The sequence below is a fragment of the Sinohyriopsis cumingii genome, chromosome 11 (genome assembly GCF_028554795.1).
Source record: "Sinohyriopsis cumingii isolate HCF-2022 chromosome 11, ASM2855479v2, whole genome shotgun sequence".
NCBI classification, from domain to species: domain Eukaryota; kingdom Metazoa; phylum Mollusca; class Bivalvia; order Unionida; family Unionidae; genus Sinohyriopsis; species Sinohyriopsis cumingii.
In genome coordinates, this window is record NC_142971.1 from 45,279,306 (window position 1) to 45,340,253 (window position 60,948).

Sequence of the window (60,948 nt, forward strand, 5' to 3'; positions counted from 1 at the left end):
CCCTTTACGAGCATAACATCAAAATCTAATACTAGTAGGAGGAGATTTCCATAGTTGTCTTTTTCGATATTCTGGAGCATTTATAAATATTTTTTTGTCTGTCAAGAATTCATCAAGTTGTGGTTCTAACTGTCCTTGATAAACGGGCGCTAGCTCTGGCCATCTTAATACGGTTCTGATCGGTGATTGATATATATCGACGGCGTATTCTAGCTAGTTTATTTCTATCGCGGTTTATAATGTTCGTTCGTGTACAGTGATAGCAAAATTTTGGATTCTTTTTCTATAATAGATTTGATTCTGCGTTGGAATTCATCGTTGATTTCTTCGATCTGATAGTTACCTGTGGGAATTCTAACAACATTCCAGTCTGGTGTTCCATCTTGTTTATTGTTATCAAAAATACCAGAGAATTATTTGCTTGCAACTCATCGAATGAATTTCATCTAATAGTTGGCCGGCTGTGATATACTCGCAGTTGTGCTAGTGCTATTTTTTTCACTGTAGTCGCGGTTGGACAACTAACGACAAATTCAGGGTTGGCTGAGCTTGCCGATTTCATCGTGGTTTTTGATGGAGTTGTATCAGCGACGATCTGCTATTCTGTGATCTCAAGTACAGCTGATATTAAAGGAAAAAATAAGAGTCAGATATGTATATAGCTCAAATGAATTTTAAAATAGTATAAGATATTTTTGTCATTTGCATTTACACATTTTGAAATTAGTTTTTCAAGTACAGTATATACAAATAAATACAGGTAAAAATCATTAATTATAATAATCTAAAGTCTATTAAGAAAATTGATGTTTCCTTTGTGCCATACTTGTGCCGAAACGTGCAACCAAGACCAGCCTTGTCATTACATCCAGGAAGAAAGTGCCTTGACAGGAATGCGGGTCAGCATGGAATTGTTTTAAGCTCTGGACCTGGGATACCAATTGTTAGAAGTGTACGAACTTATATGGATGCCTTTTTGAAACTAGAAGAAGAAACCAGTGGTTATCCTTCCTGATGCCAAACTCCCGAAGACCAAGAGAAATTCAAAAAGAAATACTTGGAACAGAAGGGCATCACTTTAGACCACGTGGAGAAAAAGGAAGGAAGGCTTTCGTTTGCCAAAGCGATGCTAAATTGTTTGTGTGGTAAAATGGCACAACGTCCGTGTTTACCCAAGACGGAGTATTTGACAGAACCTTCCCGCTACTTCCAGATGATTCACGACCAAACCAAATACATGAAACATGTGGACTTTGTTCGTGAAGACTTGATCTAAGTCAATTACGAACAAGAACTGGGCTTTGTACAGGCCGACGAATATGGAAATGTCATCATTGCGGCCTAGGTGACAGCCCATGCTCGCTTAAAATTCTGTGAAGCTTTAGAACTGTTAGGAGATCATGTGCTGTATTTTGACACGGACAGTTGCATCTACATCGATCGCCTGGGTCACCGACACCCTGACATCGAAGGAGACCGTTTAGGAGCCTGGACGGACGATCATCCTGATGACAAGAGTCTAAGTTTTGCTACTGGCGGTCCCAAAAATTACGGCTACGAATACCCGAACCCACAAGGAGAAGTGCACACGGAGTGTAAAGTGAAAGGATTGACGCTCAGTCATCGCAACAGTCAAGTGGTGAACTTTGGGGGTATTGAATGACGTCTTGCAGTCTGGAAAGGATCAAGATTTTAAAGTGACCACCTACGATCCTTCCAAGACTGTACGTTTAGGCACACGCCAAATCGTCAGTCAACTTTTGGAAAAGCTGTATCAAATCGTGTACCAGAAGTGAGTGCGGCTTCCCAACCACTTCCCTTTCCACTACGGACTCATCGATATTGGTCAGCATATAAAAAGGGAAAACGTCCATGACCTATAACTACAAAGACCACGCGAGAAAGATGAATACTTTTAAACCGTCTTTGTTCGGTCGCCCCCGTTTTAAAACCGATGGTGACACGAGGATTTCACGCTTAGGAAGATGCCGCGTTGATGCAAGGCAAAATGTTTTGCTTCAAACGGGTAAAGACATTTTTGGTCGGCGAGAAACTCCTATAAATGCCCTGGACGCTGTCGAGTCGGGCATTCCTGCTTCCCTGACGCCACAGCAAGGACAAGGTAGAATGAGACGACGACGAAGACACCCCTCCAGAGGACTTCACACACCCCAGAGCTAGAAAGACGACCACGAAAAGAAGGACCGTTTGAGATATGACGTCTTTGATTATTAACATCACAGAGAGAGAAAGAAAATGATGCACCACCGAGAGTCTTGCGCATGTTCCAAACTGGAACTGGATATGTTTGCCATGCCACCCACCATGATGACGATGCAAGAATCCCAGTGGATATAATTTCATCCCATCTCCTTTTTGACGGATTCATCTCTCATCGAGTTTGAAATCAAAGGACAGCCCGAAGATTACATTGATATGGATAGCAGTTACTTGTAGTTGAAAATCAAAGTGATCGATACATCGAGGGACGGTCCCAATTTAATGGACGATGATAAAGTAGCCCTCGCCAACAATGTCGAGCATTCCTTGTTCAGCGAAGTGGATTTGTGCTTGAATAACAAACTAGTCACCATCAGCATGGATATTTACCCTTACCAAGCGTACCTGGAAAATCTCTTGACGTACGGAAAAGAAGCCAAAAACATTCATCTGGATGCCTGCGTGGTATGGAAACTTGACATACAAGGCGATTTCTACAAAATATCGGATGACAATGAGGGATGTATAACACCGTGAAAGAAAAATTGCTCTAAGCCGTAGTTAAGAACTGATAGATCGCTTGCATTTGGATATGTGGTTGCAGGAGAAGTATATGTAGAGTGGATGTCCGCATGAGACTGGATTTCAGCAGTGCCACTTTCCATTTGATGTCTGAGGCTGACAATTACAAAAACATTATCCAAGAAGCCGGACTCTACGTGAGACTCGTGGAAGTGTTACCTAAAGTGAGAAACGGAATCAGCCACACTTTGAGCAGAACAACCGTCAATTATCCGATACGACGCGTGGAAGTGAAAACTTTCACCATTACCGCTGGACAGCGATCCATGATCAAAGATCATATGTTCCAAGGACAGTTACCCTAGCGCTTACTCAATGGTATCATCGAAAATTCTGCCTTCAACGGAGCCTACAAGGAAAATCCTTTTAAGGATAGTTTGACAGTGTGAACACCGGTATAAAAGGAGATCTTGAACAAAATAGTATATTCTCCTGCAGAAAATCATCGTGTAACATTTTCGAAACGCTTCTCGACTGAGTTGTAATTTTGTTCTCCCCTGTAGTCAGAAGCAGTTTGAAACCTAAGACATTTTATGGCATATAGTCAAATCGGTCTTTCGTACTATGCACCTGACTTGAAACGAACTGTTCCCCCAATGACTGCATACTTTGCAGCGTGCTGTAGTGAACTCAAAGATTAGAATTCCTGCAAAATGTGCTGATAGTAAAGAGTTCTAAACAAGCGTAACTGAATGCTAGACAAATGTGTTGATCCAGACATGAAAAGGTCTCTTTGAATCCTCTATAAAACTACAACTTCTCTAGTCATAAAAGTGAAGATTCCTGTAATATCTATTAAGAGAACGGTCACTGGACATCTGAATATCTTCAACGTAAAAGAAAAATAATTCCTTATCCTATGTAACGAAAGGAGAAGAGAGATCGCAAGACGATCGCATGGATAAATGTTTATGTGTTAAGAGCAAGAACATATGGCATAGAGTGTCTCTACACAATGAGAAGATGAAGAAACAGGAATGGAGGAGAGAAATGAGAAGGATAAGAAAAACCCACACCCTCTAAGAAATTCAAAGCAGACACTCACAAAAAATTAACTTTTGTGAAATGTTTAAAATTTTATTGCGATTCTTTCTCATGATAACCAACCAAACATCAGTGAAAATCAAATTATTATTATTATTATTATTATTAAGACGTGCACACTATTTGGAGGATTGTGTTCCCCCATTTTCATTGAACAATAATTGTGTTGTAGGCATTTTCTGAGAGATATGAGTGGCCTTGAAAGGGGGCCTTGGTTTGAACACCCTCTTCCACTAAGAAGAAAACCCCATTTATCTTTCATCGCAAGATCCAGCTCTCTTAAACTTTTTCCCGTCTGAGCCAAGTGTACTTTGTACTCCCAGCCTAGACCTTTGTTAACCCCAAAGGGCCCTGTTTTATGGTCACAGAGGCACATATATTTTCAGTTATACATATATTATTCAATATTTCCATACACCTCAAACGCAGCGCACATGCCCTTCCCCCCTCCCCTCCCAAAAAAAAAAACAAACTTGTAATTCCTTTTGATGTTAAACTCAGCTAAATTTCTTGTCGGTTTCGAAGTTTGTTACTTTTATTCAGCGATATGTTTTATTTTTTTTGGAATTTTTCCTAAATTTCTTTTGAAGTCCATGACAGTTTTGGAATTTTAGTATTACTTGAGTTCAATCATACATGTGGTAATAATATTCAAGATTTGTTACAGCCTGCACCGATACCCTATTAGTTTAGGAGTGTTAGTATTACTTTAAGTTTCAGGTCTAAGGCGCTCACCTTTACCAATCACTGCAATATCACTTCTCTCCGCTTGAGTTCGAGTTTCAGGCTCTTCCTGTCATCTTGACCAGTTGCATAAATATATATATATATATATATATATATATATATATATATATATATATATATATATATATATATATATATATATATATATATATATGTATTATCACACGGGCGTATCGCTTTAGCGATACAAACCAGGGTTCTTCTGTTGAACACCAAAGCATGATAATGACGATTGCTGTTATTCTTGCTTTGTCGCTTCTCTTTCTTCTCAGGGTTGAAAACAATCGATATAACACTTCTGTGTTGTTTTTGGTTGGTCACTTGTTCAAGTGCACAAGCAGCAGAGAGGGTGAACAGACCACTTAAGGGAGTGGTCACCCTTGTGTTTGGACCAAAAAAAATAGTGACCACTCATAGAGGTCAATACCACGTCTACGATTATTGTTTGTCCCAAACAGAATTGTAGACGCCCTTCTCTGCTGCTATCCATGTTGTAAAAGAAATTTTAAGTTTGATGAATATTTTTCTTTTCATCTGAATCATGGGAATCTTCATCTGAATCATGGGAATCTTTTGTTTTGTTCTTCAAGTAATATTCAAGTTCTGATGGTGGTTTTTCTATTTTTGGATTTATGTTCTTTCTGTGTTTATAATAGTTCATCAAACTTCTGTATCGATCTCCACCGCAATTTTTGCAAATCTGATATAATCCTCTAACGCCGTTGTTACATCCAACACAACTTCGTGGACCAGCATGAAGGTTTTTCTTTATAAGATAATTATGTTTCTTGCAATATTCTCCCCTGCATTTTTTATTACATTTATCTGTTGTTCCTTGACGCAGCCACGCACAGTTGTTCATTATATGAACGATACCTTTTTAATTAAATTTACACCTCTTCTGCTGATATTAATTAAAAGATTGATATATTATATTAAAAAAATAATGGTACATTCGGAATCTCATACTGCAAGAACAGCACGAGAACGATTAGAAGTAATTAAAAAATTTCTTCCTGTCAGAGACTCATTCAGAAAAAATCTGCAAGCGCAGCAAGAAGCACAAGTTGAGTATGAAGAAGAAACTAAAAAACTATTTAAGCCCGTCACTGCAGCTACTGAGAAAGTTACAACTGTCATCAAAGAAGATCTTCTTCCGGTATCAAAACAAACTGCAGCGCAGACTGAAAAAATAGCAAGAAGAACTAAACAGACAAAGAAGATTTTACGAGATCTTCCAACTGATATAGCTGCGGCTCAACCTCCACATGTTGGTGAAGAAATACTTGAGGGTATTGGTAAAATTCGTGCTGAAATAGGTGAGATGAAAGATCATGTATTAGAAACAGAAACAGAAACAGGAGAAGCAAGGGAAAAGGTTCATATAAAAGATAAATTTAATGAAGACCATCTTAATTACATAAAGGGAATTGAAAAAATTGATAGATTAGTTGATTATGCCGTACGGAGTTATAATCGTCGAAAAGAAGCTTTAAAAACCGAGTATGCCGATGATATTATAAGTCGTGAAAATTGGTACAAGTGGATATTTCGTATACATTATGATGTTGACCAAGCTAGAAATAGTGATATTAGATATATTAATTTTATTAATGCAATAGATTTATATTTTGATCAACTACAAAAACAGCAACAACAAATACAACCTTCTTCTTCACTACCGCAGCAACAGAAACAAACTCCACCACCGCAGCAACAACCTCCTCGACCGCAATTTACAGAAGAATTTTACGATGCACCGGGTGCTACTGGCAGTGGTCTGGGAAATAATTTTGTTTGTCCTGATAATATCATCAATGACGTGTCACGGTTAGAAGTTCTCATAGGAGGAAAACGTGCCGGAAATAATTCACCAGAAATAATTAATGAAGCAGCTGATATTTGCCAGCGATTATTTCGTGGCGGCATCATGGATATCGGAGTTTACCGAGAACTTATCGATGAACTTGGTGATGACTAGTTGTTAGATAAATGGTAAATAAAAATAAGATGATAATACATAATAATCATCGCAAACCTGTACAGGTCAGAGCGGTAAACTCACGATTACCAATCCATAGGGTTATTTACGGAGATGGACTTGGTGATGTTATTCAGGGTCTATTTAGAAGGATGGCTCCAAAAGCAATACCGATTGCAAAACAATTAGGTATGAAGGCTATTGAGGCTGTTCGTGAAAAAGCTCCTGGTGCAATTGTCAATGTTGCTGGTAAGGCGTTCTCGGCGATCAAAGAAAGACTAGCACGATTACTGCGACGAAAACAACAACCACCAGTAAAATTACCAAGTACTGAGGTGATGCCTGCAGATGTCAGCAAAATAATAAATCAAGCTGCAAATCAAAAACTAGCGGAATTATCTGAAGAAGCGGAAAAAATATAACAGCAAATTTAATAGCAGGAAGCGGTCTTCGTCGACGATGATCATCATTTGAAAAAATGATAATTATAATAAAATGTTTAAACGTATATCCGACCCAGCATTTGACATGGATACACCGGTCCTCAAAGATGAATCGGTGCGTGATTGTCAATTTTATTCCTATGACGCAAAACAACCAGATCAGCGGGGGAGAATCGAATTACAGGTTCACGATACAAGTAGATATTTTTTACCCGCTGAGGCATTTATTGAAGTAGAAGGTGAACTTGTAAAGGGGGATAATACGACATATGGTGCCAATTTGCGTATTGGTTTTGTTAACAACGGAATTATGGCACTGTTTGATAGCGCCACATATATGATTGACGGAAAAAATATTGAATCAATTCAGAAGGATGTTGATGTTGCTACAACAATAATTGGTCTAGCGAGATATTCTGACGACTTTACAAGATCAGCCGGTCCAACAATGATGTTTGCCAAGGATATTACTGACCACGCTGATCATATCAGGTATGCTAAAATACGGACACCACAAAATACTGCATCTGATCCACAACCGGTTGCTGATGGTCCTGAATACGCAGCCAGACCAGCTGCTGCTTTTGATATTGTAAAAGGTGATAGCGTGACTTTCAACTTAGGATTTGCAACACGCCAAGCAGCGTTGTCAGGAAATAATAGAAATTTCTCATGCGCAATTCCATTATCTCATATCTTTGGATTTTGCAGAAATGTTAGAAAGGTCATCTTTGGAGCTAAACACACAATTGTGCTCGTAAGAAAAGGTGATGATAATGATGCAATCTGGCGAGGTGTTAGTGTTGATGATGATGGTAAAGTAAATATATCAAAACTCACATTGTGGATGCCAGTAATAACGCCATCAATTACTGAAGAACAAAAATTACTATCTTTTATGGATCAAGGCGGTAAATCATTGATATCATGGTTAACAGTAACCACGGATGCTGCTCAAAGCAATGTTAATGGTTTATTTACATGGAATATAGCATCACAACAGGGTGTTTCTGCACCACGACATATTTTTATTGCGCTGCAAAATAATGCTCGGACAAATAATCAACAACGTTCACATATGATATTTGATAACCTTGGAGTTAATGAAGTTTCCTTGCGGATAAATGGACATCAAGAACCGGCTGAGGATATATTGTTAAATTTTGATCAAAATCATGTAGCGCGTGCATATCATCGTTTGATGTCATTCATGGGACGTGATCAAAATGTGGATACGGTTTGCAAATATCACAACTAGATTTCAGAACTTTATATCCGATTTATTATTTTTCGCTGGAGCATCTTGATTTATCCAAGCAATCTGTCGTTGATATACACTTTCGAGCTCGTGTTACTAGACCTCCTCCTGATATAGCTGGTCCACCACTTGTTCGCGGCTTCTACAGAGCAATCGCGGTCATACTTAGCGATAAAGCCATGTTACTTGAAGGTGGTAGTGGTCGAATGAGAGTCGTTGACGCACCAGTAGAAAATCTTTAATTATTCAGAAAAAATATTATTTATATAAAAATGTCGTATAGTCATGTTAATGTTACTCTGACTCCAGGTCAGGTAAAAAAGCTTCAATCAAAAACCGCCAACAAATGCGGAACTAAAATATCACTAAAACGAGATCAGATTAGTGGTGGTCCAAACAAATTATCGTTGACAAATAATCAGATTAAACATTTCAATAAAGCTCTGGAATTAAAAACTGGAATTCAATTCCATCTCTCCCCGAGCGCCATCAAAGACATGGTTAAAACGGGTGATATATTTCCACTTCTCGCGGCCATTCCGGCATTAATAGCTGCAGCTGCTCCAGCCGTAGCAAAAGCAGCCGCGTTAGGTGCTGTTGGAATAGCTGCTGGAATGGCACTAAAGAAAGCAACAGGAAATGGATACAAAAAAAAGGGACGCGGCTTAAGATTGCCAGGATCTCGTTGGGGGAGAGGCCTAAGGCTTCCAGGATCACTTCGTTAGACGTTCCAGCATCAAATTTTGATTTACTTGATGCTGCTAAAAAATTAAAAATAAAAGCCTTTAGAGGTGTTTTTATGCGAGATCAATTACCGAAACAACCAAACAAACTCGAAACAGGTATTATTAATCTTGACGAACGTTCCGGACCCGGTACTCATTGGACCGCATACGCGGTTGATCCACGTGGAATCGTTTATTTTGATTCGTACGGGTTAGCCCCACCTGTTGAATTTATCAAGTATGTTGCACCACTTCACGCAACAACCAAAGTTTGGTATTCAACGCTACCCACACAAACAATGACAGATCCGCCAATATGCGGCCGTGAAGTAATTAATGTACTCGACGCTATATCAAAATCATCCAAACCACCACATAAAGTTGTGCATGATTACACAAGTAACCGATTTGTTGCGTGTAAAGCGTTTTAAACAACGGGTCTTATTATAATGGTTGACATCTACGGAAGATCCTCTACTAGTAAGAAAATAAAATCCGATGTTGATTTGTCAAAGTACGCGACTAAAGATGAACTTGCCGATATCATGAACCTGGCTGGAGTTGGCCCAGATGAGGTTGTTATTTTTCAAGATCGATATGGTAAACTAAAAACGAGCGATATCAAATGGGATGATATAGTTCGAAGAGTACTCGGCGCAGTTACGGATAATATTCCCGTGTTTACTGACAGCGGCAAAATCAGAGATTCAAGTGTATCATTAGCAACAATTAGAAATGAAATTGCAAGAAGCGTTGCTAATCGTATGAAAACCACCGGTGACACAATGACGGGTGAACTTAGCATGAACGGAAACAAAATAGTAGTTTTAAGAGATCCAACATCCGATGAAGATGCTGCAACGAAAAGGTATGTTGACACCGTAGATGGTAAATTATCCACGTTACGGGCTGAGTATGACGTTCACGTGGGCGCTTTTGCAAGATTTCGCAGAAACCATCAAAAAACCACAGAAGAATTCTTCGGAACTCCGCTTGTTGTCAACATAAAACTCGTTGATATCAAAACCAACATTGACACGATCAAACAAACACAGCAGGATATCAAGACCAACATTGACACGATTAAACAAACACAGCAGGATATCAAGACCAACATTGACACGATTAAACAAACACAGCAAAACATCGTGGCTGGAATTCCTGAGATCGTTAACAAAACCAATTTGATTAAAATTCCAGCTGGAATAACTCCCGGGCATATCACAAACATCGTATGCACGGTATCATCGGGATTTGCAACATGGTCCAAACAAAATAATACTATCAAATATACCTCAACAGTCACTGGCGTGTACAGGCTGTCTGTGTTTAGTGCTGCAAAATTTGAAATATTTACAACGTTTCCATGGCGTCATTCCACAGACAGGTTTTCCGGGGTTGTATCTGTTATATTAAATAACGGAACCGAAGAAATATTTATCCTGGAAGCAGCTGATGAGAAATTAATCACAACATCTTACTGGTGGTGTTTGGAATTTGTAGCTGAAATACCTCAATTGGTTACTGCATAAAAATATATATGGACGGTGCACAATACAGATACAATCAAGCACGTGAATGGCAGGCAGCGCTAAAAGATCAAGTCGATCAATATACAGTAAAAGTAAAAAAATATCGACGACGATTGGTTATCGTTGATGTGATTGTTTATTCAGTATCCGCTGTTGTTACTGAAACCGGTGTAATATTATCAGCGTTGACAACGATGGCACCAGTAGCTGTAACTATTTGTATTTCAGCAGCAACAACTATTGCAGGTGTGTTTAATATCATCGCAAAAAAATATGTACTTGCACGAACGAAAAATTATCCGATTACATAATAAAATTACATACAGCGACGGTAGCATACTCGAAATTATCCTCGTTGTTATCAGCGAGTCTCAGTGATGGAATTATATCTGATTTCGAATTTTCAATGATGACCAAAATATACGACGAAGGTATCGGTATTAAAGATACAAGTATTAATAATGACAGAATTGCTCCAGCAGATCGTGACCAACACAACTCCGCCAAAGATAACGATGATCTCGGTAAGTTCGTCTAATCCTGAATTTAGTGTTAATTTTCCTACTGCAATTCCAGTAAAAGAAATAGCACTAGCGCAATTACGAGTATATTACAGCTGGCCAAATATCAGATCAAAATCATTTAATGGTACACCAGCAAATAATTCGCTTGTACTTGCTAGTAAAAATAAACCCAATGGAACACCTGACTGGGTTGTTGTTGGAATACCAACTGGCAGTTACGAGATTGAAGAGATCAGTGAGGAATTTCAACGTAGAATAAAATCAATAACCGGAAAAGAAGCAAAAATATCAATTAATGTTCATGAACCGACCCTGTCCTCGACGGTTGAAATACATTCTCCCGATTACGTCGTTGATATTTATCAATCCACGATAAGATCCGTACTAGGTTGGCCTGATATCATGCCAGAATATCATGGACCATCAGAACCGAAGTTAGGTGAATTTCTCACGGATGAAGCAAAACTTATAACAGTTCCAGGATATCGATTTTCTCGCCAGTATCCAGCATGGAGAGATTCTGTTGCTGCTGCTGGTGGAAAACTTATCATACCAGTATTTCCTCATTTTGTTGTTGTTGATGTGACAGCTTCAACCACAACTGTTGGTGAGGAATATGTCAGGATTATATCCGACGAAATTAAGGCCGAGTTTACAAATACATTAACGACATTAACACAGTTGTTTAAAAATTATATCCTGGAGTATCCTAATAACAATCTGAAAGAAAAAATTATTGAACCAATACAACATCTGAATCAAATTATATTAGATCTTAAATACGTTAATCGATATTTTATTGATGTCATAAATGAAAGTGTTCTTCCGCTTAAGACGGGTAAAAGTACTAGACAAACCTATCTTGATCATTATAAAATAACTGAAGCGGATTTATTAGATTTTATACTACCAGGATTTGCCACCAAAGACTTGACAAAATCACTCAAGGATCTTATCGATGAAAACTTTCCTAAAATAACCGATGCATGGAAAAAAATAACTCCACCGGAGTTTGTTCTCAGATATGATAATGATCCACATGGCGGCGGGAGACACGTATCTCCGGGAATCGTTAATATAACACCGACGGTCGCGGTCAATCTGGTTTGTGACGTAATCGATGGCAGCTATCAAATAGATCTCGGAAGATCAAATCAAGCTCAACAAGGATACATCCTGTACACGTTCACACCACAAGTCCCCCCTGGAAGTTTAATCGTGCAAGAACCAACTAATCCTGTGTATTTGCGGTGTCACAATAATATGTTAACACAAATAAATTTTAAACTCACAGACCACCTTAATCGCTTAATTGACATACGTGGAGAAGAACTTGTGATAAATCTGTATGTGAAATCGTAGATCTTTATGTAATGGAGGGTTTTTACACACGAGGATTTCAGACTCAAATTTTCAGAAAAAAAATATTTTATTATTACTAGTACAAATTTGTGTTTGGTACAAATTAATCAACCTTGCAAAAAAAAATGTTTTTTTCTTCTGAAAATTTGATCATTTTACACTACACGTGGTCAGCGTTGACAGGGACCCAGTTACCAAAACTTTCATTTTCATTATCACCAGTAACGAAGTTACTCTGGATCGTTTCACCAGTAACGAAGTTACTTTCTGACATAATTTTTCTTAATTGTCTTATATGAGTACTAATCGTTTTCTTTGCCTCATACTCGTGGGATAATAACGATTTAATTCTTTCTACGGCGGCAGAGAGAGGAACGAACTCCTTCACATGATCATCTTCTACGGTAGCTAGCGACTGAAACATTGCCGCCTGAATCCGTTTCATGAGCTTGTATTCAGATGATAGTGTGTGTGTTCCCTGGTTTTTACGTTCTTGTAAAATCTCAAAGTCAGAAACTATTTTTTCAGGATTAAGTTCATTAGATATATTAATTCCATCTTTTTTCAATTTTTTAATAGCAACAATTACATCATTGATATTTTCATGGTTCATTATATAATTTATAAATCTTTAAAATAAAAAAAAAATTATCCCTAGAACCCCTATCGAGTCTTTAGCGAGTTCGTCGGGATGTTTCAAGGACAGCACAACCAAGAACTCGTAGCTTGCCACCGCAATCTACCAAGTTCATTAGGCAAATATTCCCTCTACGAGAGCCCCTAACCCGCCAAACAACGGTCTAGAAGGCCCAAGAGGGAGGACGGCACAATCCTCATTAAACTCGTAGCTTGCCACCGCAATCTACCAAGTTTAGAGGATATACACATAACATATAACTTAACTAAGGACGGCACAATCTTCATTAAACTCGTAGCTTGCCACCGCAATCTACCAAGTTTAGAGGATATACACATAACATATAACTAACTAAGGACGGCACAAGGACAGCACAATCCTCATTAAACTCGTAGCTTGCCACCGCAATCTACCAAGTTTAGAGGATATACACATAACATATAACTAAGGACAGTACAAACATATACGCTCAGCAAAAATCCCACCCACAATAATTAATCCAGTGGGTGATACGAAAATATGTATCAACCACCAGTCAATATTGTGGGTGGGATTTTTGCTGAGCGGGGGGGGGGGGTTGCGGTTCCCCCATTATTATAAAAATCGCAATTATGCGCGCACCACCGACAAATTGTCAGCCATGGGGATTCGATCCTGGACCGCGAGCGTCACAGTCCAATACCATACTGATTGAGCTATCAAACCTTGTTACGAACATATGTTTCGGAAGGTAATATATAGCCAAGGAACCAATATTTACACTAAAACAGCGGTTTCTGAATAATAACAGTTTCTGTATTTATAACAACAGTTTCTGAATATAAAACAGCGTTTTTCCTAAGCAGACTGCGAATCGATAATAACAGTGGCATGAACACACCTGCAGATCGATTTATACCATGACAACGGTTTCTGTTCTGTACCTGTATTACAGCTTCCCTGCTGATCAATAACATTATCATGATTTCTCGTAATGTTGTATGATGGGAAATATTTAAAAAACATAAATAATACTTCTACGAGTAATTAATTACGATGTAATTAGTTAAACTGACTAATTACGATCATAAAAAATCAAAAATCTACGAAGAAAACTATATATTACAAAGTAATCTCCCTTTTATATAATCAAAAATTCAGTAGTATACAATCAGACAGTACTGGGCCCCCTCAAATAATGATATAATTCAATGTGGTGATGATAATTATTGATACTGAAAGGTAATTTTCTGTTTATATTTTTTCGAGAAAGTAGATCTGGTTATATTTTCTGCGACGTATTTTACCACACGCGAGTCAATATCAAAATATTTAGCAGCTGAATACATTGAACGAAATATAATTTTTTCGCCAGTTTCTGTGTTTGTAGAATTTACCGCCCTTCTAGAAACTGTCTTACATCTTCCTGTATTACCACATGCAGAGTTCACGCTTCGTGTGACAACTCGAAGGTTGTGCAGGGAGTTATTTTGAGGATCACCGTCAATATGATCAATAACAAGACCGTCTTTGATCACTCCGAAGAAACATTCGTAGATGAAACGATGACAATAATAATGTTTCTTCCTAACAGTAAACATTAGATAGCCAGTATTAGAAACAACGCCAACTGGTCTCTTCAACTTGCAGTGTCTGATGATACCATTAATATTTGATTCATAGTTTGTTATGACAGGATGTGGGACAAATTTATTTTGCTCCATTATAATAATATTATTTGTTTAAATCATTGTTTGTCTGAAATCTTGATATATAATCCTCCACGGATTTTATAGCGTTTTCACCGCTATTATTTTTTTTGTCATAATATCTTTTAAGTTTTCTGAACCGTTTTCCGACGCACTTTCCACATAATTCTGTTTTTCCTCGCACTCCAATACCACACCGCAGACATGGTATTGGTCCTAGACTTCCTCGTCGTATGTTTTGTAAGTGCATCCAACAAAATTCCTTTCTGCAGGATTTGTTGCATCGATTTACTGAGCCGATCATCAACCATCTGCATTGAGACATTGTATATATAATATTTTTTATTTTAAATATTTGTTTTAATTATATGAACGAGTTTGAGAGATTATCCCAAACTAGGCCTGTTAAATATAAATTCAACCTCGACAGATTATCTCCAGACTTACCAGTGCGAGATTTGGTTGATCCGAAAAATAAAAGTTTGATTTCGAAAATTCACGACGCCAAGAAGGAATTTTGCACGGATGGTGCATCTCATACATGGTCAACGTTCAAGATCATACGCCTTGACAAAGTCACGGACGCCACAATGAACGACAAGCGAGCGGCAACTATCATTAACTACATCGCTGAATACGAGGGCAATCAAAAATAATTATTCAGAGTAAAATTTATTGTATTAACAGAAACAGGTAGTTGGATTATCCGTGACAAATATGATCCTGTCCTTGGCAATAATAAAACTGTCATATTAAGTAAAAATTCCAGACTGGGTCTACTGACGGATATTGACAAACCGTATTATGAGCGAGCGTATCCTGTAACAGCGGTTATTTATGGAATCTATGAGATAAATAGAAAACCCAACGTTGATAAACTAGCGCCGATGAAATTTTCAAGGTTAAATTGTGTAGCCGAGCGAGTAATAGAACACTTTACAAACGCGATGCGTGGAAATGGATTAACTGATTTAAGGCGTGAAAATATAAACTCGTGGGCTGATTCAGTTAAGGATACCGGTGCTACAATAAAAGATGTTGCTGAACTAGGAAAACTATTAAAATTTCCAATAACCGTAGCGACAATAACGGGAGAAATTCTATACGAATCTAAATATAAATCGAAAGGAGCTCCAATAAATATTATCGATCATAACGCGCACGCATGGACTAACGCAGTAACAATATTTCCACGTGATCGAACTGTTAGATTTTACCCCCCAGATAATTCTGGGGGAGGTATGTTTGATTTTATTAAAGAAATAAGTAAAACCGATCCTGTATCGGTATGGTTATTTAAAAGTAATGAGGAAGGTGAATTTGATCAGTTTGTCAAACCAAACGGTGAAATATATCGAACAGAATCCCTCCATGACGAGATGAAAAATCTCGCGGAGAAGTTTTTAGAGTGCAAGCACGCGGAAAATACTGACAAATTACTAACTAATTGTTTTACCGTTCCATCTGTTGCGGCTCATTTCGCTAGAGAAAGAAATTCATGGAAACCAACACGATTTGATTTACTCGAGGACGTACGCGCAAGTTGCGTCGAATATGGACATGGCGGATTATGGAATACCAAATACAATTACAATGATGTTATTTCGGTTGATATGGTTGCATGTTATCCAGGAAGTTTTCTGGGATACGGAGATTGTTCTGTGTACTTTGAAAGATTTGGTCACCCAACAAACGAGATGACGCGAGTGGCAATTAATGGACCATTACCTGATTTTGATCTGACTGGATTCGCCTGTATTGAATCATTCGAGTTTAACGAAAATCTTCACAAGATTTGTTATGTTTGGTTTGGTAGACATTTTTGTGAAAAACGTTGGGCACCTATAGTTTTATTACGATATATGCTAGATTGTATGATACTGACATCGTTGATGGTCAGTGAGGCGATTATATCATATCATGCACAGACCAAAGTTTGGTTGCCCATGTCAGATTCTGAAGTTATTAGCGAGTTTAAGGAAAAATATCCTGATGTTTCCGAAGATGATATTCCTAATAAACTCAAAACCGCAAAAGATCTCGGTAGAAAAATTATAGGTAAATTTACTCAAGGTGGTGCATATGATTATAAAAGACATCACACACGATTAATTCTAGATGATGCCGAGTACGATTTTATAATCGCTGACACAACAGCGAAAAATATATTTGTAAATCGAGAAAGTGTTTATTTATCCGACGGAACAAAATTGGGTACGATCGTTAGTTACATAAATGACGTATCACCACAATATACTCATCTAAGATCTTCCATGTTGGCTTATGTTTCTATAAATTTATTATCGATGATTAATAGATTTCCTGAGACCGCAGTCAGAGTCGCAACAGATTCGTTTTATATTTCAAGTAAATATTTAGAACCTGTTATGAAATTTACAAGTAATGATGAACGATGGGGTTCGTGGAGAATAAAAAAGGAATTATTACACAATTATGCAGAATCAGCAGATGTTCCAATGAGAGATTTTTATCGTAAGGGTAATAAAATATCAGAAATGTCGAAAGCACCATCGTTGAGTGATCCAATAACTAGATATAAGACAGTATATCTCAATGGACCTGGTGGATGCGGCAAAACGACTCGAGCGATTAATGTTTTTAAAAATTCAGATATAATCGTGCTGACACCCACACATAGACTCGCACGTGAGATGAAACAGCGGCAAGTACAATCGTGTACGTATCATAGTTTCTTTCGGTGGCGCGGAGATACATGGACTCCTGAACGGATGGGAGAAAAATATATACCTAAAATAATTATTTGGGATGAGATATGCACGGTGTCATTGGATACATTAAAAATGTTTCTTGATTGGTTGTTGACAAAAAATACCGCTATAATAATGTGTGGCGATCATGGTCAACCGCCGCCTTTTGTTGGACCATCTCCACATGATTGGTTAAAAAATTTCGTTGATTATTACGAAGAAATAGATGATGATCATAAAGCTATTGATGCAAATTTGAGGGAGTTTAAAAAATTAATCAGATTACAATCAAACAAAATTCAGTGTGAAATAATACGTGGAGTGATCTCAGAGACATCAATGAGTGATTTTTTGAAATTATGGAGACCCACCGATTTGATCGTAGCAAGTAGAAAAATAATCAGAGACGCTTTACAACAACAGTTATTTCAACTACATAAAGAAAAATACTCAGAATTACCCGTACCGTTGTGTTATAGACCATCAGATACACGAAAACAGAATATTAATGTTGATATTCCAGGACAGACTGAAAAACAAAATCTCGTATTAAATGATATTGTCGCCGTTGATATCAGTGTGGTCGAAGATGCAATACACGCTGACAAATCTCCATGGGTGTTGGGATACGCTATGACGATCCACTCGTCTCAGGGATTAACTATTTCTGACACACGAGTCTGGATTGTAGACGATCGCATCGAGTGGTCAAATTTAGTTTATTTAGCGGTATCGAGGGTCAGAAATATATCTCAATTACGTAGAATTATAATTCCTGAAATCGTTGATAAATTTAACATCATCGATGATGATATAATAAGAAAAAAATTAATCGGATACAAACAATCTGATAAAAAAAATAAACGTGACTTTGATCTTGATGTTGAATTTATTATTGAGTTAAAACAGCAGCAGAATAATCATTGCGCAAGTTGTAATTGTATAATGTTATGGCGATATTCGAGTAATGATTCAAGACAATTTACCGTAGATAGAAAAGATAATAGTCGCGGTCATACACGAGAAAATACCATGTTAACCTGTCTTGGTGTAATCGACGTCGGGGTGCTGGCACCCTTGGCGCTAGTGCTAGTTAAGTGATCGAAATCACTGAAGTGATTTTGGCGGTAGTTGTGTATCCGCGGGAATTATTTGTAGTTGTTCACGTGTAAATCCACGCTGAGGAGCAGCCGAATCTAATCTGTAGATTGCAGGTCTACCTGAGGATCTTGTCACGGTAGATATTTTGTGTGTGGTAACACTCCAAATAGGATCAGTCGCTCTCGCTTTACCACCTTCAAGTTCACCAGGCTCATATAAATATCTGACTGTGACATCACCCAATATTTTTTGTTTTTTAACATCTTTTCGTTGTGTTGGTATATTTTTTTTCGTAATTGCATTAATGGGTTTCATGTTGGTTGTTCGTGTGATCTCATTATTTAATGCAGCTATCACGCTTGATAATCTTGCAACCCATTCGCGAGATCTTTTATCCTGAATAAATTCCCTCGCGTATTGATATCCAAATAACCGCTCAGCAAGTGTTCGATTAAATCGCTCAACAATTGCTTGATCACGATGAATTGCAGTATGACCTCGTCGTATTTTGGTATTATGTCGTTTCATCAGCGATGATACTGGACCAAGAAATTCCTTACCAGGATCAACCTGTAGTAGCTGTGGCCATCGCAGACCACCTTGTGGTCCGAGTCCTCGTTGATAAATTCGTTCAAACGCATCGGCTACTTCAGATGATGTTTTCGCTGATAGCGGCTCTGCTTCTTTATATCTACTTGCAACATCAACTACGGTTAGCGCGTATTTGTACGTTTTTCTACGCACAGTATCATGCGGTAAAAACAGAATATCAGCTTGATGAACTTCATTAGGAACACTGACATCGAAATACGCGTACTGAATTCGTTTCGGTGGTGGTAGATAAATTTGCCATATTGCTTGTTTGGATAACCACGTTTTAGCAGTAGAATGTTTAACCGCTGCTGCATCAGCAAGTTTACCAATTGCTGCTTTGCCTCTCCAGTATCCTCTTGGTGAATAATAAATCGATTCCATTATTAATTACCAGCCCCAAGCGCTAATTTACCTTTCATCGAGGATCTTACTCACCAATTAGCTAATGATTCTCTAATATTTTTATTTTTTATAGAATTTAATGCATGAATTAATTTCACATCTGCAATATATCTATCTTGTAGATTTTGACTTTTATAAGCTACATCATGAGCATGACAAGCTCGATCAATAGCGTTTATTGGTTCCTCGCCTGGTTTTGGTTGATCTTGATTATCGAGCCTGATATCAAGTCTGGTACCAGGACCGCAATAATTATATCCCGGTAGATGTTTTTCTCCACTGTATTTAGCCCATGGAGCACCTGGAAACTTTGACATCAAATTAGCAATATCACCACCGCGCTTATTAGGTAAAAATGAAAATTTCTTTCTACCGCATATAGAACATTTTCCACCGTACGCTATTTTTTATTTTTTGTTGTAACCGTAGCTAAATCAGTAGTTGGAGTTTTAACTTTACAGCGTAAGCAATATAAATTCATGTTATAAAATATATGGATATAATTGATTTCTCAGCAACAAGAAAACGAGAGCCAGTTAAACACCATCCTGCGCTACCAAATTCCATCAGAATGATTATCATAGGACCATCTGGATCGGGTAAGACGCAATTATTACTTAATCTGATAATGAGATGGTTGAAATGGGGTAAATTGTATTTAGTAGCACCATCCGCTGATGATCAGCGATGTTATGATGTACTTAAAGATTTCAATGAAAACGCGCGATTACTGGATGAAGGTAATGATGTTATAGAGTTTATAACCGATATTGATGAAGCACCATCCGTAGATTCCATAGACGGATTTATTAATAATTTAGTTGTATACGACGATGTGATGCTAGATAAACAATCAAATCCAGCCAGAATATTTTCCCGAGGTAGACATAAAAATACAGACGTGATCTATGTTACTCAACGATATACACAAATTCCGAAGGTGATCAGAGACAACTGCAACATTTTAGTTGTGTTTAATGGCGTAGACACACACACGCTTAGAAATATTCATCAAACTTGGTGTGGTGGTGACATGGATATAATTAAATTCAAAAATTTCTTCTCACGAGCGCAAGCTACTCCGCATGGATTTATAACAATAAATTTACATGATCCAAGAACAAGATATCGTGTGGGTCTTGATAAAATCTTTTAACGTTTCTGATGAGCAGCATTCAGATGAAGATTCCCATGATTCAGATGAAAAGAAAAATATTCATCAAACTTAAAATTTCTTTTACAACATGGATAGCAGCAGAGAGGGGCGTCTACAATTCTGTTTGGGACAAACAATAATCGTAGACGTGGTATTGACCTCTATGAGTGGTCACTATTTTTTTTGGTCCAAACACAAGGGTGACCACTCCCTTAAGTGGTCTGTTCACCCTCTCTGCTGCTGCACATCTGGTACTGCGAAGGTACGATTGAGTGTAGGATTGACAAGACGGAATAACACATCGATGTATCTGAGTGCGTTTTGATGTGTAAAATGTATCCACATTTGTTCCTTAAATGTTCTTTGACAACGTTCAACCCACTCGCTTTGGTTCAGGATTTTCATCCATGGAAGAATAATGCATCCTTTCTTAAATTCGTTTTCGAATTGTTGATTTTGAAATTCAGTGCCATTATCCACCATTTCCGTTTGCAAAGGTATCGACCATTTTGTTTCAACACGATTTTCAAAGTTCCCATTAACTCAACATCTGGTTTAGAGGTCAAAGGTTCATACTAAACATATTTTGAAAACATATTAATCACTCGAAATAAATACGTGTGACCTCGATTATACGAAGCCAAGTGGGAAAGATCAGCGAGATCGACTTGTCATTGTTCACAAATCAATTTTGTTTACTGGTTGACTTTTCTTGGAAATCTGCTTAGAATTGGTTTGTATAACATTAACGTCGATTGTCCTTGTAACACTTTCGCACTTCATGGCGGACTACACTCTTGTGATTTGCTTTGACAAGCCAGCAACAAGCAGCGTGTGCAAGGCTATACTAAATACATACAAAACGATCAATGTTGCTCAGTAAGTCAAACAGCTTCGGAGGTTCTTCTGTTCTTGTGGTAATTTTAGCTGCAATATTTAAAGCGTGCACGAGGAGCAATAGAAGTAGACGATAGTGCCAGAAGAGGTGTAATATGTTCTTTTTAAAGTACTTTCTTCACTCTTGAAGTCTTTTCTTATGTTTTACTACTAATTTCACAGCAGCAGTCGCAGCAGAAGAGCAAATGAATGAGGACAAAGGAATAGAAATTGTGTTAGATTAAACGTTTACAAATTTGGTCGTGCCAGAACCACTATGCCAAGCACTGAGCATGTTAAAGGAATGATTAAGATGCAACGCTTCCCAGCTTTAAGTGAACCTGAGCTTTTCTCAATCACTTTGAGAACAAGAGTATTCAGACAAGACATTAGAGTTTTTGAATTCCGACAGCAAAGAGATCGCCCAAAAGATAAACAATTTTTTTTTACAAAAGAGCAACTATGTTTATTTTGAACAGTTTTGCTTTTCTTTCTTTGTGTCACTGCACATTTTATCTGGATTTTTTTTTGGTGGTTGAGATGGGTAACTGCATAAATATTCACTTACGACCACTCGTCCGATTTACAAACCTTGAATCCCATGCTTTTTCATTCGCGTGAATCATTCTATAGTAAAATCTGTAGGTGCCAATCATTAGCGACATACAATGTTTGGTAAATGTGGCATGGATGAATTAGTGTTCATTTTAAACAAAACAACCTTTACCTGAACAGAGTTTGGGCATTGTTTGCTGCTATCATGGCTTAGTATGTTTTTTTTATATGTAATTGCGATCAATTTTGCTAAAGTGAGTCCGCTAGTAAATGAAATCCAAGAAACACACACACACATGACATGTCTATCCCAAATTCATAGGAGTATATCTTCCTGTGCAAACAAGTGCACACACACCCCTTGCCCCCAATAAGCGGACGTCTATGTGTGCCAATAAATTATTCCAACAATATTTTGCAATCCTCTTAGTCTGTAATCTTTCGATTGATTTCCTCCCAAGGAGTTTGGTTGAGATCCTCTCATGTAATTCGGTTCAACACTGCGTACGGAAATTTTGGGGATGAAAGTCCAGGCAATAAAAGTATTCTAACATATCGCAGTGTTTTGGTGTCTGACAACATTAATGTTTTCATGGAAATCTGTCTTCTTACAGCATTACAATACCAATTATTACAAGCCTATGTAATTTGAGAAGTAGTTCTTTGCATTTCACTTGAATCCCTGCAGAATAGTTGCAAATATATTATCGTAAATCCAAAGGTAGATTCAGAGTGTGAGTTAGTTTACAGGCTAAATTACTTTTTAATGTCACGCAACTGTGAAAACAGAATGCAACAGTAAGAAAGAAAAAAGGTAATTTCATCGTCACTCATTCGCCAAATAGAAGAGAAAATCATTTACACCTTTTTATGATATGCGGGCTTCAGTTGTTACAATAATTTTTGCAATAAGGTTTTTATAAAAGTAGCCCTGCTATGCAAGGTAAATGTTGATGGAAAAAGAAAAAAAATTGTAGCTGCTGCTAATGAAATGAAGTGCTTATTAGTGATAACAAGATTTATGACTTGCTAACACCCAAACTAATGAAAGGCGAGATCTCCGACATAACAGAGACATGACGGACGCCGATAGAGGTCATATTATGTTGACCTTTCGATTCGCCGATCAAGTTATTAGTTTTCATATTTATGAAAGTGGTAAACGTCATACGGAGCATAATGTGTCTAATGATAACTCTCAATGCAAGTCATTATATCCTAGGTTACAAAAATACAAGTGGGTGAGAAATGGCAAAAGTCACCATGACACGAACTTTTATCGTTGTCTGTCAAATATAGTCACTATAAATTCATATTAATACTACGTTATTATATCCGTTAGATTATTTAAAAGAAATATTTTGCGGTAGAAGAAACAATGTTCTGCTTTGAAAGAAAATATAAGCTCACCCACCCCAACCCCCTTTAAACCGTGGATCCGGAAGGCGAAGTATTGTTTGTACGACAATTAAAATGATCGCGACTACTGATATCGCGGAAATGGAAATAAACGCATTGCAAAGTAACCTATATATGATTTATTCTGGAACAATATCAATTAACAACAAAATAACGACATTTCATGTTTCGACAAAAGAAACGTATTGCCTTTTCTCGTTATTTGTGTTCGGAGACTATTCCGAACTGTATGAAGTTACTTCATTCCTTCTGTAAATATATTTTTTAAGTCAGTGTTGAACATCAAGTCAAGTGTAAACTTCATCGTTTGGATACGGACATGGCTTTTCGTGCTAATGATGATCGGCCTTCCAGTTGCATTGCACGTTATTGTGCATGGCCAGCCAGAAATCTTTTTTTTTCACATACTTTTGATCAACAATTCATTATTTCACTATATCAAGGTTCAGGGAAAAATACCAATACCAAATTTTAAAATAAAATTTCAATTGCGTCTCTCGCCAAGTGTAAAATTAGTAGAGTGAAGATATTTTGGAAATTCTTATACTTTTTATAATTAAAATTACCACAAAATCCATTCAAACCAAACAGACAATCCATTTTATATGATCAAGAAAACCTCTTCCCCGAAGTGTCTTATTTATCGGGTTAACTTGATTTATCCACCTGATACGTTTTCATTAATCTAACCTTTACCCGTTTCTTTATCTGTTAATACATTTGGAAAATCGGTGACGGATCCTCTCGTTGAGCAAAGTTTCTTTCTCGATATTAATGTTCTTAACAAACATTTTGATCCCGAAACTACCAGATTGTAAAGTTAGTCAAAACTGTAACGAGTACATTTTAATAGCTGTTAATGACTTTAGGGTTCCCATCATACTCTATTAAAAGACAGTCCAGATCCACATCTCTCCAAAAAATGGCAATTTAGGGTATGTGCTACTGTAGCTCTGTTTTTGAAACCGGAGTTAGAGGAAACGAGAACTTTTGAGAGCGCTGAACATAGGGGAAAATATTTAAATATAAATAATTTTGAGCTTCACAATATTAAACAAAGAATTCAAGTAGTTAATACAAATCCGTGCTTCAAGTACGTGGTTCTTTTTGCATTCAGTCATAATGTATTTATTCATTACCTCTTTATACAAGTATTAAAGTTGAAAACACGTTATAACAAAACATGGATTGCTAATGACAATACCAAAAAGTAATTGATTACATACTTAATTGTTTTACAGGTGCAAACAATGCGATATAGCTTACATATGCACTCAGTTCATAATTATCAGCTTCGAAAATACATGACCGATTCGTACGATTTTAATAGAATGGCACGGGAAGCCCTTTGCAATCATGAGTGAAAACTTCCTACATCATACATTTTTAAAAGTTCTTCCTACATGTGTTGCATGTTCATGGCTATTCGAAAAGTGGGATGCCCGCACTAAACCCAAGATTAGAGTATATATGTAGAGTTAAATACGTTTGTGTAGAAGCTGAATGTAACGAAATATTGGATATTACAAAGCTCACCGCAAAACTGCGTGTGCTGTTTTATTTAATATTTTCACCTTGGTTGTTTAATCAAAATCGGATATAAGAATTTGATAATTTTGGGTCGCTTTGGCTTCACTGTATCTGGAGTTTATTAAAATACTTTATCTTCCCAAAGTAAATCAATAAAAGTTTTAAATAGTGGTGAACAACTTCAAGCAATGCCATATTCTCCGCTATTAAACCCTATGTAGTCCAACTTCTATCAAACTGCTGATAGGCAATAGATTTTTCAATATGAAAATTATGTGTAATTATTTTCTAAACTGTATTGAATATATATATATATATATATATATATATATATATATATATATATATATATATATATATGTGTGTGTGTGTGTGTGTGTGTGTGTGTAATCCCAAAATCAACATTGCTTTAGATAAGAAAAAATATTATTAGCACGTGTACATTTTATATTGACCCTGTGCAAAGTTTCACTGAGAAAGGTTTGAGAAATTTGGCAGTCCCAAAAGATATGACTAACAGGTCAGACTTAAACCCACATAATGAACAAAGATCACTTAAAATTATTCCCTTTTTTGAAAAAAAAAGTCTTTGCTGAAATAATTATGTGCAAAATATCTATCTATATTTCATCTAAATCAAGGAAATTAGATAACTCTGAAAGGAAGCAGAAATCATTGATTCAAGTCTATTTCCTGTACATTATCAAATTCCACTTTCTTCTTGCAGATGACATTTAATCATTTTAAGATCATTTTCAGTCATATTCCTACAACCTTTATCATATTTTATAATACAGTACAAATATGATTTTATAAATGGCTTCTGTAGAATACTATTAGATACTGTATTTGTTTTTGTTGTTTTTTAAAAGCGTAAATGCTGATAGTATAATTTGAAAATGTAAAAGGTTAGTCAAGAGGGAATTACTTTTATCCATACCTGTTGATCTGGACTTTAATCAGATTTTTCACAGATGATCTCAAAGTCATTTGCAGTTTTTATTTCTTTCTTTAATTTTAAATGAAAGAGGACTCGGGCTCTTGAAATTTGCCGCCTAAAACAATATTGTGCTAGCCAACATGTTCTGCCCTCACAAAGCATCTAGAAGATGGGCCTGGTGCAGTCCAAATGGACAAAATCACAACCACATGACTACATCTTGATGAAAAGACGATTCAACACAGGATTGAATATCGCCACAACACAGTTTCCCAGGAGCAGATATAGGAAGTGATCATGATTTATTAATGACAACGTTTCTCCTCCACCTGCAAATGATCAAACAGCCTAACCAACCAAGAATCAGATCTGACTTTGAAAAATTGAAAGATTCAAAAGTTGCAGAAGCCTCTAAGTAATGAAAGATGGTAAATTTGCACTTTAGACAACCCTGAACAACCAAGACACCGGCCTAGAGTTCTTAACAACCATATTCAACATAGTTTTGACTAGCACAGCCAGCGAGATCATTGGCAAATATCGTCGAACAAAGAAACCTTGGGTCACAACAGATGTCCTTGAACTCTGTGACAAAAGAAGAGAACTGAAAAGTGGAAAAAGAGATCATGAAGGAGCTATAAAATATAGAGAGATAAACGACATGATCAGGAAAAGCATGAAAAAGGCAAAGTATTCCTGGATAGAAAGACAGCGCTGCAAAATAGAAAACAGTCTAAGGAAACATGACAGCAAAATTGCATATCAAGTAGTGAAGATCTCAAAACCCATAAACAAGGGAAAACAACCACCATCCAAGACAAATCAGGAAAATGCCTCACAGAAAATCAAGAGATCCTCAAGCAATGGACAGAATACTGCTCAGAATTCGACAATCATAAGACCCAAGAAGATCCAGCAGTACTTAATTGCCCTCAGGCAGAAAAAAATAATGACAACACCATTCTTGGTAAGGAAGTGGAAACTGCAGTTAGGTCACTAAAGAAAGGAAAGTCAGCTGGCGTTGACAACATACAAGCAGAGCTCATTTAAGCAGGAGGAAAAGAGATGGTTACAGTTCTAACATTAACCTGCAACAAGACATGACAGACAGGAGAATGGCCCAATAAATGGACTCAATCTTTGGTCATCGCCATCCCCAAGAAAGGAAACCTACAGCTATGCCAAAACCACAGAACCAACAGTCTCATCAGCCACCCAAGCAAAGTCATGCTGAAGATAATTCTCAACAGACTAAAGTCTCAAGCAGAGAAAATTATTGCTTAATTGCAGGCAGGCTTCCGATCAGGAAGGAGCATCACAGAACAAATCTTCAATCTCAGACTCCTTCGTGAGAAATACCTTTAGCATCCGCAAAATCTACACAGGTCTTTATAGATTTCAAGAAGGCCTTTGACAAGGGAAGGCATGCGGCATTATGGCCAACTATGACGAAGTACAACATCAGCTCAAACCTGGTATGGGTTGTTGAGCACCTCTATGACAAAGCCACCAGTGATGTCCTCATCAATGGCAGCAGAGGAGATTGGTTCCGAACAACAGTTGGGGTCAGACATGGATGTATACTGTCACCTATACGCTTCAGCATCTTCCAGGAAAGTATCATGGAAGTTGCCTTGCAAGACCACGAGGGCACTGTCAACATCGAGCAAGAACAATCGCCAACCTTCGCTTTGCAGATGATATTGACGGCTTAGGAGGTGATGAAAAAGAATTGCCCGACTTGGTTGAGCGCCTCAACACAACCTCCACAGCATACAGTATGGAGACTAGCGCTGACTAAACCAAACTGATGACAAACAAAACCAACGGCATCTGTGCAGAAATAAAGGTCAGTGGACAGAAGCTAGAAACAGTCCCAAGCTTCAAGTAATTAGGATCAATTATCACAGATGAGGGCTCCAAACTAGAACTACTTTGCAGGACTGCCCAAACAACAGCAACAATAACAAGGTGAGACCAGTACATGAGGACACCAACATTGTTCTTGGTTCCAAAATAAAGCTGATGCGCTCGATTGTCATATTTTTTCTCTGGACGCTTGTGAAACATGGAGGCTTACATCCGATCTACCAAGCAGGATTCAAACCTTGAAGATGAGATGCTACTGCAAGATCTTGGTCATCTGATGCATTGATCAAGTAACCAACAAAGAGGTCCACAACAGGGTCGAATGAACCATCAGACGTTATGAAAACCTCATGACCACTGAGTAAATGCCAACTGAAGTGCAACGGTCATGTCTCAAGATCATCTGGACTGGCAAAAACAATCTTGCAAGGCACAGTGTGAGGGTGTGGAAGAAGAGGCAGACAGAAAAAGAGGTGGGAAGACAACATTAAAGAGTATTAATCAGTATGGATGATTTTTCTATCAAAGGTCATGAAATTTCCACTGTATTTTATCCAATCCCTTTACTCCACTTAATTTCCCAATTATTTTTCTTTCAAGCTAATACACTTCAAATAGAACATGTTATTAGGACTAATTGGGAAACGGATTTTGCCCATGTAAATGGTTCTTTAGATAACAGGTAATTGATAAGAATTAACTGTGTATCAAGGGGACAATTCATTAGTCAATAATATCAAAAGTCCAGACAAACAGAATCCAAATAAATTACATTTTACTGTAAAGTAGTCCCCCCCATTTCAAAGTCACCACTTTTGCAATGAAACTAGAGGAGCACTTTGCTCACATAAATATAGCCACACCTCTCATGCATTCCACTCTGAACACAATGGAGATGAAAGTGTGTGATTTGTATTTGTAACATAGCTTAACAATTTTTCAGTCATATCGCTATGTCTGCAGTGTGACTATTAATAGTGATGTCTAGCATTGGCATCATGCCACAAACATATAGCATTATGTCCCACCTGGTCACATTATCCTGACACCAGGCTGACCAGTCAATGCTAACCTCTTAATGCTGAGCACCAAGCGAGTCAGCTCAGCTAGTACCATTTTTATAAGTCTTGGGTATGACTCGACTCGGATTGGAGCCCATGACCTCCTCCATCTGAGGTGGATCCTCTAACCACTTAGGCCACCTGAGCAACAGAGATGAATCTAAAATCATCAAGGGTTCGACATGCTTGTTGAGCTTAAGATCAAAGTACTGTAGACTGTTTTTGACCCCAAATTCAAAACGTTATGTCAAGCGAGAGAAACCAGAGGTGTAAACAGTTTTAAAAAATGATGTCACAACAAGCACTACAATATTTCTACCAGTTAGACTTGTCACCGACAAGCACTTAAAGGGTGAATGACTGAATAAAATTGTATACTGCATGGAGTACATTTTCATATGCGCGACCCGAAACTAATTTGCATAAGTTTTCATGCATCATCGCTTTCCAAGTGCATGAATTTGTACAAATTTTGCAATGGGGGCATTTCTGCTACATTCAGTTTAAGGAACAATGGGGAATACTCTAAAAGGGATTCTATTGTTGGCCCAGAAAAATGTTGTTCACTGGCTCTTCCGACTTTTTGTTTTGCAGCAGCCATTAAATCTACCAAAAATTGCCTGCCAAGATAAAAAAAGAGACTATAAATTTATAATACATACATAATGGATAATTCTTGCCCTTTGTACTTGGCTAATTCTTAGACCCCCACCAAAAAAAAAGAAACACAAATCACAGTGGCTCAAGTCAAAATTTATTCATTTCTCATCCGGATAATTTTAATATAAATGTTGATGCTTCATATTAAACAATTCTCATCTCAAATAAACAAATATATACAAAAATGTACTTCAACTTTGCTAGCATTACGTTTAAATCAAATCTTTCTCAATTTAACTATACCACATACATCACTCTCTCCCTTTATGTAATTCTACCAATTACAAATAAACCAGGTCAATTATACATCCAGAACATCTCTCTCTCCCTTAATGTAAGAATACTGTATATATGCATACCTGGTCAGTTATACAGCCAGAACATCACTCTCTCCCTTAATGTAACAATACTGTATATATGTAAATATACCAGGTCAACTATACATCTAGAACATCACTCTCTCTCTTAAAACAACTGCATACAAGTATAACAGATCAATTATGCATCCAAAACATTACACTCTCCTTCTTATTGTAACGAACATACACCAAATCTGGATCTAGACACAGATTATAGCAGGACAACACATCAAAATTACCTAATCCATTTGCAACATGTGACTATAGTACTTACCTATTTTTTATCTGTCTGGAGAGAGAACAGTACATGGAGACAGGAGGAGTAATAATAGAAACTTAATAAAATTCTGAATCCACTTTAACAATGTCACACGATCTTTAACATAAAGAACCAAATACATTAATAACCACATTCACTCTCAATTTATTCAATATTTACATATTTATTGATCTAAAAATAGAACACAAAACTAAGGGAAATATTAAAAACTGGAAATATTCATAACAAAGGGAAATGTTCATAACTGAGTAGCCAAAATAAAAATGAAAAAGCTCATAATAATGTTTCTAATGTTACTTAATCACACTGATGATCATAAATGTTATAACTGTACATCATGCAATGAAAATATATTTTCAGGCAGACTGTAAAGACAAATATTTTGCAAAAAATAATTTCAGTACAAATTACACTGTACAAGTGTTTATTTGAAAACAATTGTTTTATGGCAGAAACATGCCATTTTGATAAATGTTTGTCAAATCAAATCAAAGACAGAAGTTAAATCAAACTTTAAAATTTGAGGTTTATTTAAGGGGTTTTTTTTAAGTTAAAAAAAATATTCAAGGTTCAAGAAAAAAGCAGTTACAACATTATCACCATGGTGAGCATAAAATTTATTACAAATTTGAGTCTTTTTAAAAAAAAAAAATGAAAATAAAGATGAAACGAAAATTAATAAATAATTAAAAAACAAATTGGTGCAAGTGCTAAGAAATTTCCACTAAATAGTCATCGTGCACACAGCCCAGCAAATAATTACATTAATCCTTTACCTCATGTAAGCACCTTTGGACGCCCCTACCTGATTCGCATGGAAGCAAGTTTGACGCCTCATAACCATTCTCATACAAGCTCAGTTGGACACCTCCTGTAAACATCAGCCATTTTGAGATGGTTTTTGTAGTGCCACCTTCAGGGGAAAACCCCTATTAGATACTACATTCACTGATGTCAATGACCATTACATCAGATCACGTGGTCCCTGTTTAAGTTCTAGTTGTAATCTGCTATTTAAAGTAAATGGGTCAGATTTTCCCCTCTCCAAAATGGAGGCAGCGGATTTTGTTCAGTACCGCCTGGCATTTGCACTGTTAAAATCACAACTATAAGAGCTTCAAAAAAATAGGTAAAGGCTCTGATGTTGATGTAGGCATCAGTGAGTTTTTATAATTTATCAAATTTAGGTGAGTGTGAGAAATGGCAGCTACGGTTGGTCACATGGCTTCACAGACTTGATGGTGAATGAGTTCTCTCAATATCTTAAAGCACATAAAAAAATTCTCTCATGAAAATTAATTATACAAGTATAGTGATCAGATTTTATTCTTAAATCTTTTTATACATAATACTGTACCAAAAATGTGAAATGGTTCAAACTGATGTTGAACGTAATATGTACTACACTGCTGTAACAGCTGACTGGCAGGCCGATCTGTATGGAGTCCAATAGGTAACAGGTGTTCCATTTAAAACGCACTGCACTGTGTAACTTTGGTACATGTACATCAACTGCCTACAAAGCCATACACTATGAGGTAAAGGGTTAAAGAACTTTAAACCTTTAGCTAATGTCATATTTAGGCCTGCAGTTTTATATGTAGCTAACACACAATACACTGTATATTATATACAACATCCTGTCCTAACACCTATATATTTTCTTTAATATGGATTTTTAAGCTCCTGAAGCTTCTCATCCAGCAGCTTTGCAAGAGCCTTGATTTCCTCCTCTTTATCCCCTGCACACTTTCTATCTGCATCATGCAGAAGAAAACATCACTGTCCCTTTCCAACCTTCATGCATACTCTGGTTTAAAGCCAAACTTACTTGGAAACAAGTTTTCCTATTAATACCAGCGAAGTATACAGTGTGAGAAATAGACCCTGATATTTTTGTTTTTGGGTCAATGTCTTGCTGCCTAAATAATGGTATTGTGTAGTGTGTTCGAATGACAGAGGAATGAGAGGTTAAATTTTAAGGAATATTTCACACATCTGGCAGCCCATATCAATGCTTTTCTACAAATTCAAGTCATATTGCCTTAGTCGGCCTTTACTTACTCTAATGTCATTTTCTAATAAATTCAAATTCTGACAGATGCAAATGGACATGTTTTCAAATTCTTCTTGGCCTACATTTCAGTTGTAAGTATTATCTCTGCTTTTAAATAAGGTGATTAGTTGTTAAGCATTGGAAAGAAAAATGGCCATATCACTTCAGGATACCTATCAAATAACCACATGCTATGCAAGATTGTACCACTGCTGTACCTCTTGAAAACAGGACTTCTGTATGCTCCTCAGGCAAGGTGGCACCAACGATTGAAAGTCTGCATACTCTAATGCTAGAGACACCGCATGCTGAGGTGCTAAAGGCAGTCAAGAAAGACAAAAGTAAAATGAAAGAGGTGGTGCTGGTCAAATCTTGGTCCATAGCAGCACATCTTTCCCTGTATATTCATTTATAAAGCATGATTTTTTCCCCCCATAAATTTAAATGATGCAAGCATAGGTCAATTTATCTGCCAGACACATTCATTAAAACATTTTACGTTACAAACCAAACATTAACAGCAAACCTTATGAAACTTCAGTTTTGTACACCATGATGTTAGCGATAGATGATAAAACTGCATCTGTTTCAAAGCAATGCACCTGCCACAGAGTCCGAAACTTCTGAGCAGTTTCTTTAAAAATGTATTACTTGTCTAAGTGTTTAAGTATTCTTGTTGTTTCCAAGTAAATCTCTCAATTTTGATGGCAAAAGAAATCCTTAAACTATAGTCCTCAAATAACATTGTCATTGAAAACTGTCCACCAATTTAATGCTGATTAATGATGGTTTACTTATTAATCTAAACCACAAAACGATTGAGAAAAAATACTAAACTGGTCCATTTGTCTGTCATTAAAATTACTGAAACAGTTAACCAGCAAAATATGCCAACTGTTTTAACAGAGAGATAAATAAATTTTTAATCTAATACAAAATAAATACACGTCAAATAAATTTAAACGCATTTCAAATAATTTCTTGGGGTACTTAAATGTTTATGGATCTGTATTCTTACCTACTCGCATGAAAATAATTAGAACAACCTATAAGAAAGTATGTACACCTGTTCATGATTATAACCAATTATCATTGGAAAACTAGTCCTGTACACAAGGAATGATTTCCCTTGTAAATATCCATAAAAATTTACCTGTAAATTATGAAAGGTAATATAAAAGTCAATTATGATTGACGGGGTTGATTTAAGTATAGGTCAAACTACATGTTAGAGTAATCACATAGTAGAAGGATAGTCCTTTTTCAAGCACAATATGCCTTGACAGTGGCTATAATATGTTGCTGGCAAACATTGCAGTTCTGTAGTTTTTCTATGCATGTGGGACAAGCTGATAGGTGAGTGCAGGGTAAAATGACCATGCAGGCTTTTTCTTTAAAGCAGGTTTTGCATGCAAACTGATGGCGTAATCTCTTGAGCTCTTCTTCTATTGTCTCATGATCTAAAAAATAAATGTACACAAATGTTAATTTTTTGCTGTTCTCTCTTATCTTGCTAATCAACCTATCATATTCAAATATTATACATGTAAACCACAGATACAGATATTTTATGTTCATTTATATATGAAGACAATGATGGATAAAATAGACTGACTGTAACAACTGATGGCTAGCTGAATTAGATGTACCCAGCTCAGATGTGTGTGGTGCGTGTGTGTGTTGGCAGGTGGTGGTGCCATAGAACTGAGAAACAAGTGTATTATATTATATGTTTCTACTTCAAACAGAGTTCTAGTTATAAAGCAGAACAAATTAACATAAACAGCATTTCCCTTTACACACATCTGTGCATCAGTGATGCACGTAGGAGAAAACTGATGCACACATTTTGTTGCCTTGTATTTTTTTTATGCAACAGATTCGCATAATGCAATCAGGATTTATTTAATATCCAATGCATTGGACAAGGGATGGCATTGTGTATTCTATAAGCATAGGCATCGACTGGTTACCTGCTTTGTTTGCTCCCTGCATTGTGCTCCTCTATTCGTATGGCAGAGTGCAATGCAGGGAACACACGAAACAAGGAATCAGACTAGCATAGGCAATGTTATGACAGAATAGCTTCCCCATATCTCACGAGCACTCACATGATTTCCATTGACCTCAGCTATATACCACCTAGGTGTTTAAGCTCAATGCTTGTTGCATTAGCAATTGATCTCCAGATTAAAATGCTGTGCACTAAGAATTTTTAGCGAAGAAACTGAAAAAAGCAGAACACAAAAGAGCAACTGTGGCTCTAACTTTAATGAAAAATGAAGAAAATAATTCCCTTGACTGGAATACGGCACATCCTTTAGGATTACCGGTGTGACTTCTGTTCGTGTGATTGCAAGATTGCAAAAGTGAATAATCCTTTTGCGACAGGGTTTAAGAATTTTTAAAAATCTGCCCTCATTCGCCACAAGATATACGGAGAACACATATATCCCAACTTTCGGAGACAAATGTGTTATTCGGATTACAAAGTCAGGGGTCATTGCAGATTTTGTTGGTTTTTAACCTTGCTACAGTAAGTTCAAGTGTAACTTATTAGAAAGAAGATTAATCATTAGCATTTTTGATTTTTGGATAAATGTGTTCTATGACGAAGTACAATGAAACCTATGATAGTACACATTTTATGAAAGGCAGTAACTTAACTGCCATTTGATTAAAAAGATTTATTAGGCTTTTTGTATTGGCCTGTATGTAATGTGTTGGTCTATAATATTGCTTCAAAACGATTATAAGGAGACTGTTAAAAGTATGACTTTAATAGGAGAATGAACTAATCAAATTATTCTTTGAATGGACAATGCATTTGTTTGTTAATTGTTCATGTTGGTTTATTTGTATGTTTAGAGAGAATGTTGTGCAAGTCACAGTATCCTATGTCAAGCTGAGTTAGATGAAATTTGTCAGTACATTTTTGACCCCCACATTTTTTATTTGACCCCCAGTTCTGACACCAGGGTTTATTTTTTATCCTCAATTTTACACCCCTCTGGGATACACTGATAAGCTTGATATGCAGATTCATGGCAAGTCATAAATCTTGAACACTGTCTGAAAATTTCTTAATTCCAAGATCTGGGACATGCCTTTTACCTTTCAACCCAGATATTATTAACACAAAACTGTCTGGCAGATTTGAGAAATTAAACTGTAATTGAACAGGAAATATATTTACTGTTGTAACAAATTCCTCTGAGAATAATATATATTATATTACATGCTTGGTGTCACTTCACATAAAAATAGCTCTTAGCATCCACAGGACAAGATCAAGCATACACGAATAAAAATCTAGGACCTAATGGATCAGGAATTTCTTGTAATGCTCTTGCTATTTATTAAGATACAAGTCTACCAAATTTCATCCATGGATTAAGAATTTATTTTAACACCCTTGCTATTTATTAAGATACAAGTCAACCAAATTTCATCCATGGATTAAGAATTTCTTTTAAAGACCTTGCTATTTATTAACATACAAGTCTACCAAATTTCACAGGTATACCAAATTTCATCCATTTATCTCACAGCTCTTAAGATGGAAGTCGGAAGGAAAATGTGACACCTACAACACTGACCTGTGATCTTGGCCCGTACTGTAGATGGAATAGCAATAATTGTAGCAGTAGGAGGAGGAGGAGGAATAGGGGGAGAGGCTTAATAATAATACTGTCTTTATTTAAAGTGGGTAACTCAATTAGTTAAAAACAACTAATCTCCCATAAGGCCTTCTACAAAATTAAAACTACAAAAAGAATGGGGGGGGGGGTTTGAAAATGAAGAAACTGAAGAAAGAAGTGAAATATAGGGGGATCTGACTTTTAGGGGTAATTATGTAATGAAAGCTCATTAATCTAAACTGTTTATCAAAATATATCAGCATCCGAGTCATAATTAATGATTTAGAACTGAATTCCATAATAATTGTTTGCACTGATTTGATTAACAATTTATTATTCTATATAATTGTTAATTCTCAACAAAGGTGACAGTGTGAAAAAGTGTCTGGATAAACAGAATTTTTTTAATACAGTAAAACCTGTCCTAGCAGACACCTATATAAAAAGAACACTGGGTCCTGTATTTGTGAAGCATTTTGAGCATGAAACTCCAGTTCAAGCTCAAAACTCCAAAACTGGATATGATACTTAGGATGAAAACTGCCATCAAAATCTGAGTCCATCAGAGTAACCCAAGAAAAAATGAGAAAGTTCTTTGATTCTAGTTTTATCTGAATAAAAAGTTTTAGACTGTCAAAGTTATAAGACTTTCAGCTTGAGCTAGAGTTTCTTTGTCAAAAGTTTCAAGAATATGGAGTCGACTCAAAAAGGATCACACCCTGTCAACCTCTTTTCTAAGTGAACTTACATGAATGAAATGACCCCTATATAAATAACATATATACATTCACTTACAAGTTGAGTCCTGCAAACTGCACTGACCCAGATCTGCTGTTACATAATGCACCAACAAATCTGAGTCTATGCAGTATGTCAGAGCTAATCAGTAGAACAATACTGACTCTGATCTGCCTGCATAGTATGCAATAGCAGATCTGGGTCAAAGTTGTTTGCACTTGGACTTGATTCAAAAATTAGTATATATATGTTAATTTTGTTTTTCTTTGGGATTCCCTATCTTTGTGATTGCTATTGTTATTTTGATCCATTTTCATACTTCTTTGTCTTGAAGTGTCTTTTTCTTTCTGTACGGGAACTTCTTCTGAATGCTGCAATTTCCTCTTACTGTCATCACCACTAGCCTCTACTGAGTGGCCTTGAGCAACCTGTAAAACGCAATACTGCTGATCACATCATTATATATTTGAGAGTGAAAAACAAACAATAATTGGTAAAATATATTAATACTTTTTCAATTTCATATTTCAAATCTTAAAAGATCATGACTTACTATCACATCATGATATATATATATACACACACACACACACATGGTTATAATGACAGCAAGCGAGACAGGCATTCTGTGGCCTAGAGCAGGAAATATGAATTGAAGTATGCCTCAAACGCAACAATTCAGGCATGGTGGGGTACAAAAATACAGACTGCACCATAACGATGGTCATCAGTTACTGAGGGTCTCAAAAAATTAAGGGACACCATCCCCACTGGATATTGAGAAAACAGGGCAGTGGGATAACAAAGTTATTTACTGGCTGAATACTCATTTTATAATCACACTGGGAACATTTGACAGTAAACAGGTTTTGCTCATGAAGCTACTTGCTTTTCTGTGTTAAGTTACTTTATTTTCAAGATGCCCAACCTCTGAAAGATCGATCAACATTATTTTAATAGATGTCAACAACCATCAAGTGTATGATAAAACACTGTGTACTGTCACTACTTTTCATTGTTGATTCACAACAAAAAATTCATTTTGTTAAAAAAATCTGACACATTATTTCATGAAACAACCATCAACATCAAAACTCAATGTTTTCTTTATTGTTCCGTAAGTAAAATACTGATGTGAGTATATTTTCATGCTTGAGGAAATCTCAGTGTGCCAATTCAACAATTTTATGTTCACAACCTACTCTGGAACTCTCCATAATGAACCATATCTGTGAAATAAAGGTTTTACTTACAAGTTACTCATATCACTGGGTATCTTTAATCAAATTTGAGAATGAGTAGCCTAATTTAAGGTGGTTTAATTATATTACTTACATATAATAAGATTCATAAGAGAGTTTGACTTAAGTCCAGGAGGGGAAAATGACCAGATGAAGCTAGTAATCTTCTGAGAGGTGCACATCTGGTACAAGGCCAAGCTGTATACTCTATAACCAAATTACACCCATCAATCATAAACCTATATAAAGGAAACTGAAATTTATTTTAACAATGCCTAAGATATGAGGTTTATTTTTTAAAAATAATCAAAACCAGTCAGGAATTCCTGAGAAATTTTTTTCTTTAAAAATCAAACCATATGCAAAATGCAAAACTGTGTCCAGTCTTAAGAGGAATCCAGGTTACAAAGGAGCTTGAAAACAAAATATACAGACAGTCTGAAGAGGAAGCTGGGTTACAGAGTAGACCAAACTATGCAGAGTTACAAAAGTTTCACTATTAAAATGACACTTTATCATTCTGGTAACTGGACAATCTAACTATTCTTACAATATCTTAACATGGGAACAGAAAAAGATGAGTGTATGTATTGGGGCTATTTTTTTTATACAGCACAATTAATTTCTTGACATCAATAGTAACATTTATGACCTATAACTCATGCCATCACACTCAAGTCACTCTTTTCTGTTCATGGGAGCAACATATAAACATGACACTTGTTTTAAATGAGTGTCATAATATTGCAGAAAACACAAAAACTGGGTATTTAATGGTGTGAATACAGTCTCAAAAGCTTAAAACTAAAACAAAGTTAACTAAATTGTAGTGTATCAGTGTTTCCCTTTACCCTCGTTTGTGCTTCAGAGACCCTCAAATTTTTAATTTGACCCCAGTTTTGATACCAAATTGTGTTTTTTACTCAGTCTGACCTCCAGTTTTGACACCAAGGAGATTTTGACTCTCAGTCTTGCACCCCTAGGTGATAAACTGGTGTATATCAATGTGGTCATAGAGGTGCATTAACTCCTCTTAAATTAAATACTAACTGTTCTTCTAAAATTTAATACTAATATAGTTTAACCAACACCTATTCAATCCCGATTACTGAATGCTCTGCGCTTTAACTGTTACCAAGAAACTTCCAAATGAAAATTAATAATCGCTATGGCCTTTAACAATTGTGGCCAGGTATTAAACTGGGTCAAGAAAGGAGCATGTCAGGTCGAGTCATCACAAAACTGAGGACAATACAAAATGTTCAACATGTGTAACCTTCATTGTGACATCACAGAGTGAGACATTCAATTCAGTTCATACTGGATCACACTTTTAGGTTAACCTTGTCCAAAACTGTCCACATTACTTTAACAGGGATTTTTGCAATATGTGTTTATCACTGGTGTAAATAATGACTTTCCAAAGGAATATGGATGTATGATGATCTAAATGATCTAAATAAAGTTAACAATTGTTCTTGAAAGGTATGTTTATCACTAAAAATTCAACTAATTAAACAGGAGTGAAAATTATAACCATTTTATAAGAGGTACAGCACAACCACTTAACTGCATGATTATCTATTTGTCATGATCTGCTTCAATACAATAAAATTTTAGAATGCATATAACTAATGAAGAAAAAGTGGTACTGGTATATTTGCTCTTGTGCAAAATAATTGCAGTAATCTTTTAAACTGTCATGCTTCACTGCATTCATCAGACCAGTATTACAGTATGTGCTTGTAGGGTGGGATGCATGTAGGAAAGCTGGTTCTAACCAACATCAAAATATACAGAAAGGATTGGCCTATTTTGGTGCTTTACTGTGGAGCAACACAGGTAGGTATTTAGTGCCAAGTCAACTGGCGTAAAGTTCCTTGCACAAGGACACCTTGAGAACTGATCCAGGGTGGTCCAATGGTAGGATTCGAGCCCACACCCTTGAAGTTGCAAATCCATCATAGTAACCACTGAGCCACTATGGCTCCTATACAAAATGAAGCAGTTAGAATTATAACAGATCTTTAGAAGTGTAAGCCCTGAATTTTCATACCAAGGTCATTGGTTACAATTAAAAGATCTCCAAAAAGTCTCCAAACTGGTTACATTTTGCAAATGGATATCATATGATACGAGGTATTTTAAATGCCATTATTCCACCAATGGTTACTTGACATGGGGACCAAAGGTATTCTTTAAGGAAGGAAGAGTTTAAATTTTAGAGTACCATTTTGTCATTTACAGCTACCAAATGAGGCTTTTTTTCTTACCGTTGTCAACCAAATTATTAAACAATCATACCAAACAAAAAGAGTCAACTCTAATTTTATATCTGCCTTCCACAAGCAATGAAATAAAAACAGGCAAGTGCCATCCTACTTCTCCATAGGCGAAAGAAAAATGGCTATTATATATGCTACAATGAGGAACCAAACTGCTGCCAATCTTCTGCATAGTTGCTCTGAATCAAATGAAATAGCATACCAGTTACTCTGAATGTTAACTATATAACAATCCTCAAATGCTCCTAATCAACAGCCTGCTCAAACTTGCAGTTTACTTTGACCTAGACATGTTTTTGTTTGGCAATCATACTCTTTAGGATATCATTAAGAGTGAAGGTTTTCATGCTATCTCACAATATTTGCACACAATCCCAGATTATTACATTATGCCTTCCAACTTTCATTTTTCCAAACAGTATCCTAAATAAATAGCTATATCATAAGCAATCCACAGGAGCAATTTTCTATTTTATCACTGTGTATACTTTTGACATTGTTCAATGTCACTGCCAGAAATACATGTACATAGTAACTGGTAACTTCTTCTAAAGCTGTGCAAAGTACAGCACTGCAGTGGAACAAATATGATGACTACCACACCTATACTGTAAATGTAGAATATTTCATAACTATGGATCAAGTAATTTTATTCTTCATTTACTGAACTGATATAAAGTATTTTGAATTCAAGCTGTGTTAATGTTCTCATCAAAGGCTCATGTTAGGGGACATTTTTTTTTACTACTATTAGTCTGTTATGGTAATACTCTCACTTTACATTAATTCCAACTGAGGTCACGAAATCATGGCAGCTGCAAGTAAGTCATGTCTTTCCTACAACAACAACTTCAAATCGGCACCTGAGGTGATTTGGAAAGGATGGCGTGGCCACTGTGATGCAACTGAGAGGGATATAAGTTAGGATCATGTGTTGTCAGCTTTGTCTATGCTTTGACCTTTATGTCATATTTGTATTGTAATTTGTATGTGCTTCAAATATATGTATTAATGATGTTTGACTATTAATACTTAATGTCTTTCTAAAATATGTTTTTTTTAACCATAATCATAATATTACTAATTTAAAAAAAAAAACTCTTTCAAGTTAAACGTGTTTTATGGCATTTAGTAGAAAATCGGCAATATTTACTGAAAACACCACCTAAAAAATTTCAATGAAAAAATCACTAAAGTCCCTATCTACCTAGTTTTTTGGTCAGTGTCCCTGCATAGCGTCTGAAAAGCTGACAGCTGAGAGAATAAAAATTCATACCAAAATGCTGTTGCCAAAAGCCATTATTTTCTCACTTTTTACTATTAACAGTATTTTATTAACTACTAATTCAAAAACTTCTACAAACCTCATCCACATCACTATTGCCAAGATTCATGCCACCCATTCTGTGTTGCAGGACATATTCACATGTGGGATGAAACCTTTCATGCTCTGCCCAAGGATCATCCTCAGTTGTCCACCTAGACAGTTCTACTCCACAGGAGTAACATGTGACCCTGTCTCCTTCTCCTGCAATACAGTATATTTATTGTCTTTTATAACATCTGTAGAAAGACTAATAGATGTTCAAAGGTATGAATGCATGGCTACATACACAGAATGAATGCAAAGAGAAAGGTACAGATGCATGGCTACATGCACAGAATGAATGCAAAGAGAAAGGTACAGATGCCTGGCTACATGCATAGAATGAATGCAAAGAGAAAGGTACAGATGCCTGGCTACATGCACAGAATGAATGCAAAGAGAAAGGTACAGATGCATGGCTACATGCACAGAATGAATGCAAAGAGAATGAATGCAAAGAGAAAGGTACAGATGCATGGCTACATACACAGAATGAATGCAAAGAGAAAGGTACACATGCTTGGCTACATGCATAGAATGAATGCAAAGAGAAAGGTACAGATGCTTGGCTACATGCACAGAATGAATGCAAAGAGAAAGGTACAGATGCTTGGCTACATACACAGAATGAATGCAAAGAGAATGGTACAGATGCAGGGCTACATACACAGAATGAATGCAAAGACAAAGGTACAGATGCATGGCTACATGCACAGAATGAATGCAAAGAGAAAGCAGGGATAGTCCTGGCTTTTAAAAAGCTGTCGCCAAAAAAATCGCCAACCTCAATATTTTGTCGCCAATTTTCAAAAAGTGTCGCCAGAACAAGCAGTGTACATTTTTTCAAGTGGTAATTTAGTCTGTTAATGTAACAGGCAATGAAAATTACAAAAGATGAGTTAGTTAATACTCTAATTACAACAAGCATTAACAAAAGGTTACAAAGTGTTGCATGAAGATCCGTCGCGATTTTAGGGCTGCCCACTTGTTGAATGCAGTTTTAAAGTCTAATTTTTCACATCTGTACAAGCTGATTCTCATTAAATTCTCGAGAGATGAGATGCAGAGTTTATTTCTGATGTCAGTTTTTATGAGGTTCATCTTACTGAATCCACGTTCACAGTCTACAGTGCTGACAGGTGACACCAGTAGTCTCTCAGCAGCCCCCCCCCCCCAAAAAAAAAGCTTGTACTGAATTGCTTCCTAAATCCCAAGAATGATCACTGAATGCTGTATACATTTTCTCGACAAGCAAAATAGGATCTCCATTCCCACGAATGAAACTTACACGAGTCAACACCTGGCAATATTGGACCGTATATATAAGCATAAATTCACACCCAATTTAGGGATTCTTTCACTCCTGTATTTTGAGAAATAAATAATTATTATTAATTATGCAAAACTGTTTTTTTTTTTTTTTTTGGCTATTTCTTGTTGCGGAGTTTAAGTCTCTGCAGCTGTAACACGGATTGATGGCAAAAGGAAAAGATCAATGAGTAAAATGCTGCGCTGGCGACATATATAATTGTGATTGAGATTTTTTCCATTTGCTTTGTATTTATACGCAGTAGTCGGTACTTCAAAGGTTATAAGTTTTCTATGAAGGTTCAGCAAAACTATTGTATTGGTATATGTCAACAACAGAAGAAAAAAAAAAACAACAGAAGGATTAGCCATTCAATTAATTGTATCTGTTCTATTCGCGTCTTCAGAAGTCGGTCAGTTGTAGGTATAGTTCGGTAGCATGATTGACTGTAACACAGTATACAGTACTCAGCCCAGATGTCAGCATAAGCAGATTATGATGTAACAATGCATGGTAAAGATGGGGTTGTCAATACGAACAAAGGATTGTTTGTGTAACAGATTGATTCCAATGCATTGCTTAGTCAAGTTTGTGGCTTCCTTTCATTCTCCCTTTTAATTTATCCAGTCCAAATCCATGATTGTATGTACAAATTAAATAACCAAAAAGTCTGTCGCCAAAAAAATCGCCAGATGGGATATTTTTGTCGCCAATAAGGAAAAAAATATCGCAATTTGCGACATTGGCGAAGCCCAGGACGATCCCTGAGAAAGGTACAGATGCCTGGCCACATGCACAGAATGAATGCAAACAGAAAGGTACAGATGCATGGCTACATGCACAGAATGAATGCAAAGAGAAAGGTACAGATGCATGGCTACATGCACAGAATGAATGCAAAGAGAAGGTACAGATGCATGGCTACATGCACAGAATGAATGCAAAGAGAAAGGTACAGATGCATGGCTACATGCACAGAATGAATGCAAAGAGAAAGGTACAGATGCATGGCTACATGCATAGAATGAATGCAAAGAGAAAAGTACAGATGCTTGGCTACATGCATAGAATGAATGCAAAGAGAAAGGTACAGATGCTTGGCTACATGCATAGAATGAAAGCAAAAAGAAAAATACGGATGCATGGCTAGATGTACAGAATGAATGCAGAAAGTCATAAATAGATAAAGAAAGGAAGAAAACAGGGTAAATGGATAAAAAGGCTGGATGAATAGATTAATTAAATAATGGACTGTGAATGGATGAATAAATATTGTGCATGGATTGCTTAGTGGCTATGGACTGATATATATATTGATGTACAACGCGTGACAGTTTTGCACCTTTATTTGTATCATGGTTCTTTTATAAAAATAATATTTGAAACTGTTAACTTTTTCTGGAAGAGAAAATTTTTGCAACTGAAGAATGGAGAGAATAATGACTGGATGAATGAACACATGATTAAATGCTCCACTCTCTAATGTTGTTTATGTTAATAGACCATTTGTTATTTAAAGTAACTCATTTTGAGAGTGAAGCCACCACCAGCATATATTCTCGTATGTTCCAATGAGGATGTGCCATAAAAATGCTCAAAACACCAAAACAGAAAATGGGCACACTCCTCATTTTACAAACATTCAATAAAAGAATTTTTGCATTATAACTCGTATGAAAAATTGTTACTCCTTTTTCATTACATGTAATGAATTTTTTACTACAATAAGTACACCAAGCTCATTAAGCATAAACTGTCCTACCTGCCCACCATTCAGTGACTGTCTTCACACATGTACTGTACTGTTTGTTGTGCACACTCTAACAGTTAATCAACACACATCTATGTTGAATAGCGCTATTGTATTTTATTTTTCATTTTTGTTATTTTTTTCCTAAAACTATGTGTTAATTAGTACTGTTAATTTCAAATTAATTAATGTTCATTATAATAAACAATTACATACATGCGTACCATATTTTTACCATTCTTTACCATTATTTATATACTGTACTGTCTGTATTATCACTGGATGCCTATCTTTAATTATTCCCATAAATGAATGGGAAATATATTTTCGTTCAACAAGTTTCTGCTTAACAAATAACTTTCAAGGAACTCATCCCATTCATAAAGTAATGTTTTTGGGTCAATGCCATTCTCAGCACTAGATAGGCTATACAGTACATGATGGTCAGTGTAATTGGTGAAGAAAGAAGCCAGGAAAACCCAGTAAAAACCACAGATCCACAAGAAGCTACTGGCAGCTTCTCACATAATCACACTGGCCAAGTCCGAGGCTTGAACCACACAGACAGAGGTGAGATGGCTGTGATCAGTAAAGGTAAGTGCTTTAGATCATTCTGCCACCCAGGGCCCCTTCATAAAATAAAAAGTCAGTATACACTCAAAACTGTTAAACCATCACCTCTTGAAAGGACAAAAAATTGGTCTCTATAAGTAAGATCACTTCTTAATGCAGGTTCATTTAAACTGATTTTAAAGAACCTTCACATCTGGCTGTTTACAACATGTGGCTCACTGAGACTAGCTTATACATGAAATCAGTCATTGAAAGTCATCGGTTAAATTAAGGATTAAAACAAATTAATATTTCACAAACTAAATGAGATCCATGATTACATGCCACTTTAAAAAATGTAACTGGTATTATGAGGGGCTTTATAGCATGGGATCTTTGTATGCAGGCAAATTCCCCAGGTTCATGCCACATGACACAGCAGTAATATACCACAAAGTTAGTGCTCACACAGAAAAACAGGTCAGATCTATACTTGGCACTGTCTGAACAAGGGATCCTCTTTGTTTGCTTTAAAAATAATGGATTTGCAATACAGTAGTTCTCCTAAGGTATAATGATTGGGTAACATATTTAAAGAAGAAATGTCTTTTAACAACTTCTGGCTACAAATTCAAAATACATTTTTTAAGAAAAAAAAAACAATTTATCATGTTTTTCTATGAGAAATGGGGATGGATCAAGCAAAGATTGAAACAGGTATATAACTGTAGATTAAGCTATGGATTTGATAACATTTTCCAGTTTTTTTTCTTTGCCAACTTTCAGGAGTTGCTTCACTGTTCTTCCTTATCACAGACAAATCAAAATTCCAAATATCATGTTTCAATCCTGAAGAATTAATGCCTAAAATTTAAACAGTCCTTGATCCGAAATCTAAACTAAATTTATTGCATACTCTTACATTTGATTTTGCTAATGCCAAAAAAAAACTGCCCTAGTCTATTCTAAACTGTTTGTTAGTCCTGATAGTCTATACAATTTCCTATCAAGTTGTGTGATCTGTGACAAACAAGATTGTATGCACCAGTGATCGACAATTGCTAAATTACTGTCGAAACCTTATCAGCCAATATTACACCTGTGGGTATAACTGAATCAAGGTTAGATTGTTGTGAGACTATAGACTTGTGAGACCATCTTTGACATGTATGAAAGTGGAAGAGGGAATCAATTATGGAGTGACTGAAATAACTTTTTCTCAAATATTGGCATTTGTTTGATTGCCCATCAAATTATAATCAAAAGAAACAAAACTGTGGAAAATATGGTGGCTCATGAAGACATGTCAAAGGTAAGTAGAAGTACTTTGTGTTTAATTTGTGATTAATATTCTTTAATTAGTGAAACATAAAAAATGTAGTGTTTAGTTAATTTTTTATAAAGTAATTTATGCTCTGTGATTTATTTTGTGTTTTGGAATTATTCAAGACTTAATAACGAGATGGAATGATTTTTTAAATATTATATGTATATGTGAACTGTTAAATCACAATGGCTCAAAGAAATAAATTTTCTTTTCTGTCTCAGTTTCAGAAACAACCTTCCAGAGATAATCATTCAAAATGATACAAATTCCAAAGAAACAGTGGTTAGTAACAACCCTGAAGAGAATGTATCTCCCGAAGTTGAAGAAAAAAAATCTGTAACAGCAGTTTGCTTCATAAATAATCTCAGCTAAGAGCTCCTGCCTTGAAAAACGACTCGAGATTTCAGTTTTGATTATCAAGAGTTTCGTTGTAATTCAGGGGATTTTGGCATCAGGGCTAAATTGATTATCCGGTTTTTAAATCAGCAAAGAACCCTGTAATTTTCTATATCCTTTATCTTGTCCAATATCAAATTCCAATCACCAGAAGAAACAAAAAAATCTTTCACAAAATTTTGGCTCAGCTTTATTAGGCCCATATATATTATTCAATGTAATGCTCTTTCCTTGAACTGTTAGATGAACAATGAAAAAGTAACATCTAATTTTATTTTGATTGTATCAACTTATTTTATAAACAAAACTGATTCTAAATAAAAGTGCCACCATCAACCAACCCTGATTATTCTTATAGAAACCAAACTCAGCATCAAATACCCATCCAGATTTAACATACCATATAACTCTTGTTCTTTAATATATTAAGATCTTGTAGGCACATTATATTGTTATTTCTTTTCCTAACAACAGTGAAAATATGCCTCAATTTCTTACACCATGTCTCCCTCGATAACTCGCGCACAACAGGGTCCAGAAAGATAGACCGCACAATAAGCGAGTTACTTAGGGAGCACCAAAGAATAAGTGATACCATCACCACTGGACATCAAGGAACTGCAGGCAGGATTGGGGTGAGGGGGGTGTAAATGTACTGTTTAATATTTGGTAACTTGTTTTATAATTGCATTGAGAATAGATGTCAATAAAGTGCTTTTTCAAATGAATTTGTTATTCTGCATAAATTACATTTATTTTCAAGATGCTCAACATCTGACAGATAGTTAACATTATTCCAATCAGTTTCAAACAAATTCATGTGTACGGAAGACATTTGTGAATTGTTGTTGTTGTTCTAGGGTTTAATGCCATTTTTCAGCACAAGATAGGCTATACATGGCAGCCAGTATAACTGGTGGAGGAAGAACCCTGGAAAACCCAGGGAAGAAGCAACGACCCACAAGAAGCTACTGGCAGGCTTCCCAATGTACCCACGCTAGCCGAGCCTTGGACTTGAACCCATGCTAGCCGTGCCTTGGACTCAAACCCACGCAGACAAAGGTGAGATGGCAGTGATCCGTAACGGTGAGCGCTTTAGACTACTTGGGGCCCCCCCATTTGTGTATTACATCACTGCCTTTTTGTTGTTGGTTAGTCTGGTTTCCTGCATTATATTTGGCTATGAAGTACAAAGCTGGGAGTCCATGAAATAGGGACCAGACTAACTGCTGATACACCAAGAATCAAGATTCGTTCTTCCAAAAACTAATAACATTTATTTCATGAAACAATCTTCTATGTTGAAACAAAATTTCTGGATTGCTCAATTAGTAACATACTAAAATACTGATGCTGTTGGTTCATTTAAAGTATTAGTGATAATTTTCCTCATCCTTGAGAATATCTTGAATCTGGAATTCTGACTTACTTCTCCACAATGATCCTATCTGTGATACAAAGATCTTTAGTTGACACTAGATTCATTTCACTAAAATTCCTTCCTATTTTTGATCTCATTTATGAATGCGTACGTTAATTTAAAGTAGTTTAATTATATTACATACACAAATATATTTATGACTGTGTGGTTGATGAATTGGAACAAGTTCAACCGATTTATGATTGGGATCACTAGATCTTATGCGTGTAGGATTTGCATGCCTTTTAATTTATCTTTTATTTAACTTCATTTATCTGATACAAAAGATGTAATTAACATTATAATACAAAGGAGGTTAGCTTTCAATTCAGTCCAACCATACAAAAAATACTTCCTCAAATTAGATATCAAAATACAGTTGTCACTTAAGTAACTTCTCAGTGAACATAGTTGTCTTGGTTGACTGATGCATTTTACATTTGAATACAACAGGACACATTGCATTTATGATGATTACACTTAAACTAAACTAAAATTTAGAATTCAAATGCAAATTTTGCTTGATAAAAAAGTTTCCTAATTGATATTTACTTATTAAATAATGCCTCCAGCATTGCGTGACATTGTCATTGATCAAATTTTTGTTGAACGTCATTATTTATGTGTACTAAGAAGGTCATTTGGAAAGAACATGCAACAAAGTATAAGACTTCATTCTAGTGAGGAGTTTATCCCTAGAAACTCACTAATGCTTGGGACAGAACTTCATATTAAAAGTTGATTAAGGTTTACGGGGGTTTACAGGTCATATAAACCATTTTCAAAGATAAAATAAGAGATACGTTAAGGTTTTGTTTACAAGTTCAACAAATAGGGCTAATATTTGTATTTTCTAGTTTAAAAAATGGGGTCCATACCTGACTCCGTGTTATAAGTGGGTTCATGAGTTATCGGGCATGAGTTATTGAGGGAGTGGTGTATTGGCTAACTTATAAAGTATTGTGAATATTCTAAAATGGCTTTACATAGTAAATCTTTATCTAAAATCAGTATACCAATTAACAGCCTGTATTAATGACAAAAGATCGAAGTGAATACATTATCTTATTCTCATAAAGATCAATATCAAGTTGACAATTCTACAAAAAGATTATAAGATAATCAATAAATTAAAATCAAACAATCAGTTGTCTGGTAGCTCAGTGGTTAACACTCCAGACTTGTGACTGAAAGGGTTCGGGTTCAAATCCTAACACTGGACCCACCTTGGTTAGCTACTTTGCAATTTTTACCTCTTCAACGTCATTCCTATATATTCTTTAAGATCAACTGAATATCAAACTATCTAACATGAAAGTCATTACAACATGTCCTATTTATCACTCTTCAAACCCAAAGATTTACCACCAACATGTTCCAATAATTTCTGGTCTATGCATGTTTCTACACTATTCAAAGTCTAGGTGAACAAGCTCATCATCTTCTACATTTACAATGCAAAAAGTAACAATTATTTTCATAAGGGAAAAGCATTGCCATTTATGTATTATTGTTATGATCTATCGGTAAAGAAACACACAAAAACTGTTTGCCAATAAACACAGCTCAAGGAAAAACATTCCCAAATATACTGACTGGCTACCTATTGTTTAATTATTACTGTCATTCTAAAATTTAAGCAGGGTTGAAACAATTTATCAGTATATTGATGCATTACTGCTAATCATATTGAAATGAGAGGTAGAAAAAAGTATGCATGTTCTTTTACTCTTCAGCAGTTGTCAATAATTATTTGCTTTGTTATACTTTAAATTGAGAATTCATCTGAAACAGCGTCACAGGTACTCATTTTTGTTAGTAATAATGAAAACATATTGAGAACACTGACTCGACTTCTACAAATTTACACAAAGTGACATAGTTCATAATATCCATTACCCACCAATGCCATGCAGATTGTTTTATCCCAACAGTTTGTCCAGCATAGAGGTGACACTCCAAATGTACTCCACATGTATAATGAAGTACTTTACTCACTCATTTATTAACCACTTGCACAAATTTTCATTGTTGATTTGCATGTTGTCTGTGGTTGGATTTGAAACTGCACTGCTGCTGTCAGGCAGTGAAATATGTTACAATGAGTTCTCATTGGTGGCTGTTCTTTGTTCTGGTCCAGGGTAAACAATAACCACCAATCACAACTTAATGCAGCTTATTTGCTGCGAGACAAACAGGAAGTATTGGCAAACCAACAGAAAGGCTTAACACAGTCATTAATTGTATTGTACTTAAACAGAGATGCTGCCAGAGCATGCGAATCACATACAATTTATACCACATTTGCATGCTTGGAGAGCAGTGATGCGCAACAACTCCCTCAAATTATTTGAAAGTAGCACATACTGGCCACCCAGAAAACCCAAAATGGCTTGTGCACTGAGAATGGCATTAAACCCCGAAACATGCTGGATGAACAAAAACAGATGGCATGCCAGTCAAATGTTGAAAAGGCAGAATACCAAATCAAATTAAAATAGAGACAATTTAAAAGCAGAATGCAGTTATAGCCTATAAAACTACATAAATTATCCATACTGAAGTAACTGAGCAAATAAGAATAACAAAAAATGAAATAATTCTATCAAAATGTCTGTCTGGTGGCTAAAACGATTCCTGCATCTAATTGAACAGAGCAGCCTTAAATTGCATAAAATGCTATATAAAAATCACTTACATCTAATAGGTTGTCTGCCTGAAAGCATTTTTGTTACCTTGTCATGATGAGAATGGCATATAAGTTGATGCTAAGTATATGTCTGTCTGTAATCTGCATACTGGAAATACACTTAATAAATCATATAAAAGGGCACCACCTACCACTGACATACCTTTCATATGTGTATTGATAATGTATCCTATTGCTGGCTGTGTACATGTATCATGAATTGTATCAATACACAGCAGAGGTGTATCATTTCGCTCCTATCTATAAGGAAAAGAAAAGATCACACAAGACTTGAGGGTATATATAAATGTAGTGTAATTTAGCAATCCCAACTCAGCAGTATCCCTGACTTCACAATATAAATAAAACCGTACTCCATCACATTCTTTTACATTATGCTCTAACATTATCAGTCATTTTTAACATCTCAAGAGTCATCTCAAATAACATTATTATATTGATCTACGGTGGTGTTCTGGGGTTTAATGCCATTTTTCAGCACAAGATATGCTATGCATGGCAGCCAGTATAACTGGTGGAGGAAGAACCCTGGAAAACCCAGGGAAGAACCACCAACCCACAAGAAGCTACTGGCAAGCTTTCCCATGTACCCACGCTAGCCAAGCCTTGGACTCGAACCCACGCAGACAGAGGTGAGATGGCAGTGATCCGGAACGTTGAGCGCTTTAGACCACTCGGCCACTCAGGGACCCTATTCATTTATAAAGCATGCTTAAAAGACAGAGACAAACAAATGTAATCAAAATATGTTTTTCATTTTATTTATGAATTTCTTATTTCATTGTGTTAAGTACCATTTACTGTTGGTGAATTTCACTAAAACACTTTAGTCAAAGACCCAGACTGGATCAACACCAGGCCGCTTACGGTTAGTTGCAATAGACATGAGCCTATTCTGTTTGTCATATCTTCACTGATGACATACAATGAAAGTTTCAATTTCTTCCTTCAACTTGGGATCTTCAATATCTCCAAAGGAATTTGCAAATAATGGGATCCATCTGAATCTGCATGAAACGCATCACTCAAGACATTTACCCTAAGTTTGTTCCTGAATAAACGTGAAAACTTTCTTCTGGCATTCTTTAAGAGTTGCATTTTTGTTTCATTGTTAACACTGGGGTATTGCTCCACATTATCGACCTTACTTGACTGCAGCTTACTGGATGTGTTAATTCTACTATTTCTCCCATTTGTCTTCATTTGCTTTCTCCAAGGCTTACAGTCTTTTATCATCTTATCATTTTCAACTAGCAAGTTGAACAATTCAACCCCTACTTTTTCAAATGCCACACCAATCTGCTTCATTTATTCAAAATTTCCTAATTTCATCTTCTGCTTCTTTCAGAGATATTTTCAAATGCTCTTTTGATGTTAACTAATCCAATTTCTTATTCAGATATATGTCAGACACCACTTCAACCATGAAGATATACATTTGCCTCTATCGAGACCAATCCATCCTTCTCTTTCTCTTATTGATTTTGGGTTGCATCTGAGTACTATGAACTGCCAGACTGAGGCTTGCGCACTGTCTTGGAAGGTTTTACCGCTGCACACATTTTCTTTTCTTCTTAACTGCATTCTTTTGACTTTGATTTATTTAAGGGGGAAAGGAGGCATGACTAGTATTCAATGAAAGCTTTCAATACACCATGAGGTCAAAATATTATGTTCTGCATATGCATCTATGTACTTGGCACATGCAGATCGAGTGGAATGCTAACAAATAATAAATAAGAACATGGTTTAATCAAAGGCATAAATTATAAATGTTGCTTATAGTTCTTTAAATGTTCCAACATAATCAAATTCCATGAATGGTGGCACTAATAGGTACCTACTCTGGTCTCACTGCACTCAAGTGTTTGACTTGTATAACTGCCATTATATGTGCATAGTTGTCAAGTTCACCTTCAATAGAAAATTCACACAAAATCTGTTTCAAAATTCATTCTCTGCAAAAGTGCAGCACAGTACCTAGAAAAAGACTATACACAGTAACTTTCCATTCATTTCTGAGGAATTTGGAATATCTGACACACTGACAATTTATCAACCCTCCTTCACCTCAGCCACCTCTGAACTCTACTGTTTTGACTTTGAATTTTCTGGATGATGAAATAAGAACATGAAGAAGGAAAAGAAGACTGGATATGACCTGATGGATAGGAGGAGCTCTATAAAAGTTACAGAATTAATGACAAGACTAAAATAATACTGACCTTGATAGAAAAATCCAGCCTCTGCTAGTTCTTTGGGCTGCTGATGATTGCTACTTGGCCAGTTTCTAAATGTTTTTGATCTGTCAGAAACTGTGCAGTACTGGGGAAACTTGGCTCCAGACCTGTTGCCAGTCTGCTCAGCCATTTGAAACCAGACTCAATCCTCAATAACTGTCACCTAAAAAAGAAGTTCCACTTGATCTAATCACAGAATGTCATTTCATCTAAAATTAAAATTATGAAAAGTTTAGAGAAAAAAAACTAATACCAAAATATGTGTATCTATGCTATAAATATATGCAAGGAATGCAAACCCTCCTCCTTTTCTACTCTCCAGAGCCAACACATATTCATTCAACAGGCACAAATGGCCTTATACACAAGGTGAGAAAACAATGCTTCAAATTCAAAAATTATTATGACTGTATTTGTATGAAATCTGACTTGCATTCCTTATTTATTTTTATATATATATATATATATATATATATATATATATATATATATATATATATATATATATATATGTATATATAAATATATATATATAAGGAATGCAAGTCAGACTTCGAATGCCGAAGTATGTTTAAGTATTTTCATGTGGCGGATATATTTCGCAACAACTTCAAATGTATGTCAACAGAACATGAAAATGCGTCCATTTGCTAGTGTCATATTTTCATTCCGCCAGGATAAGAACAGCACAGTATGTATATTAATTGCAAATAAGTTTGTGGAAGAGTGTTGATATATGCTAACAAATGTGTGAGATATTCATGAAACTTTGACATCGGAACGCGCTATTTGGATAGTAAGACAGAGTCACAAAGCACTAAAACAAAACCAACATGTGCTATGTCTTACATTGTAGGACTACGTTGCCAGCTTTTAACTTCTACAATGTTATGTATTTTACCGTTATCATATGTAATCAACTAAGCTGTCGGAATGCAACTAAGAGACTTAGAATAATGCAAAGGAATTGGCAGTATTCCAATATCGCGCATATCAAACTTCAGGGAACTATTAGATGTAAAAATGCAATCTTGAACGGACATTTTAACCCCACCCCCACACCACACACACACACTGGAAAAATATAACAATGTAGAAAAGAACATTTAGCATATACTAATATAAAATACCTGGATAGAATTATTCCCCGTCCATTATAGCTATTCACGCTCAGCGGTTAGCTGTCATTTATGGCGAAAATGGGCTGACAAAACTAACTTAAAGCATGTTATTATTAATATGACTATAGACACTATATTTTTCATATGTAGATCATGTGAATAATGTAAAACACTAATAAAAATATACCTTTTGTTGCAAAAATATCCAATATTTCTTGTTACAAAATGGCGTATAGTTCTCAGGTGTGTTATCTTAGGCAATTACATCACAAAAAATTTCATAGTACACAGGTAATATGCAGTTTTAACATCCGGGCATTTTACCCGCAAAACGCCTCTTTTTACACGAAATTCGTGAACCGTGCTAAAATAATGTTACTTCTTATGAACTCATTAGTTTTATAGTTTTTAAAGACAAAAACGCACTATCCTTGCAAATTTTTACACATATTAGGTCGATATTTCTTTCAAAGTGAAGATTGACATCCCCTGTATATAATTATAATGGAATCGTCCCGTCAACGTCACTCGAGATTTTATAATAAGATTGGTACTTTAAAAAAAAGTACCAAAAGACGATGGAAAAGTAATGTCGTGTAGAAATGGTGTAACTGAGATTAATATGCATGAAAAATGTGAAAATTAAGGAATTTCACTTGTGCAAAGTCAATCGAGACTTTCCAGCTATTTATAGTTTTTTATGGGTTTTTTCCTTCTTACTACATTTAGCACAAGAACGATAACTTATGTTGATTGATAATAATACTTACTAATTGATTTTAAAAACTAGTGAAATCGTAGCCTCAGAAGAATACCAATCTCTTTGGTGACTATTCTAGTGCATAACAGCTAGTGGCTTAAAAGTCCAATGTCTGTATTTGTCAAAAGTTTATACAGTAAATGGATGAAATGGATTCTAGGTTGAGTCAATATATATTCTGCAGTGATACAAGCGACATGTACTGTTCCGGAAGAGCTTAAATTAGCAATAGAATATTTCGACGAAATAGAGCAAAATGGTATGTCAGCATGCGAAACAGAATCGTAAATATATTCTTTGTATTGTATAAATTTGAAATTAATAACATAAATATAACGTTTTGTTTCCTATCATTATAATCGCGATATTAAAATAATTTACGTATTTTAATCATATTGCCTTCAATGAGACTAATGGTTTTTGGCGAAAAGGACATTCTTTGTATGAGAACGACTCATAATATAAATCAAAAAAGTAGTTCGATCAATTAACTCCACAGATTTGTGCCGATACTAATGGATGATTTGTGAGACTTACAACTCGCTTATCAGGATAAACATAGATTAGTCTGATTCCTTTGACTAACGTAAATAAGGAAAGGAATCGTCGTGAAGTATACATTTCGCTTAATTTTCAAACTCTTTAGAGTTTTTTTTTTCTTTAGTATTTTTTTTTTTAGTTTTTTTTTGTGCTTCAAACTTCATGCAAACTTAATTTTATTGTTAAAGGTTAAAAGAACTCATCACTTTAAATGATTTTGTACATTAATTTGTGTTGCAAACTAGAAAACTGACATGCCAAATGAAGCATCAACAATTAAAAGTTACTAATTCACAAGAAAACATCATATAATTAAACAAGGTTAAAACGGATATTTATTTTTTATTCGACTAATAAATAGTCTGCTATTATAATTCTCTTAATATTTCGATGGAGCCATTTAAAAATGCGCTATTTAACGATGGAACCTAATATTACCGGTGTGTCACATTCGGAAAACAAGTCCTAATAATTAAAGTTCTGAATAAAATTTTGTGGAAATCCAAATTAAATCCAATGCTGAAGGTGTTGATGTGCCTGTGGTGGCCCGTATAATGATGATGTGCCAACAGAACAGTCTGTTGATGGATCACATCAGTACAATCCAAGAATTAAATCCTTGTTTGAAATTTCAGTATAAAATTAAGTCTCTATCTCCAAAAATGTTATTATTGAAGAGCACTTTTTATTTCCAGAGAAAAACTACTTGACTAAATAAATCCCAGTCCATATAAAGTACACAACAATAACACAACTGAATTTGCTAGATCTTGCAGCTTGAATGAAGAATTTTTCCAGTAAAAAGATTATATAGTCCTCTACTTGACCTTAGGTCACACTTAGAATCTTATAAACAGAGTTATTACCTAATTGAAAATAACCTTCTAGAAACTTCTTAATGTTTACAAAATAAAATCCTAGTTATAATTAGAAGGTCCATTACCACAAATTATAATATAGGATGTAGAATATATCAAGTAGACTATGTACATTTATAGGGGAATTCCAGTAACCTAGACCCCGACGCAAATAAGGATGGTTAATTTTATTAAATATGATCATAATATTAATACCATAGAGAATACTTTAGCTATGTAGTAGGTCAAGTAGATAATGAACTTGATTTTGGACAAGGTCAAGTCTATCATACAATGTTACTTTACCATAGCCTATGATCAAAAATATTTTATAATTAAAAAACAATGCAAATTAAATATAACATAATATATATATATATATATATATATATATATATATATATATATATATATATATATATATATATATATAAACAAAAAAAGCGAAACCAGTAAATATTTATGAAATGTAGCAAATAATGTAATTTCCTGTTACAAAGTGAATATTTAAAAGGAACATATAGTATTTTGATTAAATCCCAAACAGACTTAAACGTTCTATCACAAGTCCAAAAGTATAGAATATCGCGAATGAATTACAGTCGTCTTGAATGAGTTGATCTACCAAGAGACTCAGTGTACCACAATACTATAATCCAGAATGTCTTTGAATGAGTCCTCAGTAATCCGAAAGTAGTGTTTTAATCTGAAAGATCAATGTAATAGCGTGAAGTTTGCAGATGTCATTGTAATATATAGCAATTTTAAGTTAATATATGCGAGTTTGGACCCGGTGGAATGTGACATGGTTCACGATGTTGGCTCTTTAATACATATGTTAGGGAATTGAATGATTCTTAATGAGGCTTTTTTTGATAAGTATGTCAGGCCATATTGGACGAAGGCAAAGAATGGGTTGTGTTTATCGAAATGACAAGGGTTGAAATTTTGCAGAAACAGCGCTTGTACTTGCTAAAATATTTGGCATGAGCTGAAACTTTACAGAGGTCGGGATATTAAGGAAAGCAGGAAGTAAAATTTTCCAACTCTGGAGGGTCATGTGTTAATAATGGCATTTGATAAACCTGAATTATGAATGGAAAAGTTGACTATCTGGGGGTGTTTCCCAGGCGGTTTCTCGTGTTTTTTTTATAAATATCTTACACTGCAAAATTAGGCAGTCTAATTTTTTGTGCGTGCAAAATGTCTTGGCTCCGGGTTAAAGTAGTCCTCATAAAAGTTGTCCAAGGAACGTGTAGTTGGGAGTCTTTGAGAGACACTTAACCGGGAGTGTTTGGAGACGGCTCTGCTAAAGTGGAAACAGAGCGAATTCCAAAGCAAAGTACTGTATATTAATTTAATGCATAATTTTTATTTGATATAGTCTTAAGACAGGTGATTGTATTTATTTGTTTTAAATGATATATGAATCATGTTTGCTAAGAATTTATTATTATTAGTAGTAGTAGTATTTGTGTGTGGTGCTTTATGCCAGTTAATTGTTTGTTAGCAATAGTGAGTTAAGCTAAGAAGTGAGTTTTGTTTGATCTATTTGTTAGCTAAAATGTGAATTCGTTTAACCTATGAATCGCTTGTATTACCATTGGAGCAGCAATGTGGGCTATACGGCTATTTATTGTCCACTGTATGTGTGCTTGTGTTGGACAGTTAGTTCAAGATAGTGATTAACAGTTCACAATGATGGGCTTAATTGACCTTAAGCGAGGGAAGACTATGCTCTCGATAAATTAGTAATGGTAACTAGTTCTGTTGGAGAAATACATTAATTTTCCTGTACTATTTTAATTGTCTTTGGAAAGAGACAAATACGGCACATTTGTTTTGAATGAAATAAAAGGTTATGACCTGAAGCCAAATAGCTGTCAAGTGTATGTTGTGAAAGATGATACGGTATTCAAAGTATAACAAGAGATGGAATATTAGTTCATTCCAGGAAGTTAGGTAGAAAAATAAAATGTAGGCTGCATTTATTTTATTTATCAGGAAAATAATTTCCACACCTAATACTAGGAATTCCATGCATATAAGAGTGAAAGGACGAACAAAGTGTTAACGAGCAGAGGGAACAAAAGTGTTGACATGCAAGTTGATTCCAACCGACATTCTACGATGGTTTTAGAGAGTGTCCAGCAACCAGATCAGGTTATGCAGACATGCCGAACAATTTAGGTTGGAAACACTCACTCGATTCCGTGATGAAATTGGCCGTATCTAAGTAAATGTAAATGCTAACTGTATTTTAGAATTTTGAATTATTTTACTTTTCTGCTAGAGGTGCATCCTACAATTGATGTTGTACAATTTTAACTTGTTTATCTAATAATTAAATTGTTATATTCTGTATATGGAGACTCCAAATTTTCTGTTCTATGTCTCTGTTCAGATCTCCATTTATTCCACCCATTAATTTAATATTTTAATATTCGCCTGATCTGGGCTATAACACCATGGCCTATCATCTCTTAGACATCGATAACCACAGAAGAAATCCACCAAAGTCAATGAGCGCTTTGCAATTCCAATGAATAATTTAAATAAATGATTCCTCTCAAACTATATCTGAACACAATTAAAAGTGATTCCACATACAGAAGTTAAAGTAGGAATGATTAATATTGTTTACCTCATCCTTATAAAAAAAAAATAAGAAACAATAAAATCATCTGGATGTGGGTCACCAGTTCACTTAGAGAATATTTTAAGTTTGTAAATAAGGCTAGACCTTGAATTCTAATATCAGTCACAACTTATTTATAACTTCCAAACATGTCAAAAAATACATGAAATAGTCAGGTAGGTCAACCTTCTACCCTCAGTTACGGACAAAGGGTAAATCGCGCAATGTAACTTAAAAATACTTAACAATATAATTGATGAAAGCTCACAATCTTTTAAATATTTGATTTCAAAATAATAATAATAAATAATTCAAGCAAATTATGATAAGTAATTTTGAATTAAAGGGTTATTTCAAAGATGCATTATTAAACGGAATTTTTAAAATTCCATTTTGCACGAAACTACTCAATTTCGCTTCATTTCGAAAAATAATTCAATTGTGCATTTAAGACCTACTTCTATGACCACCCGGGTACCCATGGTCGTCGGTACAATACTAACTCAAGACAATGACTACAGAATGGCGAGATCGAGCGGACCAAATAAAATGGCCCACATGGAACGATTTACAGTAGAAATGTACCGATTCAGTATGTTCTTTTGTGGACATAATATTGTCGTTGCACAGAATGTCGAAAGGCGTCACAGAGCACAGGGGCTCGTTACAAAGAAAATCAAGGGATGGGGTTCTGTTATATTATTACAGGTTAGAACCCCCATCCCTTGATTTTCTTTGTAACGAGCCCCTGTGTTACAGAGAGTAAAAGTTTATAGTATTAAGAAAGAAAACATTAGTTATTTTCAGTATTTAGAACATTTGTTAGGCCACGTGATAGATCACCTCCCCTAGCAACATGTCAACAACTTAACAAGTATGCTCGAACCACAGGGGCTCGTTACAAAGAAAATCAAGGGATGGGGGTTCTGACCTGTAATATATTACAGGTTAGAACCTCCATCCCTTGATTTTCTTTGTAACAAGCCCCTGTGCACGAACGAGCACCATGTGATCATGACGGCACATTTTCCTTCAAGCCTGTGATACTTTTGTATCTAGGAAACCTACTATGTCGTTTCCACTAACACTTCCTATAAAATTGTATTCTAAGAATACTGGCAAAATTGGTCATTAAGTTGGGCCAGAGGAATCTGACGTTTTATCCATAAAGTACGATAAAATATCCGACAACACGAAATCACCTATTCGGTACCAGTTAATTTATGGTACCGATAATGTGATTTCGTTTTGTCAGAGATTTCATCGTACTTTATTAATAAAACACCAGACTCCTGTAGTTGGGCTTAAGTTTCATCAAAAAAAAGGGTTCATACAAACAAAATTTTAAAAATATCTGCTAGATGCATTATCTTACAGACAATCCAACATAGTACTACACTAGTGTATCATAGTACATCTTAAAGTGAACAAAGGCAAACAAGGATCTAGGGCTGCAGAAATGTTAACAAATGCGTGCCAGCATATGCACTTGAAGAAATTGGAGTCTGAGACTTCACCAGAATGTAAGACACAACTACTGTCAAACCAGTTTGATATTCACGACGTGTAAGTAGAATTATAGACTGATCACATATTATATAGCAAAGTGAGGAAAGCATTTTGGATCACATTTACGAATGAACTCATGAAAAGACAAGCAGCATATGCGAATAAAGGAACAGATACTTGTAAAGTAAAGACTGAGTCACTTGCAACAGTTTGATGCA

General features: G+C 35.7%; 1 protein-coding gene across 1 annotated transcript; it reads right to left on the bottom strand.

Annotated features, from left to right (window-relative positions):
- Positions 1 to 29,716: 29,716 nt before the first annotated feature.
- LOC149788046 (baculoviral IAP repeat-containing protein 7-B-like) lies at positions 29,717 to 54,761 on the bottom strand. The gene is made up of 5 exons (XM_089974327.1): positions 54,614 to 54,761; positions 53,291 to 53,468; positions 41,600 to 41,763; positions 37,029 to 37,137; positions 29,717 to 33,790 (listed from the first exon to the last, which is right to left on the bottom strand). Exons 2-5 carry the CDS (start codon positions 53,433 to 53,435, stop codon positions 33,594 to 33,596), a joined length of 615 nt encoding a protein of 204 aa, XP_089830453.1. The 5' UTR covers positions 53,436 to 53,468; positions 54,614 to 54,761; the 3' UTR covers positions 29,717 to 33,593.
- Between the last annotated feature and the right edge of the window lie 6,187 nt (positions 54,762 to 60,948).

Coding starts and splice junctions, on each gene's coding strand:
- LOC149788046 (XM_089974327.1), bottom strand. CDS start 53,435: ATGGCTGAGCAGACTGGCAACAGGTCTGGAGCCAAGTTTCCCCAGTAC. Junction 37,138..41,599: donor GCAATAGTGATGTGGATGAG/GTTTGTAGAAGT, acceptor TGCGTTTTACAG/GTTGCTCAAGGCCACTCAGT. Junction 33,791..37,028: donor AGACACTTCAAGACAAAGAA/GTATGAAAATGG, acceptor TTTATTTTTTAG/ATCATGAGACAATAGAAGAA.